Here is a 72,089-nt window from a genome sequence, read left to right on the forward strand (position 1 = left end):
GATGAGAGAGAAGATAAAGTAGAAATAAAAGCATGTAATGGATTTGAATAAATTAAAACAAACTGAACTAATTCCTACTCTCCTTTTCTTTCTTGGTGGCGTGTAGCATTAATGATGTCATCATATCAATTGTATAATCTCTCTCATGTTTCCAATACAAGTATTAACTCTTCTTGATAAATTTTGAATTCTATCACTTGAATAAAGAGAGATCCGTTGGAAGCATTTTGCTTTCTTCTCAAGATTGGTTTCGGATCAAGCATTGGATCTTTAGTTTAATATGGGCTTAATGATGATGTTAATAGAAACTGGCCCAATTAAACAATTCAACCAACATTCATTTCATATAAGGCTGAATTTAGATTTCATACTGGGCTTCGAATTTTCTTTTCTATTCGACCCAAAAAATAAAATTTTATTTTTGCCATGGTCACATCAATTTAACACTAAGGCTGAAAATTGGCCCATTATAAAACCTGCATTGCAAAATTATTTCAATCAACATATAAAAATTAAAATCAAAATAATAATTTTACAATTAATCACATTAATAATGTTTGATCATCACTAAATTAGAAATAGAGTTTTCCAAACTGATCCGCTTCAATGATTTCTGGCATGATGGGACTATCAATTACAGTATATATTAAAGCAATAATAAACTATTCCTACAAAATAAGTAAATAAATCCTAGGAATGAATAATAGAAGTTGACTTAGGTCAACAAAAAAGTATAAGGTCAACAAAATAGAAGCTGACTTAGGAAATTTCTTTCTTTCTCCTTACAGGTCAACTTTATAATATCACATAATTTGTATATTAAACATCTTGAACTTTTGTTAAATAGCAGCACTGAACCACTCGTAATCTTTGTCACCCCAAACAAATCAGGATATGCAATGGCGAAGATTATCACAAATTCCCTTTTTCTACTGCTTGGAGCTCTTTCTTTCGTAGCAACGATCCAAGGCCAGGATCAATCAGGTTTGGTTACTTATTAAAATTTCAAGAATCACTATTTTAAGCTTCATAATTTCTTTAATGTAATAAGTTCAATTAATGGTTTCTATCACCAGGATTTATTAGCATAGACTGTGGATTACCTGAAAATTCTAACTACACAGAGAAGAATACAGGAATCAATTACATTTCAGATGCTAATTTCATTGATTCTGGAGTAAGTAAAACTGTGTCGCCCCAAGATAAGACTACTCATCAACAATACTTTACTTATCTTCGGAGCTTTCCTTATGGAACAAGAAACTGTTACAGAATAAATGTAACAAGTGCTACTAGATATTTAATCAGAGCTAGTTTCCTGTACGGAAACTACGATGGTCTTAATAAGCTTCCACAATTTGATCTTTATCTTGGAGTTCATTTATGGGACAATGTGAAATTCACAAATTCATCAGCCAGCATAAACTATGAAATCATTCACACTCTATCGCTGGATTATGTCCATATCTGTTTGGTTGACACAAACAGTGGGACGCCATTCATTTCAGTCATAGAAATGAGGATTTTGAACAATGCTACTTATATCACTGAAGATCCAACTACGTCATTGGCACGATTCCGAAGGTTGGATTTTGGTATCACCAACTTAACATACAGGCAAGTCCTTTTTTTTTTAACAAAAAATTAATTGATTCATATTTCGACAGTTAATAGTTATAGAAACTTATTAGTTGTTACGTGGGTTGAATTCATCCTATCCTAACAAACTATAAAATACAAAGGAAATAAAGAAAAAACCGTAAAGATGAGTCTTTAGTTTATAATATATGTACCCATCTCATTATTATTTGAATAAAAAAATATAGAGAATTAATGGTTAGTTAGTAAACTTTAGGATTTAGTAGCCAATCAGTTATAACTTAAATGACATAGTCTTTTTATACTCACTTAAGAAGTCGCGGATTCGAATCTCTCTATTTTGGTAAAAAAAAAAAAAAAACTCTAGGATTTAGTTTATAATTTAGAATCTAGAGTTAATATTTTATGATTTAGAGTGTAGAGTTAAGATAAATAAAATAATTTAAAAAATAAAAATAATATTTGTACTAAAGTGAATTATTATGTATTTATGTATAAATATATATTGTTTAATTTATTTTTAATATATATTTTATATTAATGACTAATTTTGATAGCTGATTTAATTTTAATATATACTTAATATAACTGTTAAAAAATTTAGTTATCTAGCATTATTTTTATTATTATATAAAAATAATACAAATTTATTGTCTAAAAGATTAAGACTATAATAATAATAATAATAATAATAATAATAATAATAATAATAATAATAATAATAATAATAATAATAATAATAATTTTCAATTATAAATATTCAGTAATCTTTTTATTACTATTATTTTATTTCATAATCCTTTAAATAAATTGCCTAAAATATTTTCGAGCACATTTAACTTTGACACAACAACATCGACTTATTAAATATATATTTTTCAATACATCATGATTAATGAAGTTTATTTATAATTTTATACTGTATTTTTTATATTTTATTTTTAATTATTTTTTAACTTTTTTAATCATCTTTTTAGAATTAATTATATTATATGCCAAAGTATGTAAGAAAATTTTCTATTAATATATCTAAGAAAGATGCTAACTTGAAAGGTTTTGTTTTTGTTGTGGAAAGAGTGGTGGTGATGCAAGTGAGGATGGTTTAATAGAAAAAATTAAAATTTATTATCGTTGTTGTTGCTGTTGAAGTTATGTTGGTATACAGGTATAAAGATGATATATATGACCGAATATGGGAGCCTTATTGGGACGACAAGTGGACACAATTAAGCAGCAGTCTTAGCAATGATGAGTTTGATCAGAATCACTTTAAACCACCAGCAGTTGTGTTGAAGACTGCAGCTACACCAAAAAATGCTACTGCCTCATTAGACTTCCATTGGGAGGATGATTTTGCAGATAACAATAATGGAGCTCAGCACCAATACTATTTCTACTTACACTTCACTGAGCTTCAGCAGCTGGGTGCAAATCAAACAAGATCATTCAATGTCACCATAAATGGCTTGCCTTATTGGGAAAATGTGGGACTCACATATGCTTCTGAACTCACCAGATATACTAGAGGCCCTTCGTATGAAGGCAAAAGGCATCACATTTCACTTTTCCGGACAGAATCTTCCTCCCTTCCACCCATCATCAATGCTCTTGAGATTTATCTAGTGAAGGATTTCTCATCACAGTTAGAAACCCAAAAAGATGAAGGTATATATGCTGCTGATATTTGTCTAAACTTAGATTGTTCTTTCCATTCTTGTAAGCATATTATTTAGCTTTGTTTGTCTTAATCTTGATTATGATGCACCAGTGGATGCAGTCACAAATATCAAGAGGACTTATAAGGTGGACAGTAGAAACTGGCAAGGAGATCCATGTGCCCCCACTACATACAAGTGGGATGGTGTAGAGTGTAGCTCTTTTAATGGCTTTCAAAGAATCACATCCTTGTAAGCTTACAATTCATTAAATAATAATACATAAATTAGAAAACATTTAACCGTTTAATTATAAAAACCAAGCATAAATTTATTATTGAAATAATAATTAATATTTTTGGAAATGGAATATTAAAGGAATTTGTCTTCAAGTGGACTAACCGGACATATACCTGCTGATATTTCCAAGCTTACCATGTTAAAGTCTTTGTGAGTATCTATCTCATCTCATCTCATTTGGTTCATATATACATAATGCAATTCAATAATTTGATTACATTTGTGTTATTTTTTTCCCCCTCTCTCTTTTTGAATTGTAACTGTGCATTTGAATTGCCATTTCAGAGATTTATCAAACAATGACTTAAGTGGGAGTATTCCATCTTTTTTGGCACAACTGCAATCACTGGGATACTTGTAAGTCCACATGATTTTATTGGTTATAAAATTTGACAAGGATGTTATATTTGTCTTCTGCTTTTGCAGAAACTTGACGAACAACAACCTAACAGGTTCAGTTTCAAATGAACTCCTTCAAAAACAAAGTGATGGTCTATTATCCTTGAGGTATATTATCCTTGATATAAATACTTAAAACAAAGAATCAATAATATATACTTGACATTGAAGATGCTTTGCTTATATATATCATACTACTACTAATTATTAAATAATGATGCCTTGAACTAGCTTTCTCTTTTATTTAGTTCCTCCAATAATAATTACTCGCACAATTTCCTAAGAAGTTATGAGTAACCAAACATAACCTTGCTCTGACTTTGTTGTCCTAACAATGCTTATTCTAGTGTGGGGAAAAATCCAAATCTATGTGCATCAACTTCATGCAACCCGCAAACAAATGATACAAGAAAGAAAGAGAATAATGTAGTTATTGCAGTGGTAACATCAATTGCAGGGATATTGGTGGTTCTAGTGATTACAGCAGCAGTTATAATCTTTCGCCAAAGCAAGCGATATGGTAACTGCTCCTAACTGTCATATATATGCAATCTTTTATGAAACAAATGAGTGAAGTTTGGTTGAGTGGGTTTTGATTTCCATAACTCGAAATATCTGCGAATAACTGAAATTTTTCATCACAATCAGCTGCTGCTACAAACATTATTCTTGGGAAGCGGCGTAATTCCATAAAGGGGTCAGAATTGGAATCCAGGCAACGACAATATTCATTTAGTGAGGTTATTAAAATGACGAACAACTTTGATAGGATTCTTGGCAGAGGTGGGTTCGGAACAGTTTACCACGGCTTTATTGAGGACATTCAAGTGGCTGTCAAGATGCTTTCCCTATCTTCAGTTCATGGATATCAACAATTTGTTGCAGAGGCAAGTGCTCAAAATATCCATAAGTGAAAGAAACCTCAATCTAAATTATATTGTTGCTGTATTTGAATGGCTTTTGAATGGCAGGTTAAGCTTCTAATGAGAGTACATCACCGAAATTTGACTTCTCTTATTGGTTACTGCAATGAAGACACTAATATAGGACTCATCTATGAATATATGTCAAATGGAAACTTAGATGAACATCTTTCAGGTATAATAATCACATACAATTATTTCTAATTTAGTATGGTTGGAGGGAGTTACTCATATGAAGATACTTCAAATATTTTTTTAAAGATATTTTGTAGTAATTAAAATTTAACAATCGATTATATAGTATTATTTTTGTCAAAATTAAATTGGATAAATCGGTTTGATTAAAAAAATCAATAAACTAAATTTTGAATTGGTTTAAATTAATATCTTTTTATAAAAATGGTTACAATATTTTTATTATAAAAAATAACTAAAATATATATATATATATATTAAATTTTAATTATTAAAAATTATCTTTAAATAAAAATATTTTAAATACTTTTATCTGAGTGACTCCTATAGTTAAAATAGTTAAAAAGTCTATATAATTTTATGAGATTTGAAAATAAATTGCTATATTTTAAAATTTGTAATTTATCTTATATTTTTAATTTTTTTAATTAAAAATAGTTTATTACTTCATAATAAAATATAATAAAAAATATATATTTTTTTCTACTCATGTTATTCAACAAATATATGTTAAAAGCTTCTAACACTGTGCAATCTCTTGTTTTTCAATAAAGGAAAAAACAATGGGGGATTGTGCTTGAATTGGGAAGATAGACTTCGAATAGCATTAGAAGCTGCCCAAGGTTAGCGCAAGAAAAATAATTTATATGTAAATTTAATTATTTCTTTGTCAAATTTTAGTTGTTAACTGATAACTATCTATACATGCATGGTGGAAACTTAAATCCAGGATTGGAATATCTGCATAATGGTTGTAAGCCACCTATAATCCACAGAGATGTAAAATGCACAAATATTCTATTAAATGAAAACTTCCATGCCAAACTTGCTGATTTTGGATTGTCCAAATGCTTTGCGGCTGACGGCGATACGCATGTGTCGACAATTGTAGCGGGAACTCCAGGCTACCTAGATCCTGAGTATGTGTTTCATTTCAATGATATGATTAGTTATCCATACCTTTGATTATTGAAAGAAATTTGATTAGAGATAAAAAAAATTAACTAACAAATGCACATTATTATTTGATTCGCCGTGCTAGGTATACAACATCAAACAGATTGACAGAAAAAAGTGATGTGTATAGTTTTGGAGTAGTTCTTTTAAGGATAATCACAGGTCAGCCGGTAGTAATGGTAAGGGAAGACATGATTCATCATATAAGTCAGCGTATTAATACAATGGTTACTAGAGGGGATATAACAAAAATTGTTGACTCAAGATTACAAAAGGATTTCGACAGCAACTCTGCATGGAGAGCAGTTGAAATAGCAATGACCTCTGTGTCTGCCATTTCAGTGGAAAGACCATACATGAGTGATATAGTGAAAGAGCTAAAGGAGTGTTTGGCTGCAGAATTAGCTCGAAAACATACTAGTTGTGACCTTCAAAATGAAGATTTGGTTGGGCAGGTGAGTCTAAACTTGATTAGTACTGATATCACTCCCATAGCTAGGTAGGTTCATAGTTCATTTCTAATTAATACTATTACCACTGTACTAAAGTAAAATAAAATAGCTTCGGAATTATGTTGCATTTTAAGTTCAATTTGTTGTAACAATAGCTAGCAAGTTAGCTATTTTATCTTTTAATTTGTTGCTTTGCATTTTATTATATATAACAAGATCTGTTATATTCAGTTATCATCGAATAATTAAGTTTTGTGTCTTGTATGTTTAGTGAGATTATCATAATAATTTATCTAATAATTGAATTGAAAGAAGGAAAATTATATATACTAGTTATTGTAGTATGTAGTGTTAGAATATAATTAAGATCAATTAATATTTGATTAAACACTTATATTATTAACATATTATTGACTGTATTCAAGTTATCTGGAATAATACAATATAGAAGGGTATTTATAAGGAGAATCGTAATAATAAAGACGTAATATTCTATAATAAATATTCAGATATATTAAATAATTCTAATTAATCCTAATTGATCTTAATTATATTCTAACATGTAGCATGACTAAATTAAATATTAGTGTTCATTATTGTTGTGAAAAATTGGTTCCAACTATGAGCAACAAGGGATGAACATTGAACATTCAAGAACAAGAGAAGAGAGTTTCTGAATTCTGAATTCTCAATGTGAATTGCATAGATTGAAAACTTGATTAGTGAATTTTAAATTGTTGATGTTACAAGTCCAGCTATATATAGTATGAATACAACTAACTAACTATTCTACTTGACATAAATACAGTAAGTAGTTACTAACAGAAAGCTAACCATCTATATAACTCTATACATGTCAGCAAGTTAATTATGTACAAATGTGTGAAATGTGGATAGAAGAGGGAAGAGTTGTGTTGTCAGTGTGCTGGTTCACAATTGTTGGCATCGCTACTGCCAAGAATTGGCTTGTACAGCAATTTAAAATCAACACAACTTTTTCTTGATCAAGATTTAGAGAAGGTATATATACCACAAGGCTTTAGAGATTTCCAAAGCTGGTTTAGACGTCTAGGATTTGAAAAAAAAAATCCTATGGTTGTTTTGAAGCAAACATTAATTGGCCCCTCCTCCAAATCCTTTTTTTTTTAACCTTCATACAACAATCTTATGTTAAGCCTTTCTCCCATTAGTAGTCTTTCGAGGTGCGTGATTTTCTTTTAACGAAAAATATGTTAGATAATAATCAATACTTTTCTCTTGTATTTATTTTATATCTAAACTAATATTAGTCATAGGAATAACAATACCATCCGAATCTGTGATACCCATTTCGTCCCTATCTGTTTAGGATAGGTAATTACCCACCTCGTACCTGGACGAATTTTTAGTGGAGCAGGTTTTTGGCCCAGCCCCAGTATATATAATATATAATTCTAAGGGCAATGTACTCAAATAAATAAAAGAAGAAAAAGCTTTACGTGATTGCAACAATTGGAACTTCGTTACCTGCATGTGCTTTTTTGTTATTATGTAATTCGTGGGAGCTAACCACGGTTTCCTATTTACATGTAATCAACGGTTTAGCAAGGAGAAGTGTTGAACGTAAATCGTGGTAGGTCACAACGGTTTAGCAAGCAACAAAATATACCCAAAAAACCCTATAGCCAGCCACGGTTTATGAAGAATTTTTTAAATTCATAAGTCCCGGTAGGCTGCCACGGTTTATAAAGAAAATTATTAATGTTCAATAAATTAAATAGTGATGAGCAGAAAGATTTTGAAAAAGTTTGAACACCATTTGATGTCAATTGCAATGCTATAATTTAACTGTAACTATTAGATTGAATAAACCTTATTAGTAGCGCTATAATTTAAAGCTATTTTGACTAACGTACAAAAATTAAATTAACTTTAATTAAAAGTAATAATAAATATAGCTGTTAGAAAAATCCTAACAATATATTTTAAAAAACAAAGTTTCGTTAATAAAACTAAATAGTTAAATTTACAATATTTAATTAGTAAGGAAGAACCAATGTTTAATTAAATAACATTTTGCAATTATTTTGATTGTCAAATTATTTTTTAAACTTATTTTTTTAAGAATTTAGAATTTAGTATTTTTATTTATTTCTTACATATGTTTTAGTACATTCGAGTATGACTGATTAAGCATGAATCTAAATTTTATTTAAGAATTTGATATTTAACCAATAAATTTACTGTATACTCGGTTAAATATCACTTCTTCTTTCTTTCAACAATTTATATTTTTTAATATTATTTAGTTCTAATAATATTATTAAAAATACATGTTGTCATTATTCATAAAAAATAAAATTAAAAAATTAAATATCGTTTTTAATTATCAAAATATTAATAATATTCATATTTATATTTATATTTCATCTAACAGTTTTATCATTGTACTATAATATTTAAATATAACCTAAAAAAATAAAAAACAAAAGTAAAAATTTAAAAAACAAAAATAAAAAATAATTATATAAATTTTAGTGAATAAACTTTAATTGATTTTTTTATTACTTATAATTCAATTTATCTATGATTTTATTAATTTTATAATTATTAAATTTTGAATTAATTTTTATTATTTTAATTATCATTTATCATCCATTACAAAATTTAAATTAATTTTGATATGCTACTATAAAATTTTAATTTTTTTAATCAATTAAATTAAATACATATCATTAATTATTTAATTAAATTATAAAATATGTGTTAAATATAATTATTTTTTATATTAAAATTATATTCTTTTTTGTATTTTTCTATTAAATAATAATATTAAATTATATATAAATTGTCAAATAAATATATTGTATAATATTTTTTACAAATAACTTCTAAATTTAACATTAACTTACATATTATCTAATAGTATTTTAAATATATTATATATTATATAATTAATTTAGAGAAAAATTATAAACAATCCATGACAATTATCTCAAAAGATAATGAAATCTTTAATAAAAAAAATATTTTTTAATTTTAATTTTAATTTTAATTTTTATAAGATTGATTAGTCTTTGTATAACAGAAACTAATCAATTTCATAAAAATAAAAATTAAAAACAAATAAAAATATTTTTTTTATTAACAACTTCGTTATTCCTTTGAAATAATTGTCAGAGACTCAATTGAATATTCACTCGTAAATTTAACTCTCGACCTTACTCTAGTTACTAAAGCAAAGAACATTTTTACTTCATTATTTGTGCTCTGCAAACGGAAAACACTTGAGATTCCTTTTGCTTGAGAAAACCTAGAGAACTGAATACTTTACATCGATCTAGCTACAACAACTTCTCTCAACCCCTTTCATTCTTTTCTCATCATCTGCCGCACTTGATTTTGAATCATGGCTTCAAAACTTGAAGGTGGAGCTTATCTCTCTTCTTTTGTTGATGCTATCTCAAAGAAGCTATCTTCAATACTTGAAGATGACTCTGTCCTGGAAGGAAATGACTCTGTCCTGGAGTTGCTTGAAAGGTTGGATGAAATTCTGTGTGATGTTGATCCTGTGCTTGATGATGCTGAGCTGAAGCAGTTCCGTAACGATAGAGTGAAGAAGTGGCTTGTAGATCTCCAAGATGCTCTCTACATGGCTGATGACTTCCTCGATGAACTCTCCACTAAAGCTGCCACTGCCACTCCAGGTAACTCTTATGACTGGTCTCGCCCTGTTGATTCAATTATTGAAGATAGCGGTGTCAATGTCATAGTTGGCAAACTAGAGTCTCTTGTACGACGAAAAGGTAAACTTGGACTGGAAAAGAGTGCCAAGTTGGACACATCTTGGAGAATTCCATCCACATCTGTCGTTGTTAGTTCTGACGTAGTTGGTCGGGACGAAGACAAGGAGAACATAATCAAATTGCTGTTAGATGATACCTGCGATGCTGAATCACATGTAACTGTGATTCCCATTGTGAGTATGGGCGGGATAGGAAAAACTACTTTGGCTCAATTGGTTTACAATGATGCCAAAGTCATGGGAAAATTTGACACGCATGGATGTGTGTTGCTGAAAATCCTGACCCTGTTCATATTATAAGGACAATAATAGGGGCAATAGATTCTTCTCCCTATAACACGGATAACTTTGATTCACTTCAGACTGATTTGAAGAAGAAGTTGACAGGACCTTTATTGTTGTTTTAGATGATGTCTGGGATGAGCAACGAGACATGTGGGAGAATTTTCTAAAACCTTTTTACTATGGGAATAAGGGGAGTAAGATTCTCCTAACAACCCGTAGCGGAAATGTTGCTTCTGTGTTCGCACCTAACAGTCTACATTATCGACTAAGTTTATTGTCGGAGGAAGATTGTTGGTCGGTGTTTTTGAAGCATTCATCCATTTCTACTGGTATTAAACAATATGCAATTCTAGAGCCAATTGATAGAAAAATTGTTGAAAAATGTAAGGGGTTACCTTTGGCTGTGAAGACACTTGGGGGTTTATTGCGCAATAAGTATAATGAAGGAGATTGGGAGAATGTACTTGATAGTAAAATTTGGGAACTCTGGAAGATGTTAGTCCTGCATTAAGAGTTAGTTATCATTACCTTCCTTCACATTTAAAGCGATGTTTTGTTTATTGTTCACTATATCCAGAGGATTATGAATTTGACAAAGACAAATTAATTTTGTTATGGATGGCTGAAGATCTTTTACAACCAAAGGAAAACAACACCTTAGAAAATATTGGCTGTGCATATTTTGATGAATTAGTTGCAAGGTCGTTTTTTCAACCTGCTAGTACTAACAGAAAGTTATTTATAATGCATGATCTTATGCGCGATCTAGCAACATTTTTTGCTGGGAAATTCTATTTCAAACTTAAAGAATTTGGCAATCGATGCATGATAGACAACAAAACTCGTCATTTATCATATGCTACAAAATTTGAGGATAGCATCAAATTATTTCGAGAGGCCAATAATGGAGCAGTACACCTGAGAACATTTTTAGATTTTACTTTCCTTCGCCATGATCAATCAATTGATATTGAAAGCGATTCTTGGCTCTTACAACAACAATTAGGGTGTTTAAGAGTTTTGTCATTTAAACACTCTTCTATAGAGTTATTGTCTGATTCAATAGGTGAATTGATTCTTTTGCGTTACTTGAATCTCTCTGACACACCTATTATGACGTTATCTGAGTCAATATGTAATTTATACAATCTCCAAACTTTGAAGTTGAGGAATTGTGATGAGTTAGATATGCTTCCCCGCCGCATGGAAGATCTTGTGAACCTGCGTCACCTTGATATTCGAGGAGCTTCTCGTCTGAAAGAGATGCCGAAGGGAATGAGCAAGTTAAAGCATCTAAACTTCTTAAGTGATTATATTGTCGGCGAGTATGAAGAAAATGGGATAAGAGAACTGGAAACACTGGACATTCTCCGTGGCTCATTTTGCATTTCCAAGTTGGAGAATGTCAAGAATAGCGGTGAAGTTTTGGAGGCAAAGATGGGTAACAAGAAGCACATCAACACTCTAAGTTGAATTGGCTTCCAGATGGTGACATTGATGATGTTCAAAGTGAAAGAGATATACTTGACAAGTTACAACCTCATCAAAACTTGAAAAAGTTATCAATTGTTGGTTATCGAGGTGAAACATTCCCAGATTGGTTAGGCCTTTCTTGCTACTCCAATATGACCAAATTGAGGCTGAAGCGTTGTAAGAATTGTTGTGAGCTTCCTTCACTAGGACGTTTACCCTTTTTACGGCATCTGGAGTTTTCTGATCTTGATGGGTTGGAGAGAATTGATTTTGAGATTCACAACAAAAAAAATGGATCATTTCAGCAGAAGACACCCTTCGAGTCTCTTGAAACTCTGGAAATTACGAGCATGTCTGGTTGGCGGGAATGGCATTTTCCTGATGAGTTTGATGGTTTTCCTAAGCTTAGAATCCTTTCACTAAAAAGCTGTCCGGTGTTAAGAGGAGATCTGCCTGCTCACCTTCCGGCTCTGGAGGAACTTACCATTGCTGATTGTGAAGAGCTTGCATGTCCGCTGCCGAGGGCTCCCAAGCTTCACCAATTACTTGTAGATGGTTCTTCTACGTATTTCGCAAGAGTCACGTATTGGAGTGGCGACCGCATATCCTACTACCGCCACAATATAGTAATTTCAGGAACCCAGCTGGCGAATTCCGTATTGGAGTGGCTACCGCACATCCAACCGCCACGTGTCCGTCGTCTGCGTATAATGAACTGTGAGTCAGCCATATCAATTTCAGGAGATTATTTGCCGGCTTCAAAAATTAACATTCTCCGAGCAACTGCAACACAAGTCACTAACGGAGATTCATGTAGAGGGGTGTGGTTCACTGTCGTCGTTTCAATTGGGGGCCCTTCCAAATCTCAAGGAACTCGTAATCAGTAAATGCCAAAGCATGGAAAAACTTAATGTTGAGGTACCACAGGCTCTTCCGAATCTTCTTTGTTTAAGGATCTCAAAGTGCCCCAGTCTAGTATCCTTGCCGTCGCTAGGGTTGGCTGCGCCCCACCTACAGGAGCTGTATATAGAATATTGCCGAAAAATCGATTGTTTTGCTGAGGAGTGCCTCCCTCCGAGTTTGAAAACTCTTGAGGTCATTGAGTGTGAGAAACTAGCGAGTTGGATTACATCAAATGTTTTGCAGAGTGAATGCCTTACCCATCTTAAGCTTGCTTCATGCTTTGATATAAAGTCGTTCCCAGGAGAGGGTTACCTTACTGCTTCTCTTGAGTGTCTTATATTGCGCAAGTTTCCAAATCTGGAGACGCTTGACTGCAAGGGGCTTCACCATCTTACCTCTCTCAAAACTTTAGCAATTGCTGACTGTGAAAAGCTTGAGAATATCACAGAAAAACATTGGCTTGCCTCCATAGAAAATATCTACATGGGGGAAGAATGTTCTTTGAGGCGTAAGCTGGAGGAGATGGAACACCCAGGGATTCAATTCATTCCTGGTAAGTGTTTTTGTTTTGTTCTTCCCTAAACTCACTGCTCTCCTATTATAATCCTTTGCATCAACCATTTTCATTCTCTTGTTAATACACCACGTCAATATTTATTATCTTTTCATTTCTTATGGGTGCCATTTTTTCCAATTTTTTAAGGATAACAAATTAGATGCTTAGAAAATAACAAAACGGTAAACTTTTTCATGATCGCTTCTATATTGCTTACATTATTTGTATGGTTTATTGCAGATCCGCCTCGTCTTTATCGTCCTAATGCATACTCCATCATCAGGGATTATTGCAGATTCGCCTCGTCTTTATCATCCTAATACATACTCCATCGACCATCATGTAGTGTGCAATGAAAGCAAGTCAGTGGCATTCGGGTAGGCAATACTTCATGAAACGGACTATCTTGCTTTTTTAGTAAAAACTAAAAAGTCATACCAATTAGGAAAAAATAGCTTACTTTTCTTATGCCATCTTATTTTAATTTTAATTTTGTTTTTATTTCTGTCACCTTGATAAAAGCGCTCCAGTCTATTTTTCTATATATAATATTTATGAAAGTATATTTTATATTTATCTTAATTCCGTGTGTAAATCCCTGGTCTAAACCTAGATTTTATTTGTTGACAAGATACTATGTTTTTCAGCATACTCTTGCATTGGGTCTTCCAGATTTGCGCTCATGGAATTCGATATGTATTGCTCATCTGACTCTTTTCATTTGCCAAAATTGAATGTTACTATCCCAATATACTTCTCTATGTCAATATCTACAATCTCTAATATACTCATACTCATAAGGTCTTATATAGTTTGAGTGCAAAAAGACATGAAATGTTGGCTTTTATTATTATATTGAAGATTGAAGAGCCAACATTAATACATGGCTGAGGCAAGGTGAGAATTGGGGTGCACTAAGTTGTCTACATTAATACATGGCTGAGGCAAGGTAAGAATTGGGGTGCACTAAGTTTGCATTGTCCATGTCTTGCAAAGCCACCTCTTGCACTGTCTCTGTACATTTTTATTGACTGAATAATCCTACCTTGCTTTGTTCAGGTTTATTTAAGAATGGAGCAACTTGCTATACCAATGAATCTCTTGAACCACCCACTATGTCAATTAAAGAATTTGCTTCTGCTGCAAGGAAAGCAAATAATCAAGGTTACATACTGTTTATAGCTTTTTGTGCTGATATTATGCTTTATTTAAAATTTCCATCATTGCTCGTACTTGTTCCTTGTCCCTGTCTAATTATAGTTATCTCTGTTTTAAAATGTAGAGTCTAAGATTGCAAGAAGATGCATGTCGTTTCGTGGATATGATAATGCAACATTCGATGATAAACTAATGGTTCTTGTAAAAGGCTTCCTTCCTTGATGTATATTGACTTTGAGAAAGGCGCAGTTTCAAGCATCTTGTTTGTGTGTTGGCCATTATATCTTGGTTGTGCTTACTGAAAGACATCAGATGTGGGTAATTTTGGCAAAAAAATTAAATTCATCAAATATATGTATATAAACACAACGCTAGCTCCATAGGTTGATGTTTTCATTTTTCGTAAAACAGATGTTCTATTTCCTATATTTTGCCAGAATTATGGTACTATGTCATTATGCTTCTTATAGTAAATTTGAGAATAAAAAACTTTGGTTTCCTGTACAGGTATTGGGCTCCCAAAAGACCCTGAAAGCAGTACAATTTCTTGCCTGAAACTATTGAAACTGCTAGCCTATGTGGTGCGGAAAAAACTGGTAGCAATTCAATGCTTGGTTGCACCTATCTAAAATGTCTCAAACTAGAAAATCACCTGCGTCTTTAGTGTGTGGCTTCTTGAATCCTCAAGAAGGAAGAGATTTTCTTCTTCCACGTGAATCTTGAACCATTCAAGTGATTTTGGGATATGTAAAGAGTAATGAGGTCTGCATGAATAAAAGGCAAAGATGAGGAGGAAAGAGTCTGTCCACATGAAGGACCCAAAAATTTGGTACAAAATAGAAAATTTCCCTTGTATGGGTCATTGATGAGGTTGATAGCAGATGGAATTGATGTTCCAATATCTTGTATTTTGTTTTCATTCTCTCCGGAAGTTATTGCATGTTCTCCAAATGTATATTTTCTGCATCAAGTTTTTCTTCATCGCATAAGAAATTTCATGCAGATATATATATATATATATATATATATATATTTTTCAAGTGTCCGTCAGTGAAGGAGTGTATGTAGTTTTAACAGAATTCAGGTACTTTCTGTTAAAGGAAACTTTCCGTTATTTCTGTTTTCTGGTGTAACAAACTCTTAGCTATAGACCTATAGTAGTGCCTACTCTGCTATATGCCTATATATGCACATAGCTATACTGGTAAATATAATTGCAATCATTAATATCAGCTCATTTTAATCACGTTGTTACACTAGAACAATGCATCACCTTCATCTAGTTTCTCTTCGATTCAGTTTTACCTTAAACTCCTTGAGTCAGGTCTATAATTTGTAATTTAATGCCTGAGCATGTGACTAAATTGTCATGTTTAATTCAGACACTCAGACGTTGTTGATAAATGATGTTTTATTTTTAACTTATTGAAAGTGACATTATACTTATTCTATATATGAGTTATTTATTATTTGTTGATGTTACGGTACTCTTGGATTTCATCAAGCTAACCTTATATATTCAAGCCGAGTAACTTGAATTTGATATCTAATTGAAATTGAGTCCAAATTTACATTATATTATTCTTATTAGAATGTTACCTATTTTTAATTTTTAGACCCATTTTTCTTATGTTCAGATGATAAGATGATTGTATCTACCATAATTATTAGGGGTGTTCATGGATCGGATCTGATTCGCATATCCGCAGTGTTCATCCGAATCCGATACGAAAATTGCGGATATGGATTCCATCTGCAAGGCTTTCGGATCGGATCGGATCCGCACATTAATCGGATCAGATTGCGAATTTTGTGTTGGTATCCATATATCCGATCCGCATATCCGCGTATCCGCAAAAATAAAGAAATAAATAAGTAAATATTATTTTTATGTTTTATTTCAACTAATAATTATCATATATGTTGTATTATTTTAATTTATTATTTAAGAAAAGTATGTTTAATATTATTTTAAGAATAAACATATTTAAAAGAATAGAAAAAATGAATTTTTTTGATATTTTTTTAATAAAAATAAGTTTTTAAAAATATTTTGGTATTTTACGGATATATCTGATATCCGATCCGCAAATGTGCGGATCGGATCCAACTTTAAAAACTGCAGATATTAGATCCGATCCGATAATTTTAGTGGGGATCGGATCAAAATTTTGATCATATCTAATCTGATCCGATGCGCGTTCATCCCTAATAATTATATCTACCAATTTTTCTTTTACTCACTGTAAATTTATATTCTTTGCTTTATATAAACTTATTGTATCCATTGGAACAAGTATTACCAATATGAATAAAGTAATAAACATTTATTATTTAAAATTTCTGTGAAGCTGACTCTATGACTTGGACTACTCACTACTAGAAATCTAGGATCAAACGTGGCTAAACCCATAATATGGTTTATAAATGCAAAAGTAGGATTTCAAAGAAATTTGAGGGGTAACGTAGTCAACTTCCGTTGAATGTAGTTTATGGCATATTTAGATTTTAGAGTGAGGATATTTGTATCATTCTTTAATAATTTTAATAAGGTAAATTTACTTCTTTATCGCTTTTTTTAACAATTTAATTTTAATGCAAAAAGAATACATATAATGTTCTTTCAAAAGAGAAAATAACTAAAAATATTTTCATTATCTAATTCTTACAAAAATATCTTCTAACTTTATTAACGACAAAAATATTTTAAAAATATTTTAAAATATATAAAAAAATAAATTCCAAAGAAAAAGTCATTTTCATTAATGAAAAGTTGAAAACGACTAATGTGACAAATGAAAATGACTTTCATTAAGCTTCCATGACACTTTTAAAACATTTGAAATACAAATAAAATGAAAATAATAGAAACAAACATTAATATTTTTTTTCAAATATTTGAGATAAAAAAAATATTTTACTTCCTTTTCGTTATTTTATTGGCTCAAGAGCTGTAAATGCTAATATATATGATTTTTTTTTTTTTATCAAAAGTACCAGTTATACTTACGTAAAAAGATTAAAAAATATTAAAAAACATCTTGAATTTAGATATATTTAAGAGAATATAAAGTTATACTCATTAATTATTATACTCGTATATTTAGTCATTTAATAAATTTATTAATGAAAATATATATATATATATATATATATATATATATATATATATATATATATATATATATTATTGAATGCATCAAGAGAATCAATCCTGCACCTCATGCACGCAATCACAGCTACGAATTCACATGTAGTGTTATTGAGCAGGTAGACGAAGACTTAGCTAGAACAATTATTGAGGACCTTAACTTTGTAGCTGAAGACTTGGACTTAGCTTTATGTGTACTTTGTAACAAAAAGACCAAAATGGTAGGGTAATACTATGGTGCTGAACAAGAAAATTTTCAGCAAGTGCTGAAAATAGGTGGTACAGTGAAAGTTACGCGTATATAAGTTGTCTTGATGATGCGTGATCAAGAGTGATGGAGGAAAACTCTTAATTAGATCTCATTTAATTTAGTTAATGATAATGATTATATTTGGGCTGTTTTTAAGAATCCAATAAATATTAGATGCTGACACAAAAATGTATAACAAAATTTAAATTTTTTGCTGCTTCTTCTATATCAGTTATTTTAAATAGTCTTCAGATTTTAGATAGCTTCTATTTTCAGTCATTTTTTTATTCTTTTATAATATTTTTTTGACTTATTTTTTATAGTAAATTTTAAATTTTAAAAATTTAAATATTAATTTTTATTTTTTTAACAAATTAGACAATTTTTTTAAGTATAATAGGCAATGATGGATCTAAAAATTTTTAGGAGTAGAGACAAAAATATATATACTAAAAGAAATTTTATTGAACATTATTTATTATATGGAGATATAAAATTTAAAAAGAGTTAGTGAATATTTTTATTTTAAAATACTATTCATTATATATTCTTAAAAATATTTTTTTTATTTTTAAAATTTGAACTTAAAATATTTTAATTAAATTATAGATAATTTATTATCCTAACTAATTTTTTTATAATTTAATAATAAAAGACTGAATTAATTGACACATTAGCACCTAATGATATACTAATATTTATAATTTGAAACTAGAATTATATATAAATACTAGAAAAATTAAATCTGTATATAAAAAGTATATTTATATAAAATAATAAAAACTTAATTTATAATTTTTTTCTTTCTTTCCTTTTAAAATAATTAAATTTGTTATATATTTTTTTAATTTAATTTTGGTATAATGTTAGATAAAAAATTTGATGCATCTGTTTAATTATGTATTGTAATTAAAATATTTTTTATTATTATTTCTAAAAATAAAAAATATATTCTAAATTAGTAAATTAATCAATTTATTTTAAAATTTTATATGTAATATAGGTACATATAATAGAACAAAAGATAAAAAAAAATAACAAGGATGAATAAATTGAGATTAAAATAAAATATATAAAGTCATAAAAAAATAAAAAAATTAGATTAATACATAAATTATAATTGTTTGAATTAAAATTTATAATTAAAAACATTAAAAAGAGAAACAATAAAATTAGAAGATACATAGAGTTATGGAGAGCTATATAAAAAAAAAGGATAATTTGAAATTTATATTTTGACGAAGAGAATATGACCATTAGATAAGGAATAGAAAAAGAATGTTGAAAACATAAAAATAAGAAGATGGTCTAAAGGAATAAAAGAGCGACGGCACAAGAACTAAATTTAATTGGATTAAATAATAGTCAAAATAATAGAGAAATAAAAAAACAAATTTAAAACCTTGACTAATTGGATTTAATTTATTTGTATTAGGTCACTTAAAATTTAAAATGAGAATATATTATGTATAACTATTTTTTTTTTTTAAAAATTAAAAACACAATGGGGCAAATGTCCCTTCATTTTTGTTACTGGTCTGTGCGTCAATAGCAATTACTATTATTTACTTAAAAAATAAAGAATACAATATTTTTTTGTTCCAAATAATAATAAGAGTATAATATTTAATCGTTTAGTTTAAAAAATTTTAATTCATTTTTGAAAACTATCTTTAAAAATATGTTATTTTAAAATTTAATTTATCCAAATAATTTATTCTTACAAAAAATTGTTGTGGTAAAATTTAAAAATTTTATTTTTATTCTAGAAACAACAATAAATATATATATAAAAAACATGTTTAAAATTATTTTTTAAAAATATTAAAAATTATTTTTATTACTTTTTGAGAATGTTCAAGGAAAAGATTTAATTTTTATGTTCTATGAATATAAAAAAAATTTACAACAATAATTAATTGTACATAGTCATGTAAAAAATGGATAAGTTTAATTGAATGATTGTAAAAGTTTTAAATTTTTATTTATTAAAAAGTATATAAAATTTAAAATTTTAATATATTTCTGGTAAGATCTAACAACATGAATACATATAATCAAATTTTGAAGATAGTTTTCAAAAATAAAATAATATTTTTAAAATAAACGGTTGAATATTATATTTTTATTATTGTTTAGAACAAAAGAGTATTATACTATCTATTTTTTTTTAAGTAAATAGAGGTAATTGCTATTGATCTATTGTACTTAAAAAAATGTCTAATTTGTAAAAAAAAATTAAAAATTAATATTTAATTTAAAAAATTTAAAAATAAATAAATTTTTAAAATAAAAAATTTGTTATAAAAATAAATAAATAAATAATATTATAAAAAAACAAAAAAAATGACTGAAAATTTAGGCTATCTAAAATTTGAGGACTATCTAAAATGAATGAGTGATACAAGAAGAAGCTGCCAAAAATTTAAATTTTGCTATACATTTCTTTGTATCAATATCAAATAATATTTATTGGATCCCAAAAAATGTCATACCAAAATTTGTTAGACTTCCAAAAACAGCTCATCAATATAATCATTTGTTGGGTATATTAGTATGAGAAGATGACAAAATCTTATATTTGTGTAGTGGTTTCAAGGCATGATTAGATCACTTTTTTTAGAGAGATATTTGTCCCCACACTTAGTTGTTATAGGGTTAATGACAATACTCTCCCAGGATACAATGAAACCTAAGAATTTCTTAATTAGCAATAGTAAGAAATTCTCAACTCTCTTGAACAAAGAAAATTTTTTAATAGTTGATTAAAATATACACTTAGTACTTATCTTTTTAAAATAGTGGACAATGACTTATTTATACATATTGCACGTAGCAATTATGATTAGTTACATATACAAATAGTTGTGTCTTTTCTATTGCTAATAGATACAATATTTTGAACATACACAATTCTTAAAGAGTTGTGTCACTTTAGCCAATAGACACAATGTTTTGAACATATACAATTCTTAAAAGATTATGTCCCTTCAACCAAATGGTACTAAACGGTTAGTAACCGTTTATTAATATTAATAATAATATTAATAATAATATAATAATATTAATAATATTAATTAATCAAATTTATAAATACCCTTCATCATCATCATTAACGAAACCAAATGACATTTAATTAAGCGTTTTTTTCCATCACTTTATGGCCAGAAATTATCATCTATCATCAAAGTAACCTGCATAAGGAAGGAGGCACGAGCAGCGAGCAGATCTGGGACAAAAGATCCCTTTTGCTATGGGTGAGTGGCACTTATCCTCTTGTAAAAATGTGAAAACCTAGCAGAAAAAAGAGGATAAATAAACAACAATCCAAATAAAGAAATAAAGGAAGAAGGAGAAGAACATGCAACGGGTGTGGTGGAGGTGACGGTGATAGGATGCTCGTGTCGCTATCGCAGATTCGAATTGCGCACAACACTACGCAGATGAGATAGCTAGAAGATCTGGCAGAACAGAGGAGGAAGCAGAAGAAGCAGAGGAGCTAGCACAACGTAGAAACTTTGGAGAGGTGAAGAGATGATGATGGAAGTTGAAAAGAAGAGAACTGTGTTGTAAGTTGTAACTAGTGAGAGTGAAGAAAATCAGAATAGGAATTGAGATAGAGATCTGAAAAAGAGGGGCATCTAATCGAACCCTAAAAAAAAAGCAAATAGCGGCTTCTCTCAAATCTGTCACGAAAATCGTGGCTAAATTGCAGATAGTGGCTGTTTTTAAAACCGACTCTAATAAAGTGCTACTATCTGCTGTGTGTCTTGTAGTTGTATATAACAAATTTATTATGCAATATATAAGATTACTTAATACATAATAGAATTTGAGTCGAGAATCTAAAAAAAAAAAAAAATCGACAAAACTACTTATATTCTGAATAAGTGAATCAACCTCACTTAATACATTTTTAGTTTAGTTTATAGGTTCATCATAAGTATTTTATTTACAGTTCTACACTAAATTATTCTAATATATAAATTCATCATAAGTATGTATGTTGAGAATTAAAATTGATAAAATCAAAGTGAAATCTTGTAAAATGACACAAGAAATAAACAAAATGGAATTTAATTGTATTTGATTTGTTCACACATATATTTTCCTTTATGCGGGGTTGAATCGTTGATTTTATTGCTTATCTTATATATAACAATTATTGAGGTATCTACGAATATGCTTATCATGTTTTTGATTAATTATTACTGGTGTTCATGTCCAGGCAATGCACAGGGCATCACACGAACTAAATCATTAGTAATAACACATAGAATTATTATGATATTATTGTTAATCGAAAAATATTTTCGACTAGAACAAGATGATTCGAAATTTCGAAGAGATGTTAGAATGGAAGCAGAGGTCAAAAGGTGCATGTGTAAGCATTGATTAAGAGTTATTCGACATGGACTCGATTCAGACGCCTTATTAGATCGACTAGGTCTAGTCAAGCAGGTATTTGAAAGAGAAATCGAATGACTGTTCGAATAGTGAATCGAATGGTTATATAAATAGAGAAGTTGAAAGTTTTCAGGCTTTTTTATATTAATAATCAGGGTAAAAATTAAAATTCCCAAAATACGCAGGCAGAAAAACGTTACGAAAATACGCATGCCCATGTCTTGGTCGCCGCCCACGAAATGGGTTTCCTCTTCATTTCTGGTGCAGCGCCCTTGAAATGGAAAAAGCAGCAGCAGGTTCCAACTCAATAGCGGCGGCCACAAAATGGTGCAGATCCCATTTAGTGCCTGTCACCTGCGAAATGGGGCACATCTGGGTCGGCGGCCACGAGTTGGGCCCAAATCAACTGCAGCGGACGCGAGTTTAGCCACTTCTGGTGCACGGGCCACGAAATGCGATCGTGGTTTGCCTATATAAACGCTGCTGGATCAGCCACAGAAGAAGCCATTATGTATCCACTCTCTTGCAACTCTCCAACATTCTCTCTCAAGTTCACAAGCTTCTTTCTCTCTTAAAAATTTTTTTTGGGGTATTCAGATTGGGTTGTTTTGTGTATGGCTTCGGAGAACGTGTATTTAATTATATATCCCAATGAAGAAATTTCTCATACAGCAGAAGGTATTACATTCGTTTGCAATGATCCGTTATGGATAATGATTCCACCACATACATCGTTACAAGATCTGAAGAATCTAATTCTGGTTCATACCGGAATGGTTGGAAAAAAAATCACAAAGTTGACCTACAGGATGCCGGTTGCAGTGGCCAACTCGTTTGCATATCAAAAAATGCAGATAAAATCTTATCAGCAGGTGTCAATGATGTTCTCTTATCATCGCAGCATAGGTACCATATATTCGTTGGAGCTTTGTCTGAATATTCAGGATATTGGCGGAAGCTCGTCCAGTTCCAATAATGTGGATGGTGTGAGAAATCTAGAAGTGGCTGATTTTGTACCGGGTCCGGATACAAGTAGGGCCCGTAGTCCAAGCTTCAATGCGTTTGTTGTGCGGGAACATAATGCAAATCTTCGTGAAGCGCGGTCCTCCACTTCAACCTTACATGGGTTCGATAGGCATCCCGATGTTGGCATCTCTGGTAGTTCTGACGAGGATGACATTGAAGAATTCAGTGGTGATGAGGCAGAAGCCGTTCCAGAAACGCAACCTCTGCATGGCGACAACGTTCCTCCAACACCTGTCGAACCGGTAGGTGGAGGTGTATCCTCCAGCACACCTGCACACTACCTATCCCTAAATCTTGGAGCAATGCATTCGAGTAACGCAGAGGACAGACCTAGTAGCTACCCTCTCTCAGGCGAGATGGAGCTCGAGATTGGGTTAAAGTTTTTGAACCGGAAAACAGCGATGCTGGCAGTCAAAAACTACAACATCCGTGGGAGTGCAGAGTATAAGGTCGTTGAGTTAGACCAAAGGAGGTATGTATGTCGATGCAAGCAGTTCGGTGATCAATGTCGTTGGATGGTACGGGTTGCGAAGACAAGGTCTTCCAGATTTTGAGAAATTCGAAAATATGAAGGGCCTCATAGTTGCTTGGCAAGTTCGATGTGTCAAGACCACGCTCAACTAGATAGCAATGTGATATGCCAGCACATATTCCCCATGGTGCATGCTGATGCGACTATTTGTGTAAAGGTGTTGCAAGGATCGGTAGAGTCAGCGTACGGGTACAAGGTGTCTTACAAGAAGGTTTGGCACGCGAAGCAGAAGGCAATCGCAAGGATCTATGGTGATTGGGACGAGTCGTATGACCAGCTGCGCAGATACTTCAATGCGCTGCAAGCTTTCGTCCCAGGTATTCCTTGCAATTTACTTTTGTACGGTCTTTGCTCTTTGTTGTCCGTTTACTCGTTAACAACTTTGACCAAGTAAACAAATTTTGCAACAGGGACAATTGTTGACCTCCAAACGGTTCCATACTATGTCGGAAACACGCTTGACCGTGAAAGTGTCATGTTTCACCAGGTCTTCTGGTCGTTCTCTTCGTGTGTTCAAGCGTTTAGGCATTGTAAGCCGCTGCTGTCAGTCGACGGAACACACCTGTACGGTAAGTACGCTGGCACCCTTCTCATGGGCATAGCACAGGATGAAAACAACAACATTCTGCCCGTCGCTTTCGCCCTCGTAGAAAGAGAGAACACAGATTCATGGTACTTCTTCCTGACTAATTTGAGGAGACATGTAGCGACTAGGCCAGGAGTTCTTCTTATCTCCGACAGGCATGCTGCAATAAAGGCCGCGTTGGAGCGTGAAGGATGTGGTTGGGATCACAATGCTTACTGTGTACGACATATTGCCTCGAACTTCGCAACAAGTTTCAAGAGTAAGGAAGCCAAAAGACACCTGGTTAATGCCGCTTATTCGAAGACCCAAGAGCAGGCGCAGTACTATCTTGAGTTAATTAGCAGCGAGGATCCCATAGCATCACCGCAGATGATGAGTTGGATACGAGGGTTAGAGCCACCTAAATGGCTGCAGCACCTTGATGAGGGCCGACGATATGGTCACATGACGACCAATCTTTCTGAGTGTATCAACTCCGTCCTGAAGGGCACTAGAAATCTACCAGTCTGTGCAATTGTCAAGTCTACATACCATCGCCTAAATGAGTTATTCGTCGTGAAGGGTCGGCAAGCACAAGCGCAGATTGCAAGCGGTCAGGTGTTCTCACAGTTCCTGCAGAAAGCCATATTAGCGAACCGTGAGGGAATTTCTCAGATGTTAGTGACGTCGTACGATAGAGCCACAACCGTATTCACAGTCGACGAGATAGCTGCTGCAGGGGTGCAGTCTCGGTTTAGGGTTAACCTTCAGTTTCGTAGATGTGACTGTGGTTACTTCCAGGCGTTACACTACCCATGTGCTCATGCTCTAGCCGCTTGCGCCTATGCGAGACTCGAGTGACAACAGTATGTAAACTTGGTTTATCGCATGGAGAGCGTGTTTCGGGTCTATGAAATGGAATTCCAGCCAATGCCGGATGAGGAGATGTGGCCCCCTTATGAAGGCCCACGTGTCTGTCCCAACCCCCTCCTACGACGCACACTTGAAGGACGTCCGGTGTCTACGAGATTTCAGAATGAGATGGACGAGGTTGAGCCTGGACTCGGTAAGCGGTGTGGCCTTTTCAGGCAACCAGGACATACGAGGCGACATTGTCCCAACGCTACTGCAACCTAGAATGCCACCTGCTTGGTTTATTGTAATTTTTTTGTTTTTTTTTTTCAGTTATTTGAGTTTTATTGTATTAATGAATCTATGTTGTTTCTTCTTGTTATATTAAGTTCGGTTCGCGTGTGTTTTTTATGTAAACAAACTAATATCATCATAAACTGCGGTACGGTCGTTAAAAAAATTCGTGATTGACGAAAACAATAAGAAATACATAACACAAACAAATAGAGCCATTCATAAAGGTACGAGTACATCAACATAACTAAACAGTAAAACATATAACATCGATCGGAAACAAGATAACTAAACAATTAAACATAGAACAGATAACATCTGAAAGAAGGCTAATGGTGCTCGTGCCCCAGTCTGCCGCCTGTGCCACACGAAGGAGCTCGAGTGACCCGGCGGGGACGACCATGATGTCCCTCGTCCTCCTCCAAGCTAACATCAGCCTCAGTGTAAGAAAGCCTTCGGCCCTGCATCTGCATAGCGTCATAGGGACGGAGTGCTGAGCCAGCTGTGTCACAGATGGAGGTAGATCTCCTCCCCGCAAGCGCATGCTGAGTCTCAGTGTCGGATCGGGGCAAGGCGAGTGCAAGATCAGTTGGTGTATGCGGGGATGCTTGCTGAGGAATGAAATGGTCCAAACCATCGAAAAAAGAAGAGAAATTTGTCCACCCAACTCTGTCCATAGAATCAATTAAGTCCTGTGTACCTCCCTGTGATGAACCCCCAACCTCGTAGCTACTCTGATATGGCATAAAATGCTGAATCGAAGATGGCTGGATAGGCTCTGGTTGAACATAAGGCTGCGGGTAGTAGCAGTCCCCTGGAACTGGAGGAGGCTGTGGTGGGTAACCCATGTCTGGCTCAAATCTGGGCCGGTCTTCCACCGGTACATCCGGCCTATCCTCCCCAGGGTCAGCATCTTCTTCAACTCTACCTCTGCGAGGACGGCGACGACGATGGTCTCGTGGAACCGGCGGCAAATTAACCACGGGGCCTCTTCCATACTCTTCCGGTGCGCCTGCGGGGACAACTTCCTGCCTCGGATCATGGAATGCATCGGGGGCAGACAAAAACCTCCTTGTTCTGTCGCAGTACCACCTATAGTAATCTTGACTGGGACGCAATGTATCTGCACGATCAATGCGCAGCCTATATGCATCACTTCGCCGGTTTGCCCATACCTCAAACCACTCAGATAGTCTAACCGGCCACCATCCATCATCATTGCGGGCCGACTGTCGATGGAAGGTATCAATATTAAGAGGAGGGTTTGGAGGTCCTTGCTTTCCCCCAAATTGACGCAACACTCTGTCAACATTTAGAATCTCAATCCACCGGAAAAATATGAGAGGCACAACGGCGGTATAAAAGTCTCCATGTGGGTGGCCGAGGAAATCAGCCGGAACTCTAGAGAGAATCCTGGGGTCCATGTACGGTTGCCAAACAAACTACACATGAAAGAAATCCCATCACTAAAGGCATATACACAGTTGTTGGTAACACATTAATAACAACCAGCACCAACCTCATCCACCTGAAGATTGTCCAACCTTAGACGGTGCCTCAATAAGCGCTGCTCAGCATAGTCATTTTGTCCTTTTTTGCCTGCCCACCTGTTCGACAAGGAGAAAATTAAAAAAAAAAAAAATTCTTCCAACAGCAAAGGATATCTAATAAAAGTCACAAAGTGGGAAGACATATACCATACCTCGTGGCTAAAGGAAAACTATACGCTGTCGTGACATTCGGTGCGAAGAAAGGTAATCTGTAGTATATCCACGACATGAGCAACGTATGACAACCGGCCATACCCTCGACATTGGGATATGTTGCTAAGCACATAGCACGATATAACCAACAGAGGACGGCACTCCCCCAGCTGTAGGTGCAGATGGCATCATAGTCAGCCAATAATGGCAGATATCGAACATGCACTGTGTTGTTCGCCTTGTTTGGAAGAAGCACTCCTCCCAACAAGTAAAGTATGTAACACCGTGCGTACTGCATGAGGCCATTATCTTCTAAGTCAAGCGGCATCTGCTGAAGACGAGTTCTGAGCCACTTCAACTTTATGTTGAACTTTGTTGTCCCTACGTGGCCGGCGGGAACCTCACCTAGAAGTTCATGACACCATTCCCAAATATCTCTTTGGTGAAACTTTCTCCATGACCTCAAAGTACCACTAACGGGCTGACCATCAACAGGTAACCTTAACTGCATTGCTACATCCTCCAGGGTTACCGTACACTCGCCCCAAGGGAGGTGGAAGGTGTGTGTCTCCGGTCGCCATCGTTCAACGAAGGCACTAATAAGTGGATTGTCGTACTCGAAGCGCTTGATCAAAGCGACGTGGTAAAATCCCGTGCGTCTCAAATAAGGCTCAAGCCTCTGCCGCCTAATTTCCATGCTTGGATCCGCAGGATCCATCGTGAAAACATCTACGAGCGTGCCATGAGGAGTAAGGACACGTGTCAGCTGCAATAGAAGGTAGCAAGAAATACAATAATTCAAAAAACATAACAAAAATTTTTAAACGTGGAAAAATTTATGTCGAACAATCGCTAATGACAACTATCAACTTAATGACGTAAACTAACCTTTTGGAATAAATGTGCCGCTATATGATGTTCGTCCAACCGGTTCAAGTTCTCCTCTGCGTTAACCCCTCCCCCACTCATATTAAAATTTTTTTTTCAGCACTACCAACTTCTCCTACCTTCCTTTTACCACTTATACAATTTTTTTTAAACCATATGTTCCCTTCAATTCAACCGTGCATGAGGTCCCCTCCCCACAACTCTTTTATAATGGTCTTGACTCCCTTCCCAAGTGTCTCATGCCTCCCAACATAGCCAATACATGTGAGGTACGGTTCCTGCAACGTGTCCTTTGACCACACCTTCTCGTGGGCGCCACGCACGAAGTTCTCCATTTCGTTGGCGCCGCCAGCAGGTTGGCCAATTCGCATGCACTGCCCCTGAGATGCTCCACCTCGTGTGCGCCGTCATTGACTTGGCTCCATTTCGTTGATGGCAGAAAGGAAATGGAGAAAGCTGCTGTCATTGCGCCATTTCGTGGGGGTCACACATGAATTTAAGTGAAACTCCATTTCGCGACTGCTATGCACGAATTGGGGGTGCGTATTTTAGGATCAGTTTTGAATGCTGCGTATTATGGGAATAAAAGCTTCTCTAATGCTTAATTATATAAAAAAGCCAAGTTTTCACCATGTGAGAAATTTATGGGTAACGTTTATTAGCAAAAGAGCGGGAACGGTTACTTGGAAGTGTGCATACAAGACATCACCATGAATTAATGGTCGGTTATAGAAGTAGACTATAAATATTAGAAAGTTTTAGGAAATAGGGGTTGGAACTTTGCTTCAGAAAATTACTCACGCACACTCACATCCCAGTCAATTCTCTGTAGGGTTCCTTTCACATGTCTTTATCTTCCATTTAAATTTTCTGTAAACTTTATCTTTTAAACAAGTTTATCTTTCAAGCAAATTTATGTTTAATTTTTGAATTCAATTTATATTCTAGTATCTTTAATTTTCATGCCCAAAGTCCTTTGACCCAGTCGAAGGCACCTTTACTGCTTTTTTTTAATTTTAATGTAACTTTTCTCGATTTCAGTCAATTTACCTTTTCAATATTTTATTTTTCATTCCTTTTATTCTTTTACAAACTTTGATTTACTTGTTCTTTCAATTCTCGTCTAATTCGAGATAGACACTTTGATGCACTTATAGAAAACTAGTATCTGTAAAAGAAGAGTAGGTTTCGCTCCCAGACTATTAGAATCGAACCACCACTAAAAATCGTCAAAACAATGATATTAATTATTATATTTACATGAAAGAAAGAAAGAAAGATAATAATATTTATAAAGAATAGTTTAATGGCTTTTTATGAGAAGTAGTGGTTTCTAAAACGTTGTAAATATTTCAAATTAAATAGGTTTTTTTTTAATATGTATCACATGTCAAAAGTAATAAATTTACTTGATTAATTTAATTCACTTTGTTTCTTATAAAAGTAATGACAAACAAATATAATTAAATCAAGAATTTATTGAGCCAATTTAGTTTTTAACTGCCATTCCCAATTTATTCTAAAAAAAACACAGAAAAATGTCAGATATTATATGATATTAAATAAGTGACGAAAAATATTTTTTTCACTATTAGAATTATATTTACTTTAAACAGTCAAATTCTTGTCAAGCAATGTATTGAAGCATTCTTTCTAGAAAAGAAATTATATGATGCAAATATTGAATATTAGATATAAGTTCCTTTACCATTAAAAGAGACAATGCAAGAAGGGATTCAAACATAGTTTTCAATTTTTAATAGATACCTAATCTGTCTCTTAAAAATTCTTTAGTTTAGATACAATTAAAAATTATTGAATATTTTTTTAAAAACTATATAACTCAAGAAATTAACGAATTAATATGATAATAAATATTTTAAATTAATAAAAAATATCTATATTTTATAATTAAAGAAATAATACTGAAATTATATAACTTTTTAATAATAAATATTTTTGCTTTGAGACTTATGTTTTAGTATATTAAATTATATGAGAAATTTTAAGAAAATAGTCAATACTTTATTTTTATATTATTAGAATTTAAAATTTAAAATTTATGATTTAATATTTAGAATATTGATTAAATATTGACTAAAAAATAATAAACTTTTTAGTTATATAACATTACTCAAGTTAAATTATATAATAGTTATAAAAAAATTAATATTTTATATTATATCTTAAATTACTACAACGTAGATACTAATTTATATAATATTTATGGAAAAAATCCAAATATATGAAAGTGATAAACTAATATCATAAAAAAAAAAAAGGAAATCCTAGGAAGAAATAATAAAGAGAAAATTCTATTCTCCCTTCAGAAATATTAAAATGACACTTTTTTTTTATTTGTAAAATATACAGTTCCCTCTCTTATAACTTTTAAAAAATTTCATCTTTAATCTATTTAAAGTTTTTTTTTTTGTATTAACTAACGTTGACTTTTGATGGTAATCAGTGGTTAAGAGAAAGAGGGGTTGAATCTTAGCCCCTTTTTGCTGTGTATTACTTTCTGTCCTTTAAAATAGCTTTAGGAGATTTTTTTTTGTTTTTGTCTTGTACCTAGTCAAGAGACATTTTCATTTTGTCTCGTAATCAGACAGGAGATATTTTTCAGTTTTGTCTCCTACGTAACAGAACCAGAAATGGAGTAGAAGAGAAAGAGAGAATCACACCCAGAAGTATTCTGGTTCAGCTGCCAAGTGCAATGCAGCCTACATCTAGTCTCCATCACAACAATGATGGAATTTCACTATAATCATCTTTGATTACATACACCAATTTTCCCTAGGAACTACCTTTCCTATTCGGGACAAGTCCAGAATCTATCCCCAATCCTGAACTTGACTTGGTCACCTACCAAGCTTTCAACTGCTAAGTGCTAACCCAACTTGCAAGAGAATTCCCACAGAATCATGAAACACAACACAGATGTACAAAGGACCTCTAGGACATCTATGACTTTTTCTTTTAATTTTGTATCCTCTGCCTTTTTTCGTTCACTGTCTTTTTCTTACAAACCTTACACTAGTTTGCCTTTTAACCATAAAACTCAAGACAGACAAAACTAAACAGAAAAATATAACATGAAACCCATTGAAGGAGAAGAACTTCTGTTAGCTTGGGTAGCTATGAGAACTCTGTGCTTTCACTCTTTTCTCCTTACTTCAAACCTTGGTTGTTCACCCTTATTATAGAAGGGGAAGCCTCCAAGGTTGAAACGGTTGAACCGAACCAACTTCTTCTTCTTCAATCATCAAACCGGTTTGGACAGAGAGAAGAGAGAGGAAACCGAATACAAAAATCAACATGCAATTACCTCACTCTCATTCCAACTCATCAAGCTTCATCAATCTGAACCTTCCATCTTGACTTGATCCCCAAGAAGGATTTCAGACCCTTGATGAACCCTTGATCCTTGACAGCTCCATCTGCTCTATCTTCTGCTTCTTCCCCATGTAGCTACAGCAGTAGCTACCTCCTGTGATGGATGACCAAAAGTAGAGACGAGCCATACTCCAGGGATCTTCTTCTCTGACCGAGTTGGATCTTCCACCATTTTTAGGCATAGTGATCTTGAGACTTCTTCACCACATCTTACTATAAGTGGCAAAGATCTCAGTCACACCATATTGTAGATCTTTTTTTTGCTAAGGACATTATCACCGTAGCCCTTTTCTTGCTTCTAGCTTCTTCTTCCTTCATTTGATAGCTTGTTCTTCCTTCCATCTTCTTCTGATGGATGTGACCGAAACAATAAGAGAGAAGAGAAAAATTTTTCAATGTAATTGAAGAAAGAAATTAAAATGAATTAATTTCTCACTCCCCATACCTAGTAACGTGTAAACAATTAATGCCATCATATCACTTGCACTTTTTCTTTCATGTTACCAAAGCATTAAACCAAATTAAATGATTTTGAATTCCATTCTTTAGCGGGGTAATGTAACCATGGGAAGCATGAAACCTTACTTTCTTCCATCTTTTAATTTCGGACCAAGCTTTAGTCTTGTAACAAGGATTTAATTTGGGCTTGTTTAACAAAATCCTGACCCAATAGTCATAGCAATAATTCAGCCACATATTTTTAAACATTTTTGCACAAGGCTGATTATTTTTGCCAATTATTTTGGGCTTCAAGTTTTCTTTATGCCCAATGACCAAAATCTGCAAGCAACATAGAAATTATTAATTAAATAAATTTAAATCATAAATCAATTTAATAATTTCTAATTACTATTTTAATAATGTCCGATCATCCTATTAATTTGGAGTTTTCCAAACTTATCAACTTTATCTATTTTTTAAGAAAAAATAAATTATTTTTTACAAAAATACCCTTTAACAAAAATTTTATTTTTTTGTAATTAAATTTTGTTTATCAAAATATCTTTTAATAAATTATTTTTCTATTGATTAAATTAAATTTTCTTTAAATATTTTTTTAAATTTTTTAATGATAAAATTATTTTTTCTTAGGATATCCTTTAATAATATTTTAATTATTAAAAAATTTATTTTGTAAAGATGTAAAGAAATGAGATGTTAATTTTTTAAATTTGGAATTTATCCATCTTGACTTATTTTTAAGTTTTGACTTTTGATAAAGTTGTTAATAATTTTTAATAGTTATATTAAACAAATTATTTATTATTAATTATTATACATATTAACAGTAGTAAGATTTTTATAATTTAATGTTAAAATAATATACATTGATATCAAAAAGTCAATAATAAAATACAAAAATAATTGTTAACAAAAATTTTGGTAAAACCATAATTTAATAATTAAAAATTATTGAATGATGTATTAAAAAAATAATTTAATCATTAAAAAATTTTTAAAAAAATATTTTAGTAAAAATATAATTTAATCAGTAAATAAATAATTTGTTAAAGGATATTTTAGTAAACAAAATTTAATCACAAAAAAATAGATAAAATTAACGTTAGTTAACACAAAAAATTTAAAACACATTAAAAATAAAACTTTTTAAAAATTATATATAAAAATGTATATTTTATAAATACAGAAAAAAATATGATTTTAATCTATTTTAAGAGAAGAAAGTAAAATTTTCTTAATAATAAAACCTGACTGAGGACTTTTTAATTGTCCCTCTCCTTACGGGTCAACTTTATAATATTACATAATTTGTATATTAAAAATCGCGAGTTTTATTTAGTTAAATAGAAGCACTGAACCCTCGCAATTTGTCACCCCAAACAAAATAGGATATGCATGCAATGGCAAAGATGATCGCAAATTCTGTTTTTCTATTGCTTGGAGCTCTTTCTTTCATAGCAACGGTCCAAGGCCAGGATCAATCAGGTTCGGTTACTTAATAAAATTTGAAGAAGTCATTTTCATCACTTTTAAGTTTCACAATTTCTTTAATTTAATATATATAAAGTTTGATTAATGATTAATTTCTATTATCAGGATTTATTAGCATAGATTGTGGGCTATCTGAAAATTCCAATTACACTGAAAAGAACACAGGAATCAATTACATTTCAGATGCTAATTTCATTGATTCTGGTGTGAGTAAAACTGTGTCACCCCAAGATAAGACTACTCATCCACAATATTTTAATTACCTTCGGAGTTTTCCTAATGGAATAAGAAATTGTTACAGAATAAATGTAACAATTGTTACTACATATTTAATCAGAGCTAGTTTTTTGTATGGAAACTATGATGGTCTTAATACGCTTCCAGAGTTTGATCTTTATCTCGGAGTTCATTTTTGGGAGACGGTAAAATTCACAAATTCTTCAGTCAGCATAAACTATGAGATCATCCACACTCTATCGCTGGATTATATCCATATCTGCTTGGTTAACAAAGGCACAGGGACACCATTCATTTCAGCTATAGAAATGAGGGTTTTGGGCAATGTCGCCACTAGTTATCGCACTATAGACTCATCTACACGATTGGCACGATTCCGAAGGTTGTATTTTAGTTCTATCACCAACTTAATATACAGGTGAGTCCTTTTGTTTTTTGTTTTTTTTTTTTTTAAATATAACTGATCGATTCATATTTCAACACTTAATGGTAATAAGAGACTTATTAATTAGTTGTTACATCGGTTGAAAAATTCATCCTATGTTCACAAAATAAAATACTCTAAAATAAAAAGAAAAAGAAAAACTAACAGATGACTCTTTAGTACTATACAACATGTATCAATCTCAAGTATCACTCTATGAATAATAAATTAGAGGAGTGCTAGGGGACTAGTAACTTTTGTGTTTTATAACCATTAATTGGTCATCAATAGTCTTTTTAATGGTGTGAGATTACATTCAATGGTGGGAGATCACTCACTTTTCTTTTGATGGTTAAGTGATGGCCACAAAACACAAAAGTTGGTAGCCCTGGCCTAAACTTTTTCAATAAATTATGTATACATTTTGTCCTTAATATATGTAAAAAAATTCACATTATTTAAAAAATTTAGTCTGAATCAATTTTTTATTATTTAAATTAAATTTTAATTCTTTCTCTCTATTTATAATTTTTTAATAATCACCTTTTGCTCAAATATTTTTTCAATTTTTTTCCTTAATTATATCTTCTTTATCATTACCATCACCATGTATAATTTTTATGGCTGTATCAATATTCATCCACCGTCACATACAGGCCGTTCACTTTTCTGCCTGTTGCACCATTTGCCACTGCCATCATCATCTGGTGCAAGAAACTAGATTACCTTTTTTATTTTGGGAATTGAAATTCTAAGGTGCTTACCTTTTTAAGAAGTATGAATGCTCAGCTTATGTATCAAGAATCAAGATATTAGACTTAGATAAAGACTCAAGAAAAAAACGTTTAAAATATTTTTAAATAAAAATGTTTGATTACGTCCATTGAATATATTATTATAAATTAAATTTTTGATAAAATTAAAAATATTAGTTTTATTAAAAAATATTGCTATATTGTTAAAATCATAAATTTGACTTTGATACTAATTTTTAATTTGTTTAAAATTTAAATTTTTAACAAAAATTTTATTAGAGGATTATTTTATTTTTTATTAATCTTTTATAAATTTTATAATATTATTTTTCTGTTTTCATTTTATTATCATTTTAATATTTTTTATTTTGCGAATTTAATAATTTTTTCAGAGTTGAACTTTATTTACAATTTCTATAATTTTTTCAATATTTTTTTTTCTTTGATTTTTAAAGATTTATATTTTAATCTTCTAATTTTTATTGCTAATTATTTTATTTTTAGTCTAGTATTTTTTATTTATTTTTGAATTTTTTGAATAAAATTTATTGTAAAATTAAGATTTTAAAAAGTTTATTTTGTATTAATTTAGAAATTCAGTATTATTTGAATTAATATTAGTTAGAATCATTAATATAATTATTTTTTCTCTTAGATCTTCAATTTTATTTATAATTTATATTTTTATTATTAATCTATATTTTTTAGAGTACGGTTTTCTTCGATTGAAGCAAAATAAACAACTTAAAAAAAAAATTTGTTACTTTTATATGAGTGGTGCCCTTTAAATTATTGAGCGCGGTTAGAGTTTTTAAATGAAAAAGAAAAAAAATAAATTAAAGCATCAGTACGTCAGTGAAATAAAGCACAATCAAATCATCTCCATCTATATACTTTTTAAGTGGTGGATACTTTGAGGAAGCCATTATATATAATTGTCTATGTAAAATTTTTTTTTTGACACTTGGATAATAGGTTATAATATTAGATTTTGATATATTATAAAAATATTATTTTTATTTAAAATATGATTAAATAAATAAAATACACTTTAAATAAAATATTTTTATGAGAATATATTTTTTATATTTTTATTTGATGAGCATGTGCGATTCTAAGTTTTTTGACACTATTATTATATGCATGACTTTATTCTGGAATAAAATAAATAATTATTTTTATTTAAGTAAAAAACTAATTTTTATCATAAAAATATAAATTAATTTAATATTTTTTTAAAATTAAATTAATTTAATAAAATTACATAAAATATTTAATAATAAAATTAACTTAGTTTTTAATAAATATAAAATTAATTTATATCTGATTTTACTTTTTTTAATTGTGGTAAAATAAACAACTTTAGAAAAAGTTATTTTTACTATTTTTATATGAGTGGTTTCCTTAGAATTATTGAGGTTAAAGTTTTTAAATGGGGAAAAAAAATTAAAGCACCAGTACAACAGTGAAATAAAGCAAAAATCAAATTATTTTTATAAAAATTTAATAATTATTTTCATGTGAAAATAATTTTTTTTACTCTTAGATAATAAATTATAAAATTAGATTTTGATATGATAAAAATATGACTAAATAAATAAACCATATTTTTAAACAAAGTATCTTTATGAAAATATATTTTTGACATCTTCGTTCGAATACAGACGATTCTAAGTTTCTTAACATTGTTACATGCATGATTTTATTCTGAATAAAATAAATTATTATTTTTATTTAAGTAAAAAACTAATTTTTATCATAAAAATATAAGTTAATTTAACATTTGTTAAAAATTAATTAATTTAATAAAATAATTTATTAAATTATTTTAGTAATTTTATCAAATTAACTTAATTTTTAATAAATATAAAATTAATTTATACCCGATTTATGTTATTTTGATTTTGAAAATATTTTTTATTTTTATGAAAAATTCTTGAGAGTGATGGTACTAGTTAGAAATAAAATTGAAAAAATATTAGTTGAGTAAGTATTGAATTATTGATTGTAAAAATAATTAATAATAAAAATTTAAGTGATGGTACTAGTTAGAAATAAAATTGAAAAAAATTACTAGAGTAAGTATTGAATTATTGATTGTAAAAATAATTAATAATGAAAATTAAAATTAAATTTTATTTTAAATGTGAATATTAAATTAAATTAAATTGTTGTTATTAACTTATTATTATATAAGTGATGGGAACAAATGTTATGTTGGTATACAGGTATAAAGATGATCCATATGACCGGGTATGGGAGCCTTATTGGGACCAAAAGTGGACACAATTAAGCAGTGGATTTAGCAATGATAACTTGATTCAGAGTTACTTTAAGCCACCAGCAGTTGTCATGGAGACTGCAGCTACACCAAAAAATGCTACTGCCTCATTAGACTTCCATTGGGAGAATGATGACAATGAAACTCAGCACCAATACTATTTCTACTTCCACCTCACTGAGCTTCAGCACTTGGGTCCAAATCAAACAAGATCATTCAATGTCATCATGGATGGTGAGATTTGGACGAAAAATTTTTCTCAATATAAGAAAAATAATTCAAACTTTAAAAAATGTGACATTTAATATTAGATTACAAAAATATGATAAATTTAAATTTAGGTTAGGTATAATATGGTACACATTATATTGTATTTTTTACACAATTTAAAATATAATATAACTCCATAGATATAGTGTCGAGTTTTACAAACAACAAATACAAAGAACTACACTTTTGATGTAGTGTTTCAATTAAAAAAAAATATTAATTAAATATTAACGTTAAAAGTAAATAAAATTAAATCTAAACATAGATAGATGTAGGGTTACAATACATATTTTAATATTTTTGAATTAATTTTTCTGTACTATAATACAATATTATAGTACATCAGTTAAAATTTATATTGTTTCAAAATTGATATAACATCATTACATCAATTAAAATTGAAATTATTCAAAAGTTTATGTATTATTGGTAGACAATTAAAAAAATAGTACACCTAACTTCATACCTAATTTTATTTACTTTTAACACTTAATATTTAATTAATAATATCTTTTTGAGGAAGTATAAAGAGCTAATGGAATATCTGTACAATGTGTACAATAGAAGTTTAGGGATGTCCGATTCAGTATTAGAGATATAACTATTAGTGTTATCTTTTTTTATTAGCTTAAACTTTTGGGATGAGTGGTTTCATGACCTAGTATTAGAGCTCTAGATCCGTGATGGTTATCAGTGGCTAAGAGAAGAGGGGGTTGAATCTTAGCCCCTTTTTCGCTTAATAAAACTTGCTGCCCTTTTAAAATGCTTCAGGAGATATTTCTACTTTTTGTCTCGTCATTGGTCAAGAGACTTTTTCTTTTTGTCTCGTAACCAATGAGGAGATATTTTTCAATTTTGTCTCCTTCGAAAAGAATCAGAATTTGAGTAGAGTAGAGAGAGAAAATCACACCCAGAAGTATCCTAATTCAGCTGCTAAGTGCAATGCAGTCTACATCCAGTCTCCATCACAACAATGATGGAATTTCACTATAATCTTCATAATTACATACACCAATTCTTCCTAGGAACTACCCTTCCTATCCGGGACAAGTCCAGAATCTAACCCCAATCCTGAACTTAACTTGGTCACTACCAAGCTTTCAACTGCTAAGTGCTAACCCAACTTGCAAGGGAATTCTCACAAAAATATGAAACACAACACAGATGTACAAAGGACCTCTAAGGACATCTATGACTTTTTCTTTTAATTTTGTATACTCTGCCTTTTTCCACTCTATGGCTTTTTCTTACAAACCTCTCTGTTTGTCTTTTTTCATGAGACTCAAGACAGACAAAACTAAACAGAAAAATTACAAAATGAAGAATATTGAAGGAGAAGAACTTCTATTAGCTTTAGGTAGTTATGAGAACTCTGTGCTTACTCTCCTTACCTCAATCCCTGGATGTTCTCCCTTATTTATAGAAGGGGAAGCCTCCAAGGTTAAAACTGATGAACCGAGCTAACTTCTTCTTCTTCATGCAAAAACCGATTCGGGCAGAGAGAGAGAGAGGAGAGGAAACCGAATGCTATATCCAACATGCAATTACCTCTGTGTCTTCCCTTATCACCAATCTTCATCAATTCGGGTCTTCCATCTTGACTTGCACTCTAAGAAGGATTCCTAGCCCTTGATGAGTTCTTGATGATGACAGCTCCATCTGCTCAAACTTCTGCCTCATCCTGCACGTAGCTACAGTAGCTACCTCCTGTAGTGGTTGAGCAAAAGTAGAGACGAGCCATGCTTCCAAAGATCTTCTTCCTCTGACCGAAATAGATCTTCACCAATTTTGGGTATGGAAGGCTTGAGATTACTTCACTACATCTTGCCTTTTGTGGTAAAAATCTCAGCCACACCATACTTCTGATTTTCTTTTTTTTTTATGCCATCATCACAATGGCCTTGCTACTAGCTTCTTCTTCTTTCTGATAGCTTGTGGTGTCTTCCATTTTTCTTTGTGAAGTGACCGAAAGCAAGAAGAGAGATGAGAGAGAAGAGAGAAAAAGGCTTCCAAATGAAATAAAGAAGGAAATTAAAATCAATTACATTCAATTAAAAACCCACTTTTTTTTCTTTCCTGCCATGTAACGTGCAGCACACATTTAATTGCCATCAAATTACATTTGCATTTTCTCTCTCATGTTACCAAGGCAATTAAGGCTAATTTCATAAAATTTTGAATTCCAACTAAAGAGAGAGTGGTGTCCGTGGAAGCATGCAGCAAAGAATTGGATTTCATCATGTTAAAAGAATAACTTAACCATTTTGCCCCCATTTTCTTTTTAATTTTAGACCAACCACTTTGTTGGGCTAGCAAAGAATTTAATTTGGGTTTTGTTAACCAAAATCTGGCCCAACTAATGAAATAATAATTTAGCCACAATCTTTAAATCATTTTTGTAACCAAGGCTGAATTTCTTCAACATGTTGGGCTTGCTAATTTTTCTTTCTTTCGGCCCAATAATAAAATCTGTAAGTAACAAAATTATTAATTAGCAAATATGAATTAAAGATCAAATTAATAATTTTGCAATTAATTATATTAATAATATTTGATCATCATCAATTTTAATTTGGAGTTTTTCAAACTCATCAATCTCCCCCTTGATGACAAACATTATTAAAAATTGAAATGGAAAGGTTTAAAGTTTAGAGTACTCCCTTTGAAGATTTGAACTCCTCCCCCTTTTCAACTGTTACATAACTCCCCCTAAATATATGCCATTTTACCAAGGGAAGCATTACCTGTAACATGTTTTTATCAAGCCTAAAGCCACCATGTATTCAACATATGGTATTTTGAAATGTTGAATGGTTTGATTTATGAGCAGAAGTAGAGTGATAAACAAAACTTATTTGTTATCATATAAATAATTTTCTGCTCAATACAAACAAAAATGCTTGAGTACAGAGTACATAGCAACAAAAAAATATAATTGATAATTTCAAACAATTTGCTGCCAAAAAATTGATTGAATGAGCAACATTTTTCAGCCATCATATCAGAGCCAAAATTATCAGTTTACAGCATAGAAAACATTTTCAATTAAACAGAGTCATATCAGAGTACCAAAAAATTATCCAACATATCAGAGCACAAGAGAATTATCATTCCCTAATTAAGTTCCAAATACAGCAAACATTTTAACAAAAGAGATCATAATCAATGGAACATAATACAGCAAGCATTTTAATCAAAACAAAACATAAACATTGGGACATAGAGTTTATGCACAGGGGTGATCATGAATAAAAAAAGATTTCAGTCCCTGTTTTTCAATTTTCAATTTTTCAACTTTTTCTCCCCCTTTTGTCATCAATGGGGAACCTGCAAATAAAACACATGATAATAGTATGCAATTAAATAGAACCAGAACCAGAATACCCAAGAGTTTAACAAAATAACAATGGCTCAGAGTATCCATTAGCCTAAAAAATATCAAAATAATCTAAACAGAACCAGAGTTCAACAAGAGACAAACAGATCAATCATCAGAGAGATTATACTCAGAGCCATATTCATCATCTTCTTATGCACCCCTTTTCTTTTCAAAACTCTACAGCAACAGATTCACTCTTTCTTTGCATTTGATCCAAGCTTTTTCATTCTCATGGTTTTGGTTTGTTTGGAGGAAGGTGAAGCAGATGAAGAGGATGTGAAATGTATGTGAATGTGTGTGTGTTTGAGGAGTTAAAAATGGAAAATTTTTGGGTAGAGGGGTTCGGCTACTCTTTCTTAGAGCAACTTTCTTTTTCATGTTATGAAAAATGGAGAATGGAGAGGGAAGATGAAGAGAGGCCGAAGAGAGTGGAGAGAGGTGGGAGATTATGGAAGCATTAAATGCTGATTGGAGAGAGATGATTATGTGGTTAATGACCATTAAGTTGAGTGGAGAGAGGGTTGTGCGCGGTTATCAACAAGGGAGGAAGTTTAAAATTGGAAAGGGAGGTTAGCTCCTAGAATCAAGGGATGAGGGAAGGGAAAAAGATTTTGAGTTGACAACAACTCCTTCTTACAAGATTTGATATGACAACTTCCAAAAAGAATTTGATTAACAATTGAGGAACTCAGAACGGGCCAGGGTTATGACTGAGGTCAAAGAGAATTAGGTGGGGCCCATGATCATTAATATCTGAATCAGTCTCCCTCTGTATCAATGTCAATTCATCACGTCCACAAATTTGTCTCCTGGTTTCCTACGAGACAAAACCAATAGATTCATCAAAAATCACAAATTATCAACAGAATTTAAATCCATCATACCCAAGCTGTTCCTTAATGAACAGAATCTATCCTCACACAAAGGTTCAGTGAAAATATCCGCAAGTTGTTCTTCGGATTTCACAAATTGAATATCAATAGTACCCTTTTGCACATGTTCTCTAATAAAATGATATTTAATTTCAATGTGCTTAGTTCTTGAGTGCAAAACAGGATTTTTAGAGATATTAATAGCACTCATATTATCGCAAAATAAAGGTATACTATTGATCTTTAATTTGTAATCCTCTAACTAAGTTTTCAACCAAATTAGTTGTGAACAACATGCAGAGGCAGATATATATTCAGCTTCGGCTATGGATAGAGCAACTGTGGCTTGTTTCTTACTTGACTACATGTTAAGTGAGCTTTCAAGGAAGCAACACATTCCGGAAGTGCTCCTTCTATCCACCCGGTCTTCTGCATAATCTGCATCACAAAACTCTACTGCACCAAAGTCATTAGTTCTAGGATACCATAAGCCATAATCACTTGTTCCATTAATATATCTAATGATTCTTTTGACGGCTGAAAGGTGGGATTCTTTTGGGTGATATTAAAACCTTGAACATACACCCATGCTTTGAACTATGTCCAGTCTAGAGGAGGTAAGATACATAAGTGAACCTATCATTCCTCTATACAGTGTTTCATCCACATCTTTGCCATCATCATCTTTATCAAGCTTAGTGTTTGAATGCATTGGTGTTCCCATAAGTTTGTAATTTTCTAGGCCAAATTTTTTAATTAATTCTTTAGCATATTTTCCTTGGTGAACAAAAGTGTCACTAGGAGTTTGTTTGATTTGGAGACCTAGAAAGAATGTTAGTTCTCCCATTAAACTCATTTCAAACTCACTAATCATGAGTTTTCCAAACTCTTCACACAAGGATTCATTGGCCGATCCAAACACTATATCATCCACATAAACTTGAACAAGAAGAATGTCATCATTAGATACTTTAATAAATAAAGTAGTATCGGTGGTACCCCTTTGAAAGTGATTTTCCAATAAGAAGGCACTAAGCCTTTCATACCAAGCTCTTGGAGCTTGCCTAAGGCTATAAAGGGCCTTAGAAAGTTTGAAAACATGATTTGGAAATTCTTTATTTTCAAAATCGGGGGGTTGTGCCACAAATACTTCTCTACCTATAAAGCCATTAAGGAAAGCACATTTGACATCCATTTGGAACATTTTAAAACCTTTATGGGCGGCATAGGCAAGAAGCAACCTAATTGCTTCCATTCTTGCTACCGAAGCAAAAGACTCTTCAAAATTAATACCCTCTTCTTGATCGTAACCTTGGGCCACTAATCTAGCCTTGTTATGAACAACCTTACCATCCTCACCTAATTTATTTTTGAAAATCCACTTAGTACCCGTTACCTTCTTACCATTCGGATGAGGTACTAGTGTCCAAACCTCATTTTTGTCAAATTGAGCTAGCTCTTCTTGCATGGCTTTGACCCAAGAGGGGTCTTCAAGAGCTTGCTTCACATTGTTAGGCTCCAATTGAGACAAGAAAGTAAAATTGCTTTGTTCGGTTTGCTTTTTGGTTGAGGATCTTGTTGTTACTCCTTGGGAGGGATCACCTATGATAAAATCATGGGGATAACCCCTCATAGACTTCCATTCTCTTGGTTTTCAGAGCAAGGTTGAGCTTTGATGAGCTTCAGCAGGTTGTTCTGTTCCAGATTCTCTTACTGGCTCAGGAGACAAAACTAAAATATCTCCTCCATCTTGATGAGACAAAACTGGACGGACAGGTTCTTCACTTGGGACAGCATTGGGACTTTCTTGACTTGGTTGATGGCTTGTTTCTGCTTCACTACTTGTATCATTATCTAAAGAAGCACTGAGAATTGCATTAGTATCACAAAAAGAAACGTGTGTGGATTCCTCTATGGTCCTATGGTATTTGAGGTAAATTCTATAGGCTTTGCTAGTAGTAGAGTATCCAACAAATATTCATTCATAGGATTTTGGATCAAATTTACCAAGATTCTCTTTATTGTTAAGTACAAAGCATTTGCATCTAAAAATGTGGAAATACTTAAGATTTGGAGGAGTTCCTTTCCATAGCTCATTAGGTGTTTTCTTTAAACCCTTCGTCCTATTCAAAATATAACAAGCTGTATTTACAGCTTCAACCCACAAAAAATTTGGAACATCATTTTTACAAAGCATAGCCCTAGTCATCTCTTGAAGGCTTCTATTCCTTCTTTCAACTACCCCATTTTGTTGAGGAGTTCTAGGGCATGAGAAGTTATGTGCAATTCCAAAATCATCACAAAATTTTTCAAAGTCTTGGTTTTCAAATTCCTTTCCATGATCACTTCTCAAGTGGGCGATTTTCAAATCTTTTTCATTTTGAATTCTTTTACAAAGGGTTGAAAAAGCATGGAAAGCATCATTCTTATGAGTAAGAAAAAGTACCCAACCGAATCTAGAGTAATCATCTACTACTACTAAGTCATAGTGTTTACCTCCTAAGCTTTGAGTTCTTATGGGACCAAAAAGATCAATATGCAACATTTCTAATGGCCTCTTGGTAGAAATTCTATTTTTTGGTTTAAAAGAGGTTTTTACTTGTTTGCCTAATTGACAAGCATCACAAGTAATATCCTTATCAAATTTAATGTTTGGAATTCCTCTCACCAAGTTTTTCTTAACAAGCTTAGAAATTTGGTGCATGCTTGCATGACCCAATTTCTTATGCCATAGCCATTTTTCATATTCAAGAGAGGTAAAACATGTCACTTTTTGATCTTTTAAATCCTCAAGAGTCAATCCATACACATTGTTATACCGTTTGGCTTCAAACAAAACATCCCCGAATTTTTCACAAATAACTAAACAAACCAATTTCCTAAAAATAACTTCATATCCAAGATCACATAATTGGCTAATGCTTAGTAAATTGTGTTTCATCCCATCAACAAGTAGAACATCATTTATAAAAGAAGAAAAACTTTTACCAACTTTGCCTATTGCCACTATCTTTCCTTTGCCATTATCACCGAAAGTGACAAACCCTCCATCATATTCATCAAGCTTAATGAAGAAGGTTGCCTTTTTGGTCATATACCTAGAGCATCCACTATCCATGTACCACATGTTGTCCTTTCGCTTGGATGCTAGGCACACCTACAAAATAAGCTCAAGTGACCTTAGGTATCCAAATCTTCTTGGATCCTTTCACGTTAAACCATCTTCTTTGTCCCAATCCATTGTAGTAAAAAATAACTTTGCAAACTTTGTTACCAATCACTCTTTCACCAAAGAAACATCGAATGGGAAAGTGACCATTCTGGTTGCATAGTCTACAAAATCTTGGAGTTGCTGTTTTGTTAAAGCTTGTTGGGTTTTAAAAGCTTGTATCATTAGAAGATGAAGCCATATTTTTAAAAGAAGGTTCTTCAACAGATTTAAAAGTTTTGTGAAAACCCAAGCTAGCTTTATCATAAAGAGGTTTTTGACTAGTCAAGATTTGATTTAGATTTTCAGAACTTTGAGTGAATTTGGCTAAGTCTTTGAGCTTTTTGACCTCTTTAAGCAACTCTTCATTTTCTTTAAAACAGTTTACATATGCCACCACAGAATGATTGCTTTCACAACTTTTAAGTTGAGCTTTTAACTGCTTGTTTTCTTCAACAAGTTCAACAGCAGTTTCAGCCTCCCTTAATTTATCTTTGAGAAAACTATTTTTTAGCTTTAAGAATGGTGATTTGAGATTCAAGATCTTGGTTATCAAGCAAGAAGCATCTAATTTTTTCAGAGAGGTGGTCTATCATAAGATGAAGATCTTTAGTGTCAGGGTTATGAAAGACTACCTGTTCAACGTGATTTGCCATGAGACATGGTTGGGACTTGGTTTCTGATTCTTCATCATCTTCTGAGTCGTTTTCCAAGTCCTCCTAAGAAGCCACCAGTCCTTTCTTCCTTCCCTTCTTAGGCTTTTCTTCCTTTTTCAACTTAGGACAATCAGATTTGAAATAGCCAGTCTCTTTGCAGTTGTAACAGGTCACCTTGCTAAAATCTTTCTTTTGTTTCCTAGAGCTGCTTCCTTTGCTTCTTTCCTTGAGTTTCACCATTTTCCTGAATTTTTTGGCAAACAAAACAAATTCATTTTCAGAAGAATAATTACTGGATTCATCATCCAGGGGGTTAGTGATAGATGTGAAAGCTATTCCTTTCTTTTTTATATCTTTTTTCAAATATGTATTTTCAAATGCAAGTAAATTTCCTCTCAAATCATCATATGTCATGGAATCAAAACCACTACTCTCAGATATTATTAATGCCTTTGTTTCCCACTCTTTTGTGAGACATCTCAAGACTCTTCTCACAAGCACAGATTTAGGATACTTAATCCCCATAGCGTCCAACCCAACAATGATGATGTTGAATCTTTCAAACATTTCATCTATGGATTCTCCTTCCTTCATTGAGAACATTTCATATTCTCTATTCAGCATGTCTATCTTGGTCTTCTTTACTATGGTGGTTCCTTCATGAGTGACTTGAAGTTTGTCCTAGATTTCCTTCGCCGTTGTGCATCGTGATACCCGTCGGTATTCCTCGAAGCTGATTGCACAGTTGAGCAAGTTGATAGCTTTGGTATTGAGCTCCACCTTCTTTCTGTCTTCTTCGGTCCAACTGGTTGCACAAAAATCTTCATTCTATCCTTCCAATAGGTGTAGTTCTTCCCATTGAAAAGAGGAGGTCTGTTGTTTGACTGTCCTTCTGTCAGACTGTAGGATACCAAGTTTGAGCCACTGTTCTCTGCCATCTGGATCTTTTCTCCAAGATGCAAAGCTTGATCTCTTTGAAACCTGGCTCTGATACCAATTGATGGTTATCAGTGACTAAGAGAAGGGGGGTTGAATCTTAGCCCCTTTTTCACTTAATAAAACTTGCTGCCCTTTTAAAACGCTTCAGGAGATATTTCTATTTTTTATCTCATCATTGGTCAAGAGATTTTTTCTTTTTGTCTCGTAACCAATGAGGAGATATTTTTTAATTTTGTCTTCTTCGAACAGAATCAGAATTTGAGTAGAGTTGAGAGAGAAAATTACACCCAGAAGTATCCTGGTTCAGCTGCTAAGTGCAGTGCAGCCTACATCCAGTCTCCATCACAACAATGATGGAATTTCACTATAATCTTCATGATTACATACACCAATTCTCCCTAGGAACTACCCTTCCTATCCGGGATAAGTCCAGAATCTAACCCCAATCTTGAACTTGACTTGGTCACTACCAAGCTTTCAACTGCTAAGTGCTAACCCAACTTGCAAGGGGATTCCCACAGAATCATGAAACACAACACAGATGTACAAAGGACCTCTAAGGACATCTATGGCTTTTTCTTTTAATTTTGTATACTCTGCCTTTTTCCGCTCTATGGCTTTTTCTTACAAACCTCACTATTTGCCTTTTTCCATGAGACTCTAAACAAAAAAAAATTACAAAATGAAGAACATTGAAGGAGAAGAACTTCTGTTAGCTTTAGGTAGCTATGAGAACTCTGTGCTTACTCTCCTTGCCTCAATCCCTGGCTGTTCTCCCTTATTTATAGAAGGGGAAGCCTCCAAGGTTGAAACTGATGAACCGAGCTAACTTCTTCTTCTTCATGCAAATACCGGTTCGGCCATAGAGAGAGGAGAGGAAACAGAATGCTATATCCAACATGTAATTACCTCTGTGTCTTCCCTTGTCATCAATCTTCATCAATCCGGGCCTTTCATTTTGACTTACACTCCAAGAAGGATTTCTAGCCCTTGATGAGTTCTTGATGATGACAACTCCATCTGCTCTAACTTCTGCCTCATCCTCCACGTAGCTACAGTAGCTACCTCCTGTAGTGGTTAAGCAAAAGTAGAGACGAGCCATGCTTCCAAGGATATTCTTCCTCTGACCGAAGTGGATCTTCACCATGTTTGGGTATGGAAGGCTTGAGATTACTTCACCACATCTTGCCTTTTGTGGTAAAAATCTCAACCACACCATACTTCTGATTTTCTTTTTCTTAATGCCATCATCACAATGGCCTTGCTACTAGCTTCTTCTTCTTTCTGATAGCTTGTGGTGTCTTCTATTTTTCTTTGTGAAGTGACCGAAAGCAAGAAGAGAGATGAGAGAGAAGAGAGAAAAAGGCTTCCAAATGAAATAAAGAAGGAAATTAAAATCAATTACATTCAATTAAAAACCTACTTCCCTTTCTTTCCTGCCTTGTAACGTGTAGCACACATTTAATTGCCATCAAATCACATTTGTATTTTCTCTCTCATGTTACTAAGGAAATTAAGGCTATTTCATAAAAATTTGAATTCCAACTAAAGAGAGAGTGGTGTCTGTGGAAGCATGCAGCAAAGAATTGAGTTTCATCATGTTAAAAGAATAACTTAACCATTTTGCCCCCATTTTCTTTTTAATTTCGGACCAACCACTTTGTTGGGCTAGCAAAGAATTTAATTTGGGTTTTGTTAATCAAAATCTGGCCCAACTAATGAAATAATAATTCAGCCACAATCTTTAAATCATTTTTGTAACCAAGGCTGAATTTCTTCAACATATTGGGCTTGCTAATTTTTCTTTCTTTCGGCCCAATAATAAAATCTGCAAATAACAAAATTATTAATTAGCAAATATGAATTAAAGATCAAATTAATAATTTTGTAATTAATTATATTAATAATGTTTGATCATCATCAATTTTATTTGGAATTTTCCAAACTCATCAATCCGAAAAGTCAAGAGTTCGATCCTGGTGCCAAAATCAGCTTAAGTTTTTGGGATGAGTCATTTCATAACTCATAGCCTATACAAATATTACATTGGCTCTCTAGCGGGATTCTATCTTTTTAGATGAAACCCTGTACCTAAAGTGTAGTATTTTTTGTATTTGTTGTGAAGCTAAACACTACATTATGCATGTCGTATTTCTATATTGGATTGAAGAGGATTAGAATGCTACGTTATATATGTCGCGTTCTTTGACATTGTTTTACTACAATTTTCAACATTACTTTTAAAAAAATTTTATTGTTGTAATTAATTTTTTATTTTTCTTTATTTAGGTAAATCATCCGACATGCCGAAGACGAAGAAAGTTGACTCACTCGAATACGGAAAAGTATCCACCAAACACGTCAGAGGACTTTCCTCTGGATGCAAAAAGTGTCACATTTCACTTATTCGGAATGAATTTTCCACCCTTCCACCCATTATCAGTGCTCTTGAGATTTATTTAGCAAAAGATTTTCCATCATCACAGTTAGAAACCCACAGAGATGACGGTATATTACTGCTGCTCTTTAATTTTGTCTAAACTTAATTAGCTTGCTTCTTGCATGTGTACTCTAGAGTATGATGAATATATATATACACCAGCGGATGCAGTCACAAACATCAAGAGGATTTACAAAGTGGACAGTAGAAACTGGCAAGGAGATCCATGTGTTCCCAATGCATACAAGTGGGAAGGTGTAGACTGTAACTCTTACGATGGCTTTCTAAGAATCACATCCTTGTAAGCTTATCATTCATTAAATAACACCTAAATTAGAAAACTATTAACCGTTTAATTGCATAATTTCATTACTGAAATAATTATATTTTTTGGAAATGGAATAATATATAAAGGAATTTGTCTTCAAGTGGACTCTCCGGACATATACTGACTGATATCTCCAAGCTTACTATGTTAAAGTCCTTGTGAGTATCTATCTTGTCTCATTTGATCACGTATAAATGGACTTATGGACCCAATGATTTGATTATCTTTTGATTTTCTCCTTTTGGATTGTAACTGTGCATTTGAAATCCCCTCTCAGAGATTTATCAGACAATGGTTTAAGCGGGAATATACCTAATTTTTTGGCGCAACTGCAATCACTAGAATACTTGTAAGTCCACGTGATTTTTTATAGGTTATAAAATTTGATAAGGATCTATGTCATATTTGTCTTCTGCTTTTGCAGAAACTTGGCAAAGAACAACCTCACAGGTTCAGTTTCAAATGAACTCCTTCAAAAACAAAGTGATGGTCGATTAACCTTGAGGTATATATTATCCTTGATATGTACTTAAAACCAAGAACCAATAATTAAAATATATATATATATATATATATATATATATATGGGAAAGTCTAGGGGACTAGCAGATTTATTAAAATTTGGCCAGCACTTAGCCAACAAAAGGAAAATGAGTGATTTTCCATCATTAGATGAAATCTCATACCATTAAATACATTATTGATGGCTAATTGATGGCTACAACTCACAAAATCTGCTGTCCCCCTAACACTCTTATATATATATATATTATCTTAGTTCTGTATCATACTACTACTAATTATTAAAAAATGATGTTTTGAACTAGCTTTTTCTTTTATTTGAGTCTTCGAATAATAATTAGTTAATTACTCTCACAATTTCCTGATTACAAGTTGTAACCGAATACATAACTAACCTTGCTTTAACTTTGTTGTGCTCTCAATGCTTATTCTAGTGTGGGGCAAAATCCAAATCTTCTATGTGGAACAACTTCATGCACCCTGCAATCAAATGCTACAAGAAAGAAAAAGAATAATGCAGTAATTACAGTGGTAGCATCAATTGCAGGGATATTGCTGCTTCTAGGGATTGCAGCAGTTATAATCGTTCGCCGAAGAAAGACCTATGGTAACTGCTGCTAACTGTCTTATACAGTCTTATGAATATAAAGAATATTATTATGAAACAGATTACATAAGTTTGGTTGATTGCACGAGTTTTGATTCTGCTTAAAATTTTCGTGAAAATCAGATGCTGCTAAGAACATTATGCTTGGGAGGCGTCATAATCCAATTAAGGAGTCAGAATTGGAAAATAAGCAACGAGAGTATTCATTTAATGAGGTGGTTAATATGACCAACAATTTTGATAGGATTCTTGGCAGAGGTGGATTCGGAACAGTTTACCATGGCTTTATTGAGGACATTGAAGTGGCTGTTAAGATGCTTTCATTATCATCAGTGCAAGGATATCAACAATTTATTGCAGAGGCAAGTGCTCAAAATATATCTCAATCAAAATTTGTTGCTATGTTTGACCAAAACAAAAAAAATGGTTTTGGAATGACAGGTTAAGCTTCTAATGAGGGTGCATCACCGAAATCTGACTTCTCTTATTGGTTATTGCAACGAAGAAACTAATATAGGACTCATTTATGAATACATGAAAAATGGAGATTTAGATGAACATCTTTCAGGTACAATCATAATTATTTTTACTTTAATTGAATTAATCTTCTCAAAGTCCCTGTAATTTTACTAAACCTATAATCTAAAATTTTACTGATCTTATATTTTTTAAAAGATTTTAATTAAAAATATTCTATTACTTTAAAATACAATTAACTAAGTCTAAGATTCAGTCTATTACATTTTTTTCTTTCCTTCTAACAGGAAAAAACAATAGGGGAAAGTCTTTGAACTGGGAAGATAGACTTCGAATAGCAGTAGATGCAGCCCAAGGTAAGCAAGAGAAAAAAGAAACAAACACATGCAAAATTCTTTTATCAAATTTTAGTTCTTAACTATTCATGCATGATTGAAATTTAAATTCAGGATTGGAATATCTGCATAATGGTTGTAAGCCACCTATAATTCACAGAGATGTGAAATGTCCAAATATTCTATTAAATGAAAACTTCCATGCCAAACTCGCTGATTTTGGATTATCCAAATGCTTTGCGGCTGAGGGCGATACACATGTGTCAACCATTGTGGCCGGAACTCCAGGCTACCTAGATCCTGAGTATGTGTTTAATTTCAATGATATGATTAATTATCCATCACTTTAACTATTATGAAAGACATTTTGATAAGAGATAACGAAAAATTAACTAACGAAATTATTATTTGATTCGCTGTGTTAGGTACACAACATCAAACAGATTGACAGAAAAAAGTGATGTGTATAGTTTTGGAGTAGTTCTTTTAAGGATAATTACAGGTCAACCGGTGATAATAATAAAGGAAGACACAACTCATCATATAATTCAACGAGTTAATTCTATGATTGCTGAAGGGGATATAACAAAAGTTGTTGACTCAAGGTTACAAGGAGATTTTGACAATAACTCTGCATGGAAAGCGGTTGAAATAGCAATGGCCTCTGTATCTGCCACTTCAGTGCAAAGGCCATACATGAGAGATATAGTGACACAGTTGAAGGACTGTTTGGCTGCAGAGTTAGCCCGAAAACGTAATATTTGTGACCTTCAAAATGAAGATTTAGTTGAACAGTTCAGTGTGAATTTAATTAGTACTGATATGACTCCATCAGCTAGATAGGGTCTAATAATTAATACTTGTACTAGAAATAAAATAGCTTGAAAATTGTGGTGCATTTTTAAGTTTATTTTGTTGTAATAATGTATTTTAATTTCTTAGCTATTTTGTCTTGTTGTGTCTGCATTTTAATTAAGTATATGTGATGGACACATGGAGTCCTTAGAAATTTCATTATGAGAAAGTCTAGGGGCCAACAGATTTTGTGTGTTTTAGCCATCAATGATATTTTTAATGGTGTGAGATTACATTTAAGGGTGTAGAATCATTCAATTTCCTTTTGATGGTTAAGTGCTGGCCAGAATTTAACAAAAGTGCTGGCCCCTAGCACTCCTCTTTTATTATAACAAGAACTGTTACAGTCAGTTATTATCTTATATCTCTCAAGGTAGATTATTGTAACAATTTATCTAATAATTGAGTTGAAAGAAGAAAAATTATACCAGAACCTAATACTGCATGACTAAACGATATTTTTTCCATGTATTGCTCATCTGACTCTTTTCGTTTGCCAAAACTGAATGTTAGTATCCCAATATACTACTGTATATCTATCTACAATCTCTAATATACTCATATTCATAAGGTGTTATATAGTTTTTGAGTACAAAGAGAAATTAATTGTTGGATTTTATTAATTATAGGGAAGATTGAAGAGTCAACACTAAATCACTAATACATGGCTGAAGCAAGGTGAGAATTGGGTGCACTAAGTTTGCATTGTTCATGTCTTGCAAATTGCTGCTACCTCTTGCATTGTCTCTGTACATTTTTATTGACTGAATAATCCTAGCTTGTTATATCAATGAATCTCTAGAACCACCCACTATGTCAATTAAAGAATTTGCTTCTGCTGCAAAGAAAGCAAATAATCAAGGTTACATACTGTTTATAGCTTTTTGTGCTGATATTATGCTTTATTTAAAATTTCCATCATTGCTCGTACTTGTTCCTTGTCTCTGTCTAATTATAGTTATCTCTGTTTTAAATGTAGAGTCTAAGATTGCAAGAAGATGCATGTCGGTTCGTACATATGATAATGCAAGCATTCAATGATAAACTAATGGTTCTTGTGCTTACTGAAAGACATCAGATGTTTGGTAATTTTGGCAAAAATAAAATTCATCAAATATATGTATATAAACACAGAGGTAGCTCCATAGGTTAATGTTTTCATTTTTCGTAAAACAAATGTTCTATTTCCTATATTCTGCCAGAATTATGGTACTATTTCTTTATTATGCTTTTTTTTCTAAACTTGACAATTAAAAACTTCGGTTTCCTGTACAGATATTGAGCTTCCAAAAGACCCTGAAAGCAGTGTGATTTCTTGCCTGAAACTATTGAAACTGCTAGCCTATGTGGTGCGGACAAAACTGGTAGCTACTCAATGCTTGGTTGCACCTAGCTAAAATGTCTCAAACTAGAAAATCACCTGCGTCTTTAGTGTGTGGCTTTTAATCAAATGAAGGAAAACTTCTTGAGTCCTCAAGAAGGAAGAGCTTTTCTTCTTTCCGTAAATCTTGAACCATTCAACTGATTTTTGGATATATAAAGAGTTATGAGGTCTGCATGAATAAAAGGCAAAGATGAGGAGGAAAGAGACTCTCCACGTGAAGGACCCAAAAATTTGGCACAAACTTGAAAATTTCCCTTATATGGATCATTGATGAGGTTGATAGCAGATGGAATTGATGTTCCAACATCTTGTATTTTGTTTTTATTTTCTCCTGAAGTTATTGCATGTTCTCCAAATGTATATTTTCTGCACCAAGATTTTCTTTTTTGCATAAGAAATTTCATGCAGATATATTTTTTTTTCAAGTGTCCGTCAGTGAAGGAGTGTATAGATTAATAGCTTAGAGTACGAGGTTGATGTAGTGTTAAGTCTTAACAGAATTCAGGTACTTTCTGTGATTTTTGTTTTCTGGTGTAACAAACTCTTAGCTATAGTACTACGTGCTCTGCTATATATACACATAGCTGTACTTGTAAAACAATTACAATCAATAATCTCAGTTCATTTTCATTACTTTGTTACACTAGAACACTTCATCACCTTCATCTAGTTTCTCTTCTATTCAGTTTTACCCTAAACTCTGACTAAGTTGATAAAATGAGGTGTTATTTTTTAACTTATTGAAAGTGGCATTATACTTATTGTATGAACTTTTGTTGTGTTACAATCTTGGATTTCATCAAGATAACCTTATACTCAACCAGAGTTGATGAGTTTGGAAAACTCTAAATTAATATGTGTGATGACTAAACATTATTAAAATTAATTAATTGCAAAATTATTTAATCTGAATTTTTATTCAATACATTGATGATTATAATTTTGCTGCAGGTTTAATCATGGGCCGGAAACAAATGTATTGTGCTAAGCCCAATTTACACTCAGCCTTGGTTTTAATAACAAAAATAAATGTGGCTGTTTTAATATTACTTGGGCCCAAATAATTTTCTGCTCTAAGCCCAAGTGGGTTACATGCTTTCCACTTGCTTTATGCATGTTCCAAATTTTATCAGGAAAGCAAATGTTATTAATGGGCCAAGATCAAATATTGTTGCTACCAAGCCCAATGTTGATTCGAATCCATGAAGCAAATAAAATGCCTAAATGCTTCCAACGGATTCCACTTCATTATTTTGAAGGATTTCAAATTTAATTAATACATTGGAAACATAAGAAAAAGAGAGAAGATTGATTTGATGGCTATTATGACACTACACGCTACTCAACAAAGGGAAGTGGGAAACTTGAATTAACTTTTACATTCTCTCTCTTTGTTCATTGATTATTGTTCAAACCCATTGAATATTTTCTCTTTCTTCTCTCTCACAACTCTTTCTCTCTTCGGTCTTTACTCAGAAAATATTGGCAGCCATGGAAGCAAAAGTAAGCTACCGAGATGAAGAGAAAGCAAGCCTAAAGACCATCACAATGATGGCAAGAAAACATACTAAAATAAAAATGAGCTGTGGCTAAGATATTCACCAAATGTGGTTAGATTTGGTGAGGTTATCTTGAGTCTTTCATGCTCAAAATGGAAGAAGAAGATTCGGCCAGCTGGAGGAGATTCTTGAAGCATGGCTTGTCTTCGATTCTGCTCAACCACCACAGGAAGTAGCTAGAGTGGCGAAGTGATGGTTGAAGGCAGAGATTGAAGCAGATGAAGTCATCATCATCATGAAGCATCAAGGGCCAGAATTCCATCTTGGAGAGCAAGCCAAGGATGGAGAGCTCGGATTGATGAAGGGTGATGATCAAGAAAGGACTAGAGGTAATTGCATGTTGGTTAATGCATGGTTATCTCTTCTCTCTCTATGTGGCCGAACCGGTTTTGTTGAAGGAAGAAGAAGTTGGTTCAGTTTTGGCTTCAATAAGTGGAGGCTCCCCTCTTCTATATTAAGAGTGGACAGCCACTGTTTGAAGCAAGGAGAAAAATTGAGAGTGCAAGGCACAGAGTTCTCAGAGCTACCTGAGCTAACAGTTTTCTCTTCTCCTTCAATGTATTCAGTTTTGTATTTTTCTGTTTAATTTTGTCATGTCTTGAGTCTCATGGTAAAAGGCAAACAGTGAGGTTTGTAATGAAAAAGCCATAGAGCGGAAAAAGGCAGAGAGTGCAAAATTAAAAGAAAAAGCCATAGATGTCTTAGAGTTCCTTTGTTCATCTATGTTGTGTTTCATGATTCTGTGGGAATCCCCTTGTAAGTTGGGTTAGCACTTTACAAATTGTAATCTGTTTGATTATAGTGAAATTCCATCATTGTTGTGATGGAGACTGGATGTAGGCTGCACTGCACTTAGCAGCCGAACCAGGATATATCTTGGTGTAATTTTCTTCCTCTCCTACTCCATTTCTGTTTTCTACTGCACAGGAGCAAAAACAAAAATGTCTCGTGCCAAGTGACGAGATAAAATGAAAATGTCTCGTGGCTAGGGACGAGCTAAAAACATAAAAGTCTCCTCTGAATCCAGCAAGTGTTAGCAAGCAAAAAAAGGGGCTAAGATTCAACCCCCCCTTCTCTTAGCCACTGAAACCATCAATTGGTATCAGAGCTTGGTCTCAAAGAGATCAAGCTTTGCAGCTTGGAGTAAAGATCCTCATGGCAGAAAACAGTGGCGCAAATGTGGTGTCTTATAATCTAACTGAAGGACAATCAAGCAACAGACCCCCTCTTTTCAATGGGAAAAACTATACCTATTGGAAGGAGAGGATGAAGATATTCGTACAAGCAGTGGATTACAGACTTTGGAAGATTATCCTCGAAGGGCCTAAATTTCCAACTACCACAAGTGCAGAAGGAGTTGTTTCTATCAAACCAGAAGCAAGATGGACCGAGGAAGATAGGAAGAAGGTGGAGTTAAATGCCAAGGCAATAAATCTGCTCAATTGTGCTATCAGCTTTGAGGAGTACCGACGGGTATCAAGATGCACAACGGCAAAGGAAATCTGGGACAAATTGCAAATCACCCATGAAGGAACCACCATTGTCAAGAAGACTCGGGCAGATATGCTAAACAGAGAATATGAAACGTTTGCAATGAAGGAAGGAGAGTCCATTGATGAACTCTTTGAACGTTTCAATGCTATCATTGTTGGCTTAGATGCTCTGGGAATTACACATTCTGATTCTGTGCTAGTGAGAAGAGTGTTGAGATGTCTCACAAAAGAGTGGGAGACTAAAGCTTTAATTATTTCTGAGAGTAGTAGCCTAGACTCCATAACACTTGATGATTTGAGAGGAAACCTTCTTGCTTTTGAAAATACCTATTTGAAAAAAGATACAAAAAAGAAAGGAATTGCATTTTCTTCCGTGACTAACCCCCTGGATGATGAATCCAGTGATAACTCTTCTGAAAATGAGTTTGTTTTATTTGCAAAAAAATTCAGGAAAATGGCTAAGCTCAGAGGCAAAGGCAGCAGCACAAGGAAAGTGAAGAAAGACCTCAGCAAGGTAACTTGCTACAATTGCAAGGAAATGGGGCATTTCAAATCTGATTGTCCCAAGCTGAAGAAGGAGGAAAAGCCAAAAAGAGGAAAGAAGAAAGGACTGATGGCCACATGGGAAGACTTGGAGAATGATTCTGATGATGATGATGAAGAAACCGAGACCAAGTCACAAACATGTCTCATGGCAGACCACATAGATCAGGTAGTCTTTCATAACCCTAACACTGAAGATCTCCATCTTATGATAGACCACCTTTCTGAAAAAATAAGATGTTTTCTGCTGGAAAATCAAGAACTTGAACAGCAAATTACCATTCTTAAGGCCGAAAACAGTTTTCTAAAAGAAAAAGTGAGAGAGGCCGAAACTGCTTGTGATCTTGTTGAAGAAAATAAGCAGTTAAGAGCCCAAGTTAGGAGCTGTGAAAGTAACCATTGTGTTCTTGCATATGTGGACTGTTTTAAACAAAATGAAGAGTTGCTTAAAAAGGTTAAAAGACTTGAGGAAGACTTAGCCAAATTTACACAAAGTTCTGAAAGTTTAAATCACATCTTGGCTAGTCAAAAACCTCTTTATGATAAGGCTGGGTTGGGGTTTCATAAATCTGAAAATTCACATTTTGAAAATATTGCTTCATCTTCTAATGACATAAGATTTCAAGATCCCACCTACTTTAACAAAAAGGCAACTCCAAGATTTTGTAGACTATGCAATCGGAATGGACACTTTCCCATTCAATGCTTTTTCGGTGAAAGAATGGTTGGTAACAAGGTTTATAAAATTGTTTTTGATTACAATGGCTTAGGACATAGAAGATGGTTTAACGTAAAAGGATCCAAAAAGATTTGGATACCTAAGGTTACTTAAGCATTGTTTTGTAGGTGTGCCTAGCATCCCAAAGGAAAGAAAATGTGTGGTATATGGACAGCGGATGCTCTAGGCATATGACCGGAAAGGCAACCTTCTTCATAAAGCTTGATGACTATGATGGAGGACTTGTCACTTTCGGTGATGATGCAAAAGGAAAAATTGTGGCTGTTGGGAAAGTTGGTAAAAACTTTTCTTCTTGTATAAATGATGTTCTCCTTGTACATGGCTTGAAACATAATTTGCTTAGTGTTAGTCAACTTTGTGATTTGGGTTTTGAAGTTATCTTTAAGAAATCTGTTTGTTTAGTTGTGTGTGAAAAAATTGGGAATGTTCTTCTTGAAGCTAAAAGATGTAACAATGTGTATGGATTAACTCTTGAGGATTTAAAGGAACAAAATGTAACATGCTTCACATCTTTTGAATCTGAAAAATGGCTTTGGCATAGAAAGTTGGGACATGCTAGCATGTATCAAATTTCTAAGTTAGTCAAAAGAAATTTGGTTAGAGGAATCCCAAACATCAAGTTTGATAAGGATCTTACTTGTGACGCTTGTCAATTAGGCAAACAAGTAAAATCCTCTTTTAAATCAAAAGATGGAATCTCAACCAAAAGGCCATTGGAAATGTTACATATTGATCTTTTTGGTCCTACTAGAACTCAAAGCTTAGGAGGTAAACATTATGGTCTTGTGGTGGTAGATGATTATTCTAGATTTGGTTGGGTACTTTTCCTTGCTCATAAGAATGATGCTTTTCATGCTTTTTCCACCCTTTGTAAGAAAATTCAAAATGAAAAGGATTTGAAAATTGCCCATTTAAGAAGTGATCATGGAAGAGAATTTGAAAATCAAGATTTTGAAAAATTCTGTGATGACTTAGGGATTTCTCATAACTTTTCATGTCCTAGAACCCCCCAACAAAATGGGGTAGTTGAAAGAAGGAATAGAAGCCTTCAAGAAATGACTAGGGCTATGTTATGTGAGAGTGAAATTCCTAAATTCCTATGGGCTGAGGCTGTGAACACAGCATGTTATATTTTGAATAGAACAATCATTAGAAAAGGGTTAAAGAAAACACCTTATGAGTTATGGAAAGGAACCCCTCCAAATCTTAAGTACTTTCATATTTTTGGATGCAAATGCTTTGTGCTTAATAATAAAGAAAACCTTGGAAAATTTGATCCAAAATCATATGAAGGAATGTTTGTTGGATATTCCACCACAAGCAAGGCCTATAGAGTTTATCTCAAGGAGCATAGGACAATAGAGGAATCCATACATGTTACTTTTTGTGATTCTAACTTAGTTCCCAGTATTGTGAAGGATATTGATTCAGATTGTGAAGAGGCTGCAACAAGTAAAGAAAATCCCAAATCTGTACAAAATGAAGAATCTGTCAGCCCGGTTTTATCTCGTCAGATTGTAGGAGAAACTTCCAATTTATCTCCTGAGCAGACACGAGAAACTGAAACAGTGAGACCACCAGAAGTTCATCAAAGTTCAACACCTGGCCGAAAACCTAGAGAATGGAAGTCTATGAGGGGTTATCCTCATGACTTCATCATTGGTGATCCCTCTCATGGTGTAACAACAAGATCCTCCACCAAAAGGCAAACCGAACCTAGCAACTTAGCTCTCTTGTCACAAATGGAGCCCAACAATGTCAAACAAGCTCTTGAAGATCCATCATGGGTCAAAGCCATGCAAGAGGAGCTAGCTCAATTTGACAAGAATGAGGTTTGGACATTAGTACCTTATTCGGATGGTATGAAGGTAACGGGTACTAAGTGGGTCTTTAAAAATAAACTTGGTGAGGATGGACAAGTTGTTCGTAACAAGGCTAGATTAGTGGCCCAAGGTTACGATCAAGAAGAGGGTATAGATTTTGATGAGTCTTTTGCTCCGGTAGCTAGAATGGAAGCAATTCGGTTGCTTCTTGCCTATGCCGCCCATAAAGGTTTCAAAATGTTTCAAATGGATGTTAAGTGTGCTTTCCTTAATGGCTTTATTGATAGAGAAGTGTATGTGGCACAACCCCCCGGTTTTGAACATAAAGAGTTTCCAAATCATGTTCTTAAATTATCTAAGGCTCTTTATGGGCTTAGACAAGCTCCAAGAGCTTGGTATGAAAGGCTTAGTGCCTTCTTGTTGGAAAATCAATTTCAAAGGGGTACCACCGACACTACTTTATTTATTAAAGCATCTAATGATGACATACTTCTTGTTCAAGTTTATGTTGATGACATTGTATTTGGATCGGCCAACATTTCCTTGTGTGAAGAGTTTGGAAAACTCATGACTAGTGAGTTTGAAATGAGTTTAATGGGAGAGCTTACCTTCTTTCTTGGCCTCCAAATTAAACAAACTCCTAGTGGTACTTTTATTTACCAAGGAAAGTATGCAAAAGAACTTATCAAAAAGTTTGGCCTAGAAAATTCCAAAGCAATGAGTACACCAATGCATCCCAACACAAAACTTGAAAAGGATGATGATGGTCAAGATGTGGATGAAACAAGGTATAGAGGAATGATAGGTTCACTCATGCACCTTACCTCCTCTAGACCAGATATTGTTCAAAGTGTGGGTGTATGTTCAAGATTTCAATCTCACCCAAAAGAATCCCATCTTACGGCTGTTAAACGCATCATTAGATACATTAAGGGAACTTGTGATTATGGCTTGTGGTATCCTAAATCTGATGAATTTTGTGCAGTAGGGTTTTGTGATGCAGATTATGCGGGAGATAGAGTGGATAGAAGAAGCACGTCAGGCATGTGTTGCTTCCTTGGAAGCTCTCTCAACATGTGGTCAAGCAAGAAACAAGCCACAGTGGCTTTATCCACCGCTGAAGCAGAATATATTTCCGCATCTGCATGTTGCACTCAATTAATTTGGTTAAAAACACAATTGGAAGATTACAAATTAAAAATCAATAGTATACCCCTATTTTGTGATAATATGAGTGCAATAAATATTTCAAAAAATCCTGTTTTGCACTCAAGAACTAAGCACATTGAGATAAAATATCATTTTATTAGGGAACATGTGCAAAAGGGTACTATTGATATTCAATTTGTAAAATCAGAAGACCAAATTGCTGATATTTTTACAAAACCCCTCTGTGAAGACAGATTCTGCACCTTGAGAAAAAGATTGGGAATGTTTGATTTAAGTTTTATTGAAAATTTGTGAATATTTGATTCTGTTCAGTTTTGTCTCGTAGGTTTGGACGAGATAAAAAACGCAAGCTTGATGGAGGAGCTCTGTTCAGGGGGAGGCAACACAAATTTAAATTCTTCTGGGCCCCACCTAATAAATTCTGACCCCACCATGGCAGTTTAGTTAGTTATTCCTTCCTTGAAAAAATAAAATCACAAAATTTTTTAGATTGTCTTTTCAAATCTAGTTGGAAGATACATGTTGTCAAATCATATCTTCTCCTTCCAACTAAATCCCTTGATTCAAGGAAAAACTCCCTCTTTATCACTTTTTGAAACTCCCATTTGGATAATAACCGTGCCATTATGGTCATTAACCTCCCATCATCTCTCTCCAATCCTCATTTATTGCACCTCTAACCTCCTTCCATCCTCCTCTCATTCGGCCATCACCCCTTCATATTCAACCCCTCATTCATCCACCATGAAAAAGAAAACCGCTGTTAGGCGAAGTAGCCGAACCCCCATTCCAAAAAACCCACCTTTCTCATCACCTCCAACCCATACACATATCCATCTCCATTCTACCTCATCCTCTTCTCAGTCACCACCCTCCAAGAAAACCGAAACCATGCGCCGAAAGGTTATTGCTCAGAAAACCTCAGGGAGAGGCAAGACAGGGAAGAACAAGCAACCAAATGTTGAAGAAGATGAAGAAGCATCTCAGACTACTCCACCTCCATCACCACCAAAAAGATCTACCTCTCATGCGAAAAGCTCTCACAAGAAACAGAAAACCTTTACTCTGCATGACACAAGCGAACCTCCCAATCTGGAATCTCTAGAGTTCAAAAACAAATTCCACAAAACTCATTCACATTTTGATCCTTCCCGCTTCCACTCATGTGCCTTCTATGAATTTCACAAAGACGTTCTTCTGCAGCGCAATCTCTGCCCCTCTTACTTGGTGAACCTTCCAAATCTTGCCACCAAAGGAATGAACTTTTCGTCTTTGTTTGATGCTCTGAAATGGACTCCTCTGACTCACATTCAGAAATTGGTATACCCGGGGCTGGTCCGGGAATTTTATGCAAACATGCGCCTGATTGGTGGGTCAATCCACTCTTATGTCAAGCGTGTTTACATAACCCTCACTCCTCAAACCATTGGTGCTGCCCTTGGGTATGAAGATGAGGGACCAAAGGTTTATATGGTTGATAAATGGGATGATCAAGTGGGAGTTACTCAACAAACTGTAATGCAACACATCTGTGCCAACCTGTCCGGGCTTGATGGATTAATCCCAACTCACAAATCCCTCGGCCCAGAGAACTCTCTGTTACACCGTATCATCACTCATATCATCACTCCTCAAAGTGGTTCTCATCATAGAGTAACAGTTTCTGACTCTATCATCCTCTTTGCTCTTATTACTTCCACTCCAATTTCATTTGCTTATATTATGACACGTCATATGTGGGAAGCAGTAAGAAGCACAAAAAAGGCTAATCTTCCTTATGGCATGTTTCTTACATGTATATTTGAATATTTTAAGGTTGATTTGTCTAATGAATCTGTTGAGAACAAAGTGTCACAGATTAAAGGAGGAGGAGTTTCGAACAAGAAAAGCAAGAAATCTGTTGCCTCCGAACCCTCTCTAAGCGATTTGGAAAGCCACCCTGAACCCTCAAAGGTGTCGGCATCCATCAGGGAGACTCTCAGTGAATTCCGCAATATGTCCAAATTAATGCTTAAGTCAAGCAAGGCTGCCCGGAAACTGGCGTATGCAAATGAGAAAGCCTGGAGGAAGTGCTATGAAAGGGTCGGTTTCATGATTCAAACCTTTGATGATGAAATGGGAACAGGAGATTCTGAAGATGATTCTGGTTCTGAGTTCAATGTTTCTGATGATTAGTGACTATTCCTCTACTTTTATTTGATATTGGCAACAATAGGCTCAATCCTTCTTTTGTTTTTTGTAAAGGCATGACTTGATACTCCCTGCCGCATGATACTCTGAACAATTACTGCTTTGTTATAAATATTATGTATTGCTCGTGTCTCTTGTTGCAGGTTTTTATGCCCCTTGATGCCAAAAGGGGGAGGAAATTTAGATTCCAAAATTGAAATTGGAATAAAACAGGGGCTGAAAAACAGGGGATAACAGGGGCTGAAAAACAGGGGATAAGGGTTGAAATTTTCAAATTGAAAATTCATGATTACCCTTATTCAAAGAAAGCATGTTTCTATTATATTTCCTGCTGTATGTACTGCATTTGGCATTTGGTTTACTATGATGTTTGATATATTGATGCCTGGCTGATGGTTCATCTTTGATAAACCTGTTGGTTTGAAAATTTACATTTGGCAGTTCCTTTAAGCTGTGTTATTTAACAACTGCCATGTTTTGATGTGCTAATATGTGTTTCAAAAATATTTTCCTTATTTTGAATGACATTGCTCTGATATCTGGACTGGAAAATATTTGGAAATTTTCTGAACAACACTGGTTTGTGTTCTGTTGATATGTGTAAGTTTGAGCAGTAAATCAGTTTATGATATCAAAAGAGATTTGATTATCAATTAAAACTGCTCATAAATCAAGCATTTAGCATCTTAAAATGTGCTAAATAACATTGTCATTAGAAGCTTGATTAAAGTGTTACAGGTTAGTGCTTCCCTTGGTAACATAAGCATACATTAAGGGGGAGCAATGTGACATTTTGAAAGGGGGAGAAATTCAAATTCAAAGGGAGTACTCTTACTCAATTTTAAATTTCTTTCCATTTCAATTTTAATATTGTTTGTCATCAAGGGGGAGATTGATGAGTTTGGAAAACTCTAAATTAATATGTGTGATGACTAAACATTATTAAAATTAATTAATTGCAAAATTATTTAATCTGAATTTTTATTCAATACATTGATGATTATAATTTTGCTGCAGGTTTAATCATGGGCCGGAAACAAATGTATTGTGCTAAGCCCAATTTACACTCAGCCTTGGTTTTAATAACAAAAATAAATGTGGCTGTTTTAATATTACTTGGGCCCAAATAATTTTCTGCTCTAAGCCCAAGTGGGTTACATGCTTTCCACTTGCTTTATGCATGTTCCAAATTTTATCAGGAAAGCAAATGTTATTAATGGGCCAAGATCAAATATTGTTGCTACCAAGCCCAATGTTGATTCGAATCCATGAAGCAAATAAAATGCCTAAATGCTTCCAACGGATTCCACTTCATTATTTTGAAGGATTTCAAATTTAATTAATACATTGGAAACATAAGAAAAAGAGAGAAGATTGATTTGATGGCTATTATGACACTACACGCTACTCAACAAAGGGAAGTGGGAAACTTGAATTAACTTTTACATTCTCTCTCTTTGTTCATTGATTATTGTTCAAACCCATTGAATATTTTCTCTTTCTTCTCTCTCACAACTCTTTCTCTCTTCGGTCTTTACTCAGAAAATATTGGCAGCCATGGAAGCAAAAGTAAGCTACCGAGATGAAGAGAAAGCAAGCCTAAAGACCATCACAATGATGGCAAGAAAACATACTAAAATAAAAATGAGCTGTGGCTAAGATATTCACCAAATGTGGTTAGATTTGGTGAGGTTATCTTGAGTCTTTCATGCTCAAAATGGAAGAAGAAGATTCGGCCAGCTGGAGGAGATTCTTGAAGCATGGCTTGTCTTCGATTCTGCTCAACCACCACAGGAAGTAGCTAGAGTGGCGAAGTGATGGTTGAAGGCAGAGATTGAAGCAGATGAAGTCATCATCATCATGAAGCATCAAGGGCCAGAATTCCATCTTGGAGAGCAAGCCAAGGATGGAGAGCTCGGATTGATGAAGGGTGATGATCAAGAAAGGACTAGAGGTAATTGCATGTTGGTTAATGCATGGTTATCTCTTCTCTCTCTATGTGGCCGAACCGGTTTTGTTGAAGGAAGAAGAAGTTGGTTCAGTTTTGGCTTCAATAAGTGGAGGCTCCCCTCTTCTATATTAAGAGTGGACAGCCACTGTTTGAAGCAAGGAGAAAAATTGAGAGTGCAAGGCACAGAGTTCTCAGAGCTACCTGAGCTAACAGTTTTCTCTTCTCCTTCAATGTATTCAGTTTTGTATTTTTCTGTTTAATTTTGTCATGTCTTGAGTCTCATGGTAAAAGGCAAACAGTGAGGTTTGTAATGAAAAAGCCATAGAGCGGAAAAAGGCAGAGAGTGCAAAATTAAAAGAAAAAGCCATAGATGTCTTAGAGTTCCTTTGTTCATCTATGTTGTGTTTCATGATTCTGTGGGAATCCCCTTGTAAGTTGGGTTAGCACTTTACAAATTGTAATCTGTTTGATTATAGTGAAATTCCATCATTGTTGTGATGGAGACTGGATGTAGGCTGCACTGCACTTAGCAGCCGAACCAGGATATATCTTGGTGTAATTTTCTTCCTCTCCTACTCCATTTCTGTTTTCTACTGCACAGGAGCAAAAACAAAAATGTCTCGTGCCAAGTGACGAGATAAAATGAAAATGTCTCGTGGCTAGGGACGAGCTAAAAACATAAAAGTCTCCTCTGAATCCAGCAAGTGTTAGCAAGCAAAAAAAGGGGCTAAGATTCAACCCCCCCTTCTCTTAGCCACTGAAACCATCAAGAGTAACTTGTATTTCCTGGTTCAACAACCATGGGCTTGATTTATGGCTGGAACTCACAAATGGAATATCAAAGTGAATTTATCCATATACATATGCTATGCCTGTTTTAATGGAAGTCGAAGAGAGAATCTCTATTGAATTAAGAAATTAACTAAATTAATTAATGATGACAAATATTAATTTTGGAAAATTATCTAATTAATGTTAAATTATTTATGATTAAATGTTGCAGGCTAAAATTGATATACAAAGCAGCAGTCCAAAATGAATGGAAAATATAAACAAGGCTGATAGGCTACAAAAACAACAATAGCTCAAGGAAATCAAAAAAATGAAGTCAGATGGGTCAAACGAGTTGCATGAATCAAAACCAATCCAAGCCCGTATCCATCACTCCAAGCTGATCCCTCTCATTTGCTTTTACCAAAAGCAACGTTCATTTTTTATCTTGGTCAGAAATCACAGAAGTGAGAGAGAGCTTCTTCCCTGAGCTATTCACTAAAGAAGCAAGAAAGAGAAGGTTAAGCAAAAAGGGGGTTGAGGTCTAATCAACCATATCAAACTAAATCAAGTTAAGGTAAGGTCAAAGGTAACCCATTTCTAATTGCATGCATTCTGCCTTCTTCTCTTCTTCCCATCTCTCTACCAGTCCGAAAATGGAATACATAGGAAAGTTGATTTCTGTTCTTCACTGTTGTGCATCTACGGTTAAAACTATGTCATGGGGACTAAGTAGTTTTTTCAATGGGCAAGATCTGTGTTCACCTTTGAAAGACTTTTTGTGTTTGCTGTCTTGAGGCTTTCGGTCAACAAAAGAAGTCAGAACAAAAGTTCCTAAATTGAGGATTAATGGAAGAAAGTGAACGGCTGGGTTGGTGAAGCACACAGCTCAAGGGTTGACCTAGAGGAGAGTGACTCGGTGACATGCAAGGAGATACAAAAGAAGTTGGTTCACTATTCAGAAGTCAAGGAGAGATAATCAGTGTTCTTGAAGTGTATATGTTCTGAGAAGAGCTCTCTGAAGAAGTTCATCTACTTGGGCAGTACTTCCTAGTCAAAAAAGCATTCCGCCAGAATGAAGAACTGAATCAGAGGCTAGCAAATCTGGTTTATCACATAACAAAGAAGCTGTTGAAGAGTCAATCTCCTTCATATTTTACAGATTGTAATTTATTTTTCAATGTTTATCTTTCTGTAATTTCTTGAGTGAAAAGGCATAATGAGAAAGCTCAAGTAAAAACCAATGAGTGAAAAGAAACTGAGTGAAACATTTGAGAGAAAAGCCTAGAGTTATTTTAGATTTCTTTATGTAAGTCTGTGTCTTGTATCTTGTACTTGTGAGGTATCCCTTTCTTAGTTGGATTAGCACTAAGAGTGAAGAGTTAAGTATTAGCATAGCTAGAGTCAAGTTAGGTTAGAACTTGAGTGTGAAAAGATTGTGTCAATCCTGTAGAATTTGTGTAAATAATACTTTAACTATAGTGAAAATTCCACCACTATTGTGATAGTGTAATAACCGAGAGTGTGAGGGAAAAAAAAAAAAGAAAGAAAAGAGAGAGAGGTTGAGAACACGTGGGGGGCACATGCCCCCACTTAAAAATTTTCTTTCTCTCTTCTCATCTTCTTCGACACTCCCCCTCCCCCTCTGTTCTCCTTCCCTTTCATTTTCTTTCAAAAAAATCAAAATGTAAAACCCTCATTTCTCTTCTCTTACCAACTAGATTTCTTCATCTCTTCTCCTTGCAACCAACCATTCAATATCATCAAATTCACCTTCATCATCTTGCTTCCTTTTCTTCTAAAGAAATATCTCCATTTATTCAAATCTCATTTTCTCAAAATCTCCAAATCAGAAAATTTCAACTTAATGAGTGAAGGAAGCATTCAACTTTGAGTCTCGGTTATTATTGAGGCTTCAAGGTAACTCTTTGACTCAATAATTAGCCATATCTCCAATTTTTGTCATCTCTATATTTATGGGTATATATAAATCCGAATTAGAGTTATTAGGGGTTAGAAAATTTGGGGCTTTTGTCAAGGTGAGTAAGATTATGTTAATTGACAATATTAATAGCTCACAAATATCATTATTATCATATTTCTAGAGTTGTAGAATTATTGGACATCATTTGGTAGCTCGTTGACGCGCTCAAAGTTGCTTCCGGTTCTTTGGAATCAAGTTGTGAGTGGATATTATATCTATAATTGTTTTTAAATATATTATTATCAATATCTATGTTGAATCATTAATTTTGGAGTTTGAAAATATTTTATTATTGTGATTTCTGAATTTTTGAAAATAAATATTGATTTGTGAAACTTACAATTTTATAAAAATACACACGAGACGATATTTATATATTTTGTAAAGTATAAATGTTTTCTTATTTGACCTTATGTAAATTTTAATTAAATTTTAGTATGCAATCCTATATATATTGATTTGCTATGGAATTTAGTAGTATGTTATAAGCACTAGAGATTTTTATAAGTGATTTGGTTTGGATTGGTTTGGGAGACTCTGACTAGAAAACCGTAGTTAACGGCGGTTATGACGTTAACCTAGATGCATCTGACTCAGACCTCAGCTAGCAGGGGCATTACTAGCCTAACGTGTAGGCCACACGTTGGATCTGTTATACCGTATGGGCACACTAGAGGAAATGGCTACCCTTAGAGGTGGAGCCGCCCTAGGTGTGTAATATTTGATTTGATTTGACTTCTGGAATGAGAACTCCCATTTCAGTTCATCCGCTTAACTATTTATCTAATGTTTGTATAATTAATTAATATAAATTTCTCATCTCTGAAAAGAAACATAATTTTCAAGGTAAACTCTGTATTGTCTCGTGTGGGTTATAGATGTAATGTTTGTTCACTGAGTTGTAAAACTCACCCTATTATATTCCCATGTTTTTCAGATACAGGAGTCATTCCAGGTTCCATTCCACCTGCCCCTCAGTAGATCTTAGTCATTTTGGTGAGCCCTTCTTCTTTCCAAGGGCTAAGTAATTATGTAATGGAACCTTTGCTCAAATCTAGATTATGTCAATGCTCCATATGTCACAGACAGGATTCTCGTGTGGGTTATGTTATTTTGAATCTTGAACTGTTTAGGTAGTGATTATGATTTGGTTATGTAAGACTTATAGTTTTAACTATATACTCTAGTTATCAACTTTGGATATATTTGGTGGTGGATATAATTTGGAGTATGTTGTTGTTGTTGTCTTGGAAATGGAGGTTTATTATTAATACAGGGAATTAATATTTATGTTGGTAAGGTTCTAGAAACAGAGGAGATTCTGTCCGTTTTTCTGAAAATTTGGTCGTTTGGCTTGCTGAGGGACTTGTCCCTTGAGCGCCAGTCATGGCTTGGTTCGGGTCATGACAGATAGAGACTGGATGTAGGTTGCATAGCACAAAACATCCAAACCAGGATACTTGATGGTGTCAGCTTTTCTCTTCCCTGTTCTGTTTTCTGATATTCATGAAACAAAATGAAATTATCTCATAAGTTTTTTGCTGCTGAGTTCAAACAATTTCAGATTGCAAATTTGATTTAAAGAGTTAAGTTTATTAAAGTAAAAGAAGGTCATAGATTTAACCCCCCTTCTCTAAACCTTCCATCTCTTTTGCTTCGTGCAAGTATGTACAAGTCATTGAAATACTCACTGTGTAGCCTCTTTAGTGAAGATGGTTATTGAATAGAGTTATTTTCTATGTATCTTTCTAAAATTTGTCCCGCGGCTATAAATTTCCACCTTGAATTTGATGTCTAATTTAAATTCAGTCCAAATTTTACATTATGTTATTCTTATTCTTATTAGTTGTTAGATTGCTACCTTTTTCTAGACCCATTTTTCTTGTCACAGTCCAAAATGAGCCATGAATGGCGCTCAGGAAAAAGAGTTTCCTAGCAAGCCTAACAGATTCGAATATAAGGTAAATAAAAATGTTACAAATAATTCTTGATAAATTTATACTTTCTAGAATGAATAATTACATAATTGAACAAAAATAAAATAAATAAATATAGATGGATCCTACCTGTGACATATGGAGCAGATGACGCCTAAGAACTCAACAAGGAATAGAACTCATTGCAGGTCATTACTCTTGAATAGACAAGCTCACATAATCAAATACTTGTTCCTGAAAAAAAAATTTTAAAAAAAAACGGGTGAGTTTTGCAACTCAGTGACTAGACAGTACATTTATAATTCACATGAGACCATCTAAACATTATTATGAAAATAATTATAGTTAGAAAATAATAATTTATATGAATAAGTGAATCAATAAGGGAGTTCTCATACAGAAATCAAATCAAATAGTCCACACTTGGGCGGCTCCACCTCTAAGGGTAGCCCTTTCCTCTAGTGTGTCCGTACGGAATAACAGATCCAATGTGCGACCTACACGTTAGGCTAGCAACGCCCCTGCTAGCTGAGGTCTGAGCCAGATGCATCTAGGTTAACGTCATAACCGCCGTTAACTACGGTTTTCTAATACGAGCCTCCCAAACCAATTCAAAAACATATAATTTCAAATACGTCAAATATTTGATCTTTCAAATATATAAGGTATCGAATCAAATCAAATCAAATAATACTTTCTTACCAGAAATCTTTTTCAATCATAAAGGAATTCAAATATATTTCACAATTTTTTTAAAGTAAATGAGTACCAACAAATACTTTAATGCTTCAAAAACAAATATTCAAGTAAAATCAAATATTGTGAAATAATGCAAAACTTCATAAAAATATATATAGTCTCATGTATAGTTTCATAAGTATAAACTTCATAAAAATAAATTATTTAATTCTAATAAATCAATTACTCTAATCAATGTAAAATCGTTCAAGGCAAATATAGTGAGTATAATTCAAAGATCATAATAGATATATATCAAAATAATTATGGATGCAAAATCAAACAATTATAAATGTAAAGCCTACTCACAACTTGGTCCTAAGGGACCGAAGAAACCAAACCCGAAATGCCGAATTAAAAGCTGAGAAAGTTGGAATAGAATGGAATGAAAGAACACAGAATTTGGACCGAGCCAGTGGCAGCAACTTCAATTCAAACAGCACCAACGACTACATCTCGGATGTCATCTCGACAACAACAGCAGCATTGCTACCACTTCTAGCCCGTAACAAACAGCAGCAAAAGCAAATTAATCAAGAAAGATGGCACGAAAATAGAGCGACACAGTAAGGTAGATAAAAGTGGAACAGGAATAAGAAGATATGTCAAGTACAAGCAAGAATAGGATTTGTTTTACCAAGGTAAAGGTAAAACAATGGTGGCTCTTGGCGGCAACAATTTCGACGACTCCAGCAGCAACATTCATGGCCCTATAAACTCCGACAACCAATAGAAAATTAAAAGCAGAAGCAGAACAGGACAATTCCTTCTCCGGTGACCTCTTCCACCTGCAACGGAGGCAACCGCAATGACCGTGAAAGAACAGACGGATGGCTCTATGTCGCGGTGGTGGAAGGCAGCAGCATTTTGGCGACGAGCTCCAACAGAGCTCCCCTTTCTCTCTCCCGTTCGTGCCCTCCTTTTCTGCCTTGTTTGGCAACGACGATGACCTCAGCCGGGACGGCGACGGTCTCGATCAACGGCAGCGACGCTACTCGAAGGTCCATGGACGGCGGTGACAGAAGCAAGGCACAACAGTGACGCTTGGAAATGGCAGCGACAGACGCGGTGGGGTGCAGTGTTGACGGAACGGCGATGGGGCAGTAGCTTGGCGTCAACGTGCGTGACAGCGGCGCTTTCTTTCTCTTCTTCCCCACTTTTGCGTCTGAGTGTTGTCCGTGAGTGAGAGTGGCGGATGAAATAAGGGTTAGGGTTTCCCTCTTTGATTTCTGTTCTCTTTCCTTTCTCTCTTTCTTTCTCCTGTTTGTGGGTGTATGTGTTGTAATGAAATTAGGGCAAAATTGGAGATTTTTTATTAGGGTTAAGGTTGGAAAAAGAGGGGTAAGAATAGTTTAAGGATTTTGATAAAATTTGAGGGTAGGGTAGTAATAAAAAAAGTTGAAGTGTTACATTTCTTATGTTCAGATGATAACATGATTATATCTACCAATTTTTCTTTTACTCGGTGTAAATTTGTATTCTTTGCTTAAAGACTTGTTATTGTTTAAAATTTCTGTGAAGATGACTGTACTCTATGACTTGGACTTCTAGGATAGAAGGTTGCTA

General features: G+C 33.5%; 5 protein-coding genes and 1 pseudogene across 7 annotated transcripts; all 6 read left to right on the plus strand.

The window, feature by feature from the left end:
* Positions 1 to 861: 861 nt before the first annotated feature.
* Positions 862 to 6,709, plus strand: LOC107614778 (senescence-induced receptor-like serine/threonine-protein kinase). The gene is made up of 13 exons (XM_088498194.1): positions 862 to 984; positions 1,077 to 1,617; positions 2,765 to 3,264; positions 3,368 to 3,506; positions 3,633 to 3,704; positions 3,840 to 3,911; positions 3,981 to 4,061; positions 4,301 to 4,473; positions 4,602 to 4,840; positions 4,925 to 5,051; positions 5,626 to 5,694; positions 5,802 to 5,991; positions 6,114 to 6,709. The coding sequence occupies exons 1-13, from the start codon at positions 900 to 902 to the stop codon at positions 6,529 to 6,531; spliced, it is 2,706 nt and encodes a 901-aa protein (XP_088354320.1). The 5' UTR covers positions 862 to 899; the 3' UTR covers positions 6,532 to 6,709.
* Positions 6,710 to 9,709: 3,000 nt separating this feature from the next.
* Positions 9,710 to 15,879, plus strand: LOC107616517 (putative disease resistance RPP13-like protein 1; annotated as a pseudogene). The gene is made up of 6 exons (XR_015899475.1): positions 9,710 to 13,478; positions 13,722 to 13,858; positions 14,129 to 14,430; positions 14,541 to 14,645; positions 14,764 to 14,953; positions 15,147 to 15,879. The product of XR_015899475.1 is annotated as a putative disease resistance RPP13-like protein 1 (transcript).
* Positions 15,880 to 23,061: 7,182 nt separating this feature from the next.
* LOC107614776 (uncharacterized) lies at positions 23,062 to 24,027 on the plus strand. Its single transcript, XM_016316910.1, has one exon. It carries the CDS (start codon positions 23,062 to 23,064, stop codon positions 24,025 to 24,027), a length of 966 nt encoding a protein of 321 aa, XP_016172396.1.
* A 45-nt stretch (positions 24,028 to 24,072) lies between these two features.
* On the plus strand, positions 24,073 to 25,431 carry LOC107614775 (uncharacterized). The gene is made up of 2 exons (XM_016316909.2): positions 24,073 to 24,322; positions 24,416 to 25,431. The coding sequence occupies exons 1-2, from the start codon at positions 24,073 to 24,075 to the stop codon at positions 25,429 to 25,431; spliced, it is 1,266 nt and encodes a 421-aa protein (XP_016172395.2).
* Positions 25,432 to 33,557: 8,126 nt separating this feature from the next.
* On the plus strand, positions 33,558 to 53,995 carry LOC107614773 (putative LRR receptor-like serine/threonine-protein kinase At1g05700). Of its 2 annotated transcripts, XM_021112268.2 has the most exons (15): positions 33,558 to 33,650; positions 33,762 to 34,311; positions 37,301 to 37,587; positions 48,967 to 49,185; positions 49,280 to 49,418; positions 49,532 to 49,603; positions 49,723 to 49,794; positions 49,870 to 49,950; positions 50,402 to 50,574; positions 50,698 to 50,936; positions 51,016 to 51,142; positions 51,339 to 51,407; positions 51,501 to 51,690; positions 51,812 to 52,140; positions 52,871 to 53,995. In XM_021112268.2, the coding sequence occupies exons 1-15, from the start codon at positions 33,566 to 33,568 to the stop codon at positions 52,900 to 52,902; spliced, it is 2,664 nt and encodes an 887-aa protein (XP_020967927.2). In that variant the 5' UTR covers positions 33,558 to 33,565; the 3' UTR covers positions 52,903 to 53,995. The 2 variants fall into 2 exon arrangements, with proteins under 2 accessions (XP_020967927.2, XP_016172393.2); XM_016316907.3 differs by lacking the exon at positions 52,871 to 53,995 and having other exon boundaries at positions 51,812 to 52,663.
* Positions 53,996 to 56,339: 2,344 nt separating this feature from the next.
* On the plus strand, positions 56,340 to 58,052 carry LOC148543595 (uncharacterized). Its single transcript, XM_088498511.1, has one exon. The coding sequence runs from the start codon at positions 56,340 to 56,342 to the stop codon at positions 58,050 to 58,052; it is 1,713 nt and encodes a 570-aa protein (XP_088354637.1).
* Positions 58,053 to 72,089: the final 14,037 nt, after the last annotated feature.

The sequence above is a fragment of the Arachis ipaensis genome, chromosome B9 (assembly GCF_059453495.1).
Source record: "Arachis ipaensis isolate K30076 ecotype BB chromosome B9, ASM5945349v1, whole genome shotgun sequence".
NCBI classification, from domain to species: domain Eukaryota; kingdom Viridiplantae; phylum Streptophyta; class Magnoliopsida; order Fabales; family Fabaceae; genus Arachis; species Arachis ipaensis.

Coding starts and splice junctions, on each gene's coding strand:
- LOC107614778 (XM_088498194.1), top strand. CDS start 900: ATGGCGAAGATTATCACAAATTCCCTTTTTCTACTGCTTGGAGCTCTT. Junction 3,265..3,367: donor AGAAACCCAAAAAGATGAAG/GTATATATGCTG, acceptor ATGATGCACCAG/TGGATGCAGTCACAAATATC. Junction 4,062..4,300: donor GATGGTCTATTATCCTTGAG/GTATATTATCCT, acceptor TGCTTATTCTAG/TGTGGGGAAAAATCCAAATC.
- LOC107614776 (XM_016316910.1), top strand. CDS start 23,062: ATGGCTTCGGAGAACGTGTATTTAATTATATATCCCAATGAAGAAATT.
- LOC107614775 (XM_016316909.2), top strand. CDS start 24,073: ATGTGTCAAGACCACGCTCAACTAGATAGCAATGTGATATGCCAGCAC. Junction 24,323..24,415: donor GCTGCAAGCTTTCGTCCCAG/GTATTCCTTGCA, acceptor ATTTTGCAACAG/GGACAATTGTTGACCTCCAA.
- LOC107614773 (XM_016316907.3), top strand. CDS start 33,566: ATGGCAAAGATGATCGCAAATTCTGTTTTTCTATTGCTTGGAGCTCTT. Junction 49,604..49,722: donor CTTACTATGTTAAAGTCCTT/GTGAGTATCTAT, acceptor ATCCCCTCTCAG/AGATTTATCAGACAATGGTT. Junction 49,795..49,869: donor CTGCAATCACTAGAATACTT/GTAAGTCCACGT, acceptor CTGCTTTTGCAG/AAACTTGGCAAAGAACAACC.
- LOC148543595 (XM_088498511.1), top strand. CDS start 56,340: ATGGCAGAAAACAGTGGCGCAAATGTGGTGTCTTATAATCTAACTGAA.